This window comes from Juglans microcarpa x Juglans regia, chromosome 1D (genome assembly GCF_004785595.1).
Source record: "Juglans microcarpa x Juglans regia isolate MS1-56 chromosome 1D, Jm3101_v1.0, whole genome shotgun sequence".
NCBI lineage: Eukaryota > Viridiplantae > Streptophyta > Magnoliopsida > Fagales > Juglandaceae > Juglans > Juglans microcarpa x Juglans regia.
In genome coordinates, this window is record NC_054594.1 from 27466187 (window position 1) to 27538275 (window position 72089).

The 72089-nt window shown below is 37.8% G+C and overlaps 1 protein-coding gene and 1 non-coding gene across 2 annotated transcripts; both read right to left on the reverse strand.

Annotated features, from left to right (window-relative positions):
* Positions 1-22609: 22609 nt before the first annotated feature.
* On the reverse strand, positions 22610-22716 carry LOC121243736. Its single transcript, XR_005936243.1, has one exon. It is a non-coding gene; the product is annotated as a small nucleolar RNA R71 (small nucleolar RNA).
* A 13646-nt stretch (positions 22717-36362) lies between these two features.
* Positions 36363-38478, reverse strand: LOC121246076. The gene is made up of 3 exons (XM_041144070.1): positions 38046-38478; positions 36610-37131; positions 36363-36520 (listed from the first exon to the last, which is right to left on the reverse strand). The coding sequence occupies exons 1-3, from the start codon at positions 38476-38478 to the stop codon at positions 36363-36365; spliced, it is 1113 nt and encodes a 370-aa protein (XP_041000004.1).
* Positions 38479-72089: the final 33611 nt, after the last annotated feature.

Genomic DNA, 72089 nt, shown 5'->3' on the forward strand with positions numbered 1-72089 from the left:
CAGCTTCGCAGTGGTCGTACGACCCCTTCCCCTCTGCTAGGCCCTTATCCCCCTCAGATCCACCCTAACCCAATGCCCATACCTCCCTTTTGAAATCTGCTCTGTCGTGGACCACCACCCTCCATCACAAAAATTCCCTCCTCCACCCATTGGCACAACAGATATGCCTTCTTGTGATTTTTTTTGGTTGTGGATCTCCCCGTTTTGACCAGATTCGCCACTGGCTCTGCACGCTGCCACCGTCACTGCCACCTTTGTAAGCCGTGTGACCTTACATTTTTATTATTTCTTATTTTAGTAGCCAGTATTAATTACTAGTAGATTTTTCCACTCGCAGCAATGCTCATGCCCGCACACTCGCAGGATCTCTTACACTGCACACGCGATCATCCAAAATTTTCATTATGTGTAGTAAGTAAAACCTTAGGCTGACACTTGGCATACTAAAATTGGAAAATTTTTTAACTGTGTTTGTTGTAGTCTGGTTGTGTTGGAGTTGTTGGTCGAGAGTCGGGTGAAGCTTTGGGAATCACATGTACTTGTGATTTGTGAATTTGTGTGTTTTTCGACCATTAGCTGATGTATTATTGCCATGTCATCTAATATCTATTTGTTCATGCATCTGCATTATTAATTATTGTTATTTACCTTTATTGTATTAAATGTGCTTTGATTCATGTCTGTGTTATGATTAATTTATTAATTGTGCTATGTTCTCTAGTTGTGCTTGAAACTGGAAAACTCTGTTCTTAGTTTTATTTATTAAAATGTGTTTTGTGGGTGGGTGCGGATCATGACCCCAAGCCGAGATGGGACATTATTAGAGTGGAGTTCCTCTGGTTACTCGGGAGCTTGTAAAACTGAGTGATGTGCTATGGCTTGTTGCCGAGTGACAACGAGCTTGGACGAGACGGTCACGCTCTCATGCTGATTCGGTGGTCTCTCTACTGGCAGAGGCTAGAGGATGCCTGGTGGTATGTTGTCGCAGACAACCAAAAATAAAACCTATACTCTTAAAAATACATGTAGTGGTGCAAGTAAGGATCGGTCCAAGTGAGATTATTTAGCCTAGTTTTATGCTAAGTGGACAAGGATTTTTTTTTTTTTTTTGGGGGGGGGGGGGGAAGGTTTGAGTATAACGAAAACAATTTTAAGACGAACAACTAAGGAGCAATTCAAATTAAAGTATCGAAATCAATTAAAAGAACAAACTTTGGTCTAAGTCAACATCGACCATCGGAACTTTACAACTAATCATCGATGAAAATATATATTAATTCATACTCTACATATTCACCGTTAGAATTATTTTCCTATCTCTCTTTAGTTGCATTTAATTAGAAAACAAGCGATCTAATTAACCTTAACTGCTAAACAACCCAAGACAAACGCTAAAGGTTTAATCTAGTAGCAGACTTAAGAATTAGAGAGATTGAAGAATCTAAACAAGAGAAGCACAAGCGGATGCATTTAATTTTGTCGAGCGTTCTTCCTAAGATCTAATAATTTATGACGCAACAAATCATTAAATTTTAGTTATTTCACAAACTAGAGGGATCAAACAATTACGGATTTGATATCTAACCTAGCAGTAGATTGCAATAATAATAAACTAGTAATGTAACACCCGGACCCAACCAAACTCTATTTTTATCTATTTATTTATTTTTAGTTCATTTATTTTATTATATTTTCTTCACATGTTTATTTTTGTTTTTAAACACCAGATTTAATTTTGTTTCATTTTCTTTCTATTTTTATTCTTCTTTTCCCCGCTAGGTTTGCCTCTCATCCACGACATGCATACACAAGCATTCGTTCACGGCATGCATGCACACACACGTCTCTCTCGTCTCTCTAGGGTTTCACCTCACACATATATATAGATGCATATGTTTTTCCCATGCAATGAGAAACTACCCAAACACTGCCGCCACTAGAAACTCCTTCCCACGCAAATAGCAACCGCAGCGTTGCATGACCTCCCACCGTCCGACTTCAGTGCACGTCCTCACACCCACTTGAAGACCAGCCGCCGCGCAACATCCCAGCCACTGCCTCGATCAAACCCAGCCCAAAACACACGAACCACCATGCGATAGCACTGTCCAAGCCCCACGAGAAGCTGAACAACCACCATCGAAGGGCAGTCCCACTGCCAAGCCTTCCACGCCACAACCCACACGGCTTGCCCTTTGCACGACGGAAAACACTAGCCCGAAGCTGAACCGACCACTGCAAGCCTCCATTGGCAGCCACACGAAGCTGCCGCCTATCGTCCCTTAGCCTCTTCTGCAAGTTTCAGTTTCCTCTGTTTTAGTATCCAAAAACAAAGAAGCTTTCAACCACCATAAACCGCTGCCACCCTCCGCCGAGAGCTCCACCACGTTGTGACCCCACCTCACGAAAACCACGGGCGGTTAAGACTACTACGAGCCACCCCTCTCACGGAAAACCCAGCTGTGTATTCGTCTATTTTTAGCCACCCGAAACAGAGGTCCACCCACTGCACCGCACCGCACCACACCAACCACTCCAAGCCGTTGCCACTGCACGGAAAAGGGCGCTGAACTCCCTCAGGCCACCTCAGGCCGTAGCACCACCTCGCGGTGAGTACCTCCCTCGGTTACTCCCTCAAGCCACCTCAGGCCGTAGCATCCCCTCACGATGAGTACCTCCCTCGGTTACTCCCTCCTTTCTCTCTGCCCTCTCTCGCGCTCACCTCTCCCCCTTTTTTTCTCTCTTGCTCAGCCCAACTCGACGGCATCTCTGCCGCACTGCTGCTTCTCAGCCATGCCACCACAGTCCCTCCAGCCAACCCCGTTGCGCCTCACCCCTCGACGCGTGCCTTGGTTTCCCTTGGGTAAGTTCCTGCCGCCACATGTGTTAATCCCGTTGTTTGCATGATTTACGCTTATAAGTTATATATACGTACTTTATATATATATATATATTATATATCGAAAGTTTAACCTAGGTTGGGTACTTAATAATTTTGACCAATATATATATATATGGAAGGTAGGTTTAACCTAATGTTTTCGGGTGAGAAGTTTTATTTTTTTTTTAGGGTTTATGTTTAAATGTGTTTTGCTTTAAGTGTCAATAAATATTATTTTTGTATTTTAATAATATTGTTAATTAAAGGAAGTAAACCTATTTTTTTTTAGAGAGGAGTTTTTCATGATTTATTTTATGGAAATTTTAGTAACCAATATATTCTTTTTATTTATAAAATATTGTTGGTATTTTAGATATTTTGAATATTAATTTTTATTGAGCTATATAATTATCATAATACTTATTCGATAAATTTTCTTCTTCAATATGAATTTGATTAAGTGGATATTGATGGTCTTAGAAAATGATGATATTTTAAGGTTATGAGGATTTTAAGTTTTGAGGAATTTAATAGGCTATTTTAGAAGCGTAGGATTGAATATTGAAATATGAGATTAATTGAAAATTTATGAGAATTATGTGATTATTTTATAGGTGACGATTAATTATTTTTCGACATTTTTTAGGAAAATTCCGAAAAAGCTAAAAAGTCCAGGTAAGCGGGGTTCATATGCTAGATTTTGCATTTAAAATAAAACGAGCTGAGGTTGACTTCTTAAAAAATATACATATTTGGTTATGAAAAGAAATTTGAATTATCTCAATTATTTGTTCTGCATTATTCATGAGATTCTGTTTAAGAAGAGAGTATTTTCCATCTTGACTGGTGTAGACATGAGCTTATTTTTGACATTCTGATTCTGAATTTTGAAAAGAGAGCGAATATGAAAATTTGTGAATAATTATGTAAATATGCTTTGGATCTGCTTTGATTGCAAAGATGATATGAATTTGTTCAGTACTCTGTTGGGTAAGATGTGATTTCTGAAAACCTTTGGCATGACTCTTTGATTTTGAATTTGATTCTGTTTCCGTTCTGTTCAGTACGCTCCTGCCACGTCTTATAATAGTGGATACGGCCCAATCACGGGTTACAATAGTGGATACGGCCCAACCATGGGTTATAATAGTGGATACGGCCCTGCCATGGGTTATAGTAGTGGTCTCTGTTTTCAGTGCGCACCTTGGTGACAGAGTGATTTATGTTCTGCTTGGTTATCTGCAGATTGCACAATCCTACCACGGGGGTTATACATGGCTTCTGTTCTGATATCATGTTCTGATGATGATCATCATCATTTTTGCTATGCCAAAAAGGATATTTTTGAATGAAATTATTTCTAAATCTTCACTCTGATATTTTGATAACATGGTTTACTTCCGCACTCTAAAAATGAAAATGTTTTGTTCTGCATTCTGATTTCTGTAAATGCTCATGCTTACACACTAGTATATGTCCTCTGCTTACTGAGTTGTTGATAACTCACCCCTTATCTCCATATATTTTTCAGATAATTTTGATGGTTCAGCTGGAGAACAAGAGTAGGAAGTTTTAGCATGGTGTGATGATCAAAGTGGAATAAGTGCTCGAGGGTACAACTGCTTATTTGAGAGTTGTAGTTTGTAAACTGACTTTATTTTTCGGGTATTTTGATTAGTTGAGTTAAGGATAATTTTGAGTTTTGGAGAGTTTTTAATTTATGTTATTGAGATTTTCTTTATTGTCCCCATGGAGAAACTTAGATATTTAGATTGATTGGATTAATATTTTATGGGATTTTCTGGATTTTATAGTTGTGTTATTTAAGTTGATTTTAGATATTAAGAGTTAACTCTCCGGACCTCCGGGAATTGGGCGTTACAAGCAGGCCTCCCAGTGATTAAACAAAACAATCACGAAAATAGGCATAGAAAAACATCTGATACTCAAAGTATAAATTGAAGACTAAAAACAAATCTCACAGTTTTATTGATTCCGAGACTTCCGTTTCCTTCAACCAATTATGAAAGATTAGCCGCCCAGGGCCATGATGAAAACTCAAAGGAGAAGTTGGAAAAGAGGCCAGGGAGAGGCATCTGTGAGTCTCCTGATTTCTCCCCCCTCTTAGCACGTTCAATTCAGTTTTTCTCGATCCTCTCAAATCTCTTAAAAATATTCTATGTATTTTCCTCAAATAACAATATCCAAATTTGACTAATTAAGGAAAATATTAGAAATAAAATAGACTCCTAATATAACTAGGAAAGTGGTGTTTCCAGCTGGAACTTTCATGCACCAAATCTCAAAATGTCTGCAGTTAAATTGCGTATTTGAATTGCATGATAAGGAACATTCCGGAACGTCAGTAGTGCAGGTGTATCAACTTCAAGCAAGATTTTGACCTTGATACAGCCATAATCTCTCAAAACGCAAAACATAAAAGTTGTAAATATTTTTCTTGGTGTTCCATAGAATTTTGAATCATCTTAATCGGATCTCGGATGAGAGAGTTATGCCCAGATTACGAAGTGATGTCGAAACTGTCCAAAATCGCCCAATTAGCTTCGTTTTGCATTTAACGACTCCATTTGCATCCCAAATAAAAATATAAGCATAATAAGCATATTTAGGCACCAAATAAGTATAAAAGATTAGACATTAAAGCAGAAAAATATGACATTTTGCATTCTCATAACATATCACGAACAAACATTCTTTACAATTACTTAGTAGGCATTTTCACTCGAAGATAGAGTAAACTAAATATGTAGACCCTCATGGAAATAAACACTCAACTCTCATGTGTTTGAAGGGTATGTGTTTCACTCAAATTCATTCCAATGGAAATGATCTACCACTGGTTGCATATCTTCTCATTCTCAACCACTGGGACGACATGCATAACACGAATCATAAGGACTTCTCATGGGTTGTAACGGGGTTTAGGATCTAGGTGGGAAATATTTGAGAGAGTAGCTCAAAAGCCATCAAAACTAGTGGAGGAAAAATATAAGACATATAAAACCAATCACTCCATTCAGCAACTTCTTCAATTTGGCTTTAAAGCATTTAATTCATGTAAAACTCTTGCATTGAAAAAGAGATCATTGAAAAGGAACACTTTTCGTTTGTAGCAGGCAACGATCCTTCGCAACAACTTCCACCTTGTATACATCATGTATAAACAAACCCCTTTCTTGGAATTTTAGGAGGAATTATGAACATGGATAGTTTGTAATATCAAAAGCAATTTTCTCCATTACTTCCTTTCTTCTTTTTTTTTTCTCTCTCTTTTTAACCAAAATTACATCAACAATGGAACTCACGAATTGAGAATGAGAAGATGTTCTATTTCACCAGTCATACCCATACCACAAATCCAGACACCCCACACTTATTTCTTGCACACCCATATATTTTATAATACTGAACAATGCTCCACTAGCTTTATGACATGGGTAAAGGCTTTGTTTTTTGAGTTTAAAGCTTGTAACGTGGGTTCACAATAAACGAAAGAAACCAATAAAGCTCAAAGGGGTTCAACAAAGGGAAACATTATTTACAAGGTAGGCTACTTGGCTAATGTAGCTTATAACAAAGAGGGCATTAATCATGTTCATGCATGCATGTCTCAATATGACCTCGAAGAGAATCAAGGCAAGTTCTAGTGTGGCGCCCCCAAACCCCGCTTGGGATTGGACGGTGACTGAAATGCTGGGACATGCAACATAAGGCTACATACCCCTCGTACTTGTCAAATAACATGCAATGCACCTATGAATACTAGCAGTATGCAATAAATCGCAACTGAATAAGTCTTTTAAAAGTTGTAACAAAATAAACTAATATCCCAAATTCCTCATTCATAGCTTTAAATCACACTTCTTGACAATGGAGTATCAAACTCTTTGTTTACACTTTAACATAACATGTATTGTCTAAAAAGACATTAACAAATAAATCATTAAAGCATCATTCTATTCCCAGCTATCTCCAAGTAAATCACGACTAAATCCGTTCTTTCTCCGAGTTGAGCATATCCTTAGCCTTGGTCATCATCATGACTCACTACTCCTGGTCCTATCACAACATCTACCATTCTAGGTGGGGAATGGTAGTGGAAACTACCATAATGAGATTTCAAGAAATCTCAGCAAGTAAACACGCAATACACAATAGTTAACACAAGCATACAAGAGGAATATCACGTATGCGTGCATGGACATGTACTTGACATATGACTTGACCAGAACTTGACTTATGCACTTGACCATTTTCAAAAGACTTGTAATAGAGACTTAACATTTTCAGAAAACTTCGTTGACTTTCTTTTTCATGTTGATTTGAATTTGAACTTGCCTTATCAGAACATATCACAAGATTTGCATCGAGTGATCCTTAACATATCACGAGACTTTCATCAAGTGATCCTTATCTTATGAGCTCTTATTCTTTTTCATAGGGTGGACACAACATGGCTCCCCTCCTTGCACCGCATGTTCCTACTAGTTACCACACTATCAATGATCGATAAGCGGGAATCACAGGCGGGACTCTACCACCATCCCTGCTTACCACCATCCCTACCATCAACGATCTGTAGGAGGGAATCACTGGCGAAACTTTACCACCATCCCTGTTTACCACCATCCCTGCCATCAATGATCTGTACGCAGGAATCACAGGCGAGACTCTACCACTATCCCTGCTTACCACCATCCCTACCATCAACAATTTGTAGGCGGGAATTACAGGCGAGACTCTACCACCATCCCTACAGCTCGAGTTAAACAAAGAATCATATTAATTCGACCTTACTTCGTCGACCCAGGGGTGACCACTCCATTCTTAAGCACTCTAGAGTGGACAAAGCAGTTCCACTAGACAATCCCTCATCCTAAGACTTGGGGTCATGATAAAACATTTATACTCTTTTCTTTAAAAAGAACCACATTTCTTTGAAAACATTTTCCCTAGACATGGAACTGAAGACGTATGTACTTATACTTGACATGTGACATATGGAATGCCATGCAAGAAATAACCAAGCATAACATGTTCAATTCATGGCATGATAACATGAAACACATGAAACATCCAAACACATTCATGGAATCATAAGAACTTACTTGGGCCGAAACACATAGGGGTAAAAATCATGAAATTCATCACTTAAATATATTCCAATCTTCAAGCAAATAACATAGGGATCAAAACATAGTGAATCAATGCATGAAATCATAACACTTGACTAAGATCCGAACCATTCTAGACATGGTATGGCCGAAATATCATGATACGTATTCCATCATTCTTAAACATGTGAAAACCGAAACATATACAAGTATTTCATGGCATATTCATCACAATTTCAAAGCATATAATTCCTTCCATAGATTGATATAAGATCATATTAACATAATCAAACAAGTAATCAAGAAATAGCAATCAAAACAAACATGATAATGAAAAGATTTACACAATCATATACAAGTATTAACCAAGAGTAGGTTGAATGTATACTTACAAAAATCCTTATAAGGAAATACTGGCAAGAAATCTGAATCTTATATATTAGAAAAAGTAACTAAAAACCTTATCTCATGTTCTTGAGTGTGTTTGTAAATTTCTAGGGCAACACTTGCCCATATTCCATTCAGCTTCTAGGGTTTTTGGGTAAAAACTCCTTCATTTCACTCTCAAAGTAAAACAAAACCCTAAGGTAAGCAAAGATACATGTAGTGGCCGAAAAACATGGAGGATGAACTCTTCTCTCTACTCGGCTTCAAAGGTTTCTTAAGGACCCTAAGTATTTTCCAAGAAAACATAAGAAAGTGTGGGTGTTCTATCATTCTCAAAGTCCAATGCGATTTGAATCTCATTTTCAAGTTGAGAAAGTGACGTGTGTGCAAAACCTAAGAGAAAACTGATTCTTACCTTGTCTGTACTTAGTTGTGCCAAAACCTCTCCTTGAACAAGAAGTCCTTTTGTTTGGTAGGAAAGAAAATACAAGAAAGTGAGGGAATCTTCAAGAGAATAAGAGAGAGTTGTGTGGAGAGAGTGAGAGCATGAAGAATTCAAATTTGGCAAAAAGAAAAAGCCCTTGGGCGTGTGGTCTTTCTCTCCTTATATAGAACACTTTTCAATCCCTCATTGGTTGTTAGTGACCCATTGCATGAAGAACAAGTGACATCTTCTCGGATGCATGTAGGACAAGTGACGCATATTGATGCTGTGGGACAAGTGGCATCTTCTCGGATGCATGTAAGACATGTGGAGCTTACTAATACATGCAGGACAAGTGGCGCTTAGGCTAGGCTATAGGGAACACAATAGTATTATTGAAAAGAATAATCTTGCCACATGACGTAGCTCCTTGGAAATTCGAAATATCCCCCATCCTTGCTTTTCCTTGGAAATCTAAAAATATCCTTGCATGGATGCCATGTGTCAAAGCCCCTCCTTTGTCTCTCCTTGGGAAATCCAAAAGATCCTTTGCACGAGTGACATGTGGCATGGCATCTTGTCAAAATTTGAGATGGGGTATTATTTAGGTGGAGCTCCTCTGGTTACTCGAGAGCACGTAGAACTGAGTGACATCCCTTGGGTTCTCACCGGGCGACAAAAGGCCAGAACGAAATGGTAACGTTCTCGTGCCGACTCCGTGGGCTCTCTACTAGCGGAGGCTAGAGGATGCCTGGTCATGTACTCGCCGGGCGCGTAACCTGGCATCGTTTGTTATGACGGTCGTTACCTGTGGTGTGACGAAGGGAGCCAGAGTGCACAGATGGTCCCTAGGGGAGACCATGATGCATACAGAGATTAAATGGATGGAAATGTCGAATTTTGGCATACGTGGCCTTTTCTGTAATTATTGAGAATGAAATTCGTATTGTTAAATCTTTGGTTGGGTAGAAAGATTTTGAATTTTTCCTTTGTTGTGAATGTTTATATCTTCTTTTGTTTGTGTTTTTGGGTGTCATTTTATTGGTTTTATTTGCTGAGATTGCGAAATCTCCTTGTGGTGTCCGCACCTGTGGTGTCCCAATAAAGACATTTTTAGAATTTTTGGGGAGCCAGTATGCTACTAAACTTGACTAAAAACTTTTATTTTTAACAACTTGCCAAGTGGGAAAGATTCCATAATAAAACAACTTTATTAAATACTTAAAATCGAAAATAGAGTTTGTGGAAGCACTTATTTCAAAAAAATATTAAAGTTTCATGTGCTTATAAAAATCATTTATTTAAATCTTAAACCATAAACTGAATATGATATAAACTATCTAGGCTCTGCCCCCCTCCCTGGGTCAAGTTTTGTCCTGCAATCTCATTTCCATAAATGTTATCATCTGAGGTGGTTTAAAAATATACAAAGATGAGTTGAATACTCAATAAGCAACACATCATACAGTAAACATAATAAACATATGATTTCTTCAAAATATGCATACTCATAAATACATACGTAAATAATACGAACATGAACATGAATTTATCTTTCACTTATTATAGACTGATACCCACTGTTGACTCCCGTGAGTTAGGGTTAGCAAATCTAAGTAGATTCCAATTCTACTCGTGGCCGCGGCTTGTGGAATCCATACATAAGGAAGACATACTGGGTGCACTACCAGCATGTACGACCTGGCAATGGAATATGCCCTTAACACAGGTACCGTCTTCATATCATAACATAGGCCGTTAGATATCTTATCATTCATACTTCATCATAATCTTAATTGCATGCTTGTCATATTATAGATTTCAAAAGAAATTGCATGCATACTAGTCATATCCTGTCATATCATATCATAGATTTTAAATGAAATCGCACTCTTTCATAAATTTTCATACATGTTTCTTCACATAAAATCATAATTTTTCATAAATATTTTGATGCATAAATCTTCACATAAAATTATGCATGACTTTTCATAAATATTTTAATGCATAATTCTTCACGAAAAGTCATGAATTTTCAAAATTTTATCATGACTTGGGTACGTAAAATGGGGCTTCTAATGGAGGGCGTACATGTACAATATTTTTAAAAAAGACATGTCGTTTGCTTTACATACCTGTAAGGTTATGATCAAGTTACTTACCTTGCAACACTAATCCACTATTTTCAGTACATAATCGGTCGCCTATAGAAATAAACACGTAATTTGCATAAATTTCTAATTAAACATGTGATTTTGTCTAAAATAACCTATATTTCCTAAACCTAAAATCTTCCTAACACTAAATTATTCTTAATTGGTAATTTAACTAACCCACATAAAATTCATTTTATTGGTTTCATGCATTTGAGAATGGGTTTACATGAGAGGCAATGAGCTGTGGGCTTACCGTGATCAACAACTAGCGGCCGCTCATGGCTTGACGTGGTGGCAACATACTATGGGAGACTGTGTGATCGAGATAACGAGTGATGAGAGAGAGAGATTACAAGAGGGAAGAATTCACGACATGAGGGAGAGAGAGGACCCATCATGAGGCCATGAGAAGCTTGTGATGGACTGGTGGTGCTGAACAGCCCTTGGCAGTGGTTTCTGTGCGGTCCTCTCAGTGGTGGTGTTTTGCAGGGCCTCACGTTGGGGATGTATGTGCTCTGTTTTGAGGGGCTAAAAATAGGGGAGGATGGTGCACTCGGTTGATCATGGCCAAGAAGTGGTGTTGGTTTCTATTTGTCCTCGCACAGTGGTAGAGGGAAGAGACGTGGGCTGCCTTCCTGTGTTTGTAACGTTGGTCTGGCTTCCATTGGCAGTTCATTGCGTCGGTCTCATGATGGGCTGGGCATGGCTACTACAACGTGGAGTTTTCCTTCAGGGCTGGTTTTGTGCGTGGAGGCTGGTGGCTTGAGGGGGACAACTGTCACTTACAGCAACAAGAGACCCAAGAGGTAAATATGAGATGTTGGTTTCCAACATGCTATAGGGCTAAGGGGAGGAGGTGGCGGTTGTTTACGATGGAGGAGGTAGCAGTGCGACTGGGCCTATACGTTATGGGCGATGGCTGGGTAGAGGGGCTCGAAGTGGTTCTCAGTATAGGGACGTGCATGTTGTGCATTGTGACTAACCAAAAGAGATGTGCAAGGTGTGGAGATATATATAAACGGAAGAAATTTGTTGAACGTATTCAAATCAAAGTCAACCACTTACTTCTATAGGATGAAGAGCCGATCATGATGACTAAGAAGAGGAAATGTGACGGACGTAGGGGTTTATTCTAGGAGTGTACAAAAACTCGAATAAATCTGTGTAATTGGCTAATGCAATAGTTGTGGAATTGTAATCCTATTGGGAGAGTTTTATTGAGTGAGTTCTAGTCGGAGTTTGAGATATGCATGATTGTAGTTTGTAAAGAGAATCAGTTAAGGGTTTTATTATCAAAAGGAATCAAGAATGCTAATAGTGTTTTGAGTCTAACACTTAAGAGCTTGGAGTTAAAAAAAAATGTAGCATTAGCTCTAGGCTAAAATAAATATAACTTATCCGATAAACTCTTTTATGGGCTTTAACTCATTTGTTGAACCTAATAAATTATCCATAATTTATTCCTAAAAATATAGGACTAGGTCGTTACATTTATCTAGTCAGATGACTGTATTAAGTTATGGATTATTTTGTTGGAGTTTACAATTTAAATTTCTAGTACTCTTAGCAGTTCAGACTACCCCTTTTTACTTCTTCACTATATTTATAACTGTACACTTTTAAGTTGCATGCTTGCACACACTTACTTTCACATTGCGCTTGGGGTGTGTGATCTATGTGGTTAGCACGTCAGCATCGTGACTCACTCCAAATCACACGTGGGGGTTAAGGGTGCCATAGGTGGTTTTAGAGCTTTTACGGCTCTAGGTAAATCCATAAGTCACTTAAGTATAGTACCAGAATTCTGGGCTTTAATCTTACTAGGATAGGCTTGAAGATTTGTGTTGTTAGACTTGGTTTCTTTTAGCAAACTTGGCTGGAATTTTAGTATGATAGGCATGAACCTTTCATATAGTAGGCTTAAACTTTTAGCATTTAGGCTTGTATTTGAATTATCAAGCTTGAAGGTGCAATGACGTGGCCTAGTTGAACTCATCAGAACAAAGACTGAAGTATTGAACTGATGAAGGTAACAACTTCTAAACGTGCAAGAGATCTAAGATTTGGGATTCTATAGAATTTATGAAATAAGTTTATGGAATCCAAGGTGGCAGGTTCAACAAACATTCGAGGAGTCAAATAAATTGGAGGTTTTACATTTTGCAGACTCTAAGAAAAAAATTGATAACATTTCGGATTTTAGAATCTACAAGCTTTAAGAGACGATTGTTATTAGATCTAAGGTCATTGATCTTGCAGACTTTACAAAATGATTCTTATATGATTTAAGGTTTTAGAATTACGGACTTTAAGGACTGATTTATAATGAGATTTGAGTTTTCATTTCTGTAGACTTGGTATGCAAGCTTGATCAATTTTGAAGTTAATTAGCCTGCAACCACTGCAACGTGAGTTTTGATCAAGTTTAAGTTATTGACGTGGAGATTTACAAGAAGCGGGTTTCTCTATAAGGTTTGAAGGTATTGATTATAAAGATTTTAAAAAATTATTGTACTTTATAAAGATATGGAAAGTGGGTAGTTTGGAAAATGATTATTACTGGGTTTAAGGTTATAGGATTGGTTGATTTTAGGTAACGATTCTTACCAAATTTAAGGATGGATTATAGATGGTGCAAATTTAGGAAATAATTTTTTCGATTCTAAGGAGTCCATCAGGGTGTTGGAAATGGTAGTATATGTGATGGTATAGAAGGTGATCAAGTTAGTTTGAGAATAGGATTGGGTGAGTTTAGTGGCGAATGATATTGAGTTTAGTACCACTAGGATGAACGATAGTTTGAATTGGGGTTTTTAGTATATTAGTATTTATTGTCGGGTAGAAGTTACAGGTGCTCTTTATTGGTCGGCCGGGATGGTTTCGAACCTTTCAGAGTACGTTGCTTAACTTAGATGGGATGAGTGTACTTTGATTAGATAGGTACCTCTAGGAAAAAGTTTGGGTGTGAGGATACCATTGCCTTAGAGCTGATAGGTAGTATATATGTTGACCTATGTAGGATTTGACGGAATAATTCAACCCTTCTCAGCTAAGTATGCTTGAACTGCGGTCACATGCAGAATTCACTTTCAAGTGTTATCAGCATGACTCTTCCTAAATACTTATACCTCCCTACACTCGCTCATACTTGTTACATTCTTTAAATGGTCCTCCCATAAATTCTTTGCACAATGGTCCTTACGGCATGACTTTACTTGTTTCTAAGGCAGTACATTTCTTAAATTTTTGAAATTCTTTGCACAAGTCTAAGTCATCGTGCTTGAATTCTTTTGGAAATTGATATGAAAGGAAATCACTTTTTTTAGAGTTGGACTTTAAGAAAAAGTGTTTTTGTTAATTCACTTTATTTGCCTAATTTTGTGAACACAACCTCCTCGTCCAGCTTGACGAAATCTTTTGGTGTGTTGGTGCTTCGACATGAGTTTTGGATCTGTTTTGGTGAATTGTTGGAATGTTTTATTTTTCTTCCTTTATTTTTTTATATAATATTTATGTGGTTTGCTTTCGACGTAAGGACCAACCATGGACCTAACTACCTTATTGCAACTTTCTCAGTTCCATTGCAAATCAAATTCATTCCTTACTCATTTGGTGGAACAAACCTTTTGTGAGTAATTGTGACTTAATTCATTAGATTGTTTTTCTTTCACCATTAGAAAACCTTCGAGTAAAACCCAACTTTCACCTCACCGCGCTTGACTTCTTACTGCTTTATTTTGACGACTCAACCTTATTTGTGGCATGGGCTTGACTTAGTGTATGGGTTTCTAAGTTCTTAGATCACTTCAAGGAAAATGTTGGAAATAATATTCTTGGTAGACTCTTTTAAAGCGTTAACCCTGACCCATTGATATGGCGATATTTGCTTCTGCCATTTGGAGTGCGTAGGTCGATTGGTAGTAGTATGTAGTAATGGATCACATGTGCATTATCGAGTAGTCTTGGTTTTTACTATGGATGTAAAAGATCGACTCGTAATATATGTAAGTGTGTATGAATTTTGTAGAGAACAGGTCTTTGTCTCTTATAAGCTTGGAAGGATTTGCGTTGGTAGTGTCGAAGTGGATTCGATACAATAGTGTTAAATTGAAGAGATCTTAGCCTTAGGCTTTTGGTATGATGATCAGAGTGTGCAACTAGAGCATGATACTTAGTGAAGTGATGGTTGGCATTAATTATTGTGATTATCTTCAAGTTGTGACTTGAGGTCACATAGGAATTTAAAATTTGAGTTTATACTTTTCTTTGGAGATTGAACGTTCGGTTGGGGGAGGATTACGGACATTGATGGTTAACTTGAGAAGGGACTGATAGGTCACCACCAAAGTGTGGTGTAAAATAAAGGCTTTGAAGTTGAAGCTTAGGCATGAATGGTTGATAACATAACCTAATTTATGAGGTAATGAAGCATTAGGATAGATGGGTGTTGTAGAGTAGTTTCTTGTCGAGTGGAGATTTTGAATTGCATAGCTTGTGTTGAGGTTTTAGACGTGCGTACTATTGGAAGAATTAGGCATGCTAATACTAGAAGAAGTTATGGAAGTAAAGGCAAGATTAATAGCTTAATGAGCCATTGGGTAGTTGTCATAGTTAGCTAACAAATTTCAAGGAAAAAATTCTTTTAAGGGGGAGAGGATGTGAAACCCAGCCCACGTGGAGACAAAGACTGATTTGGAAGTGGTTTTCTATGACATCCCGATTTTTCGTAAGAAATCATATTTACATTTTTTATGGATGATGATATGTCTTTGGATTTTTGGCTAAGCTTGGAAGAGCCCATTAGGCTAATTTCTTTTCTTTTATGGGATATGGATCTCTTAGATTAAGGCTTGTTAGCTTTCAAATCCGAGTAGAGAGACTTGGCCCAAGGGAATAGGCCCATGAAGAGTGTTTGCTTTAGAAGGGCCCAAGTTAGGCCATAGAACAAGGAGAGGGCACCACTTGGCAATGGAAGGAGTTTTTGGTATTTTGGAGCAAGGCTAAGTTAACACTTGTCAACCATGCATTGGATCTAGAGGTGAAAAGTGGAAGAAGCAAGAAAGAGAAACTTGGGTTTCAGTTTTGGAGGTGGAGGCACCACTGTTGCAAGCACAAGTCCCCATAGACACATGTCAAGCTAAGACAAAAAGTTGTTTTGTAACTTCCAAGAATGTGTCATACTAGGGAAAGCAAAAATGCATGTTCTATAAGACTTTTTGAGGAGGAAAGGGGCATGTGACTGACAGCTACAAGGAGAGAGAAGCAAAAAGCAAAAAGCAAAAGTACTTACGGAATGACACAAAGTCACCTCAAGTGACACGGATTTCGACAAGCCTAAGAGCACACCCTCATGCCACTTGTCAACCATGCACACTACAAGAATGCTTTGGAAGATTAGAGTCTGAGGAAATTACCTTTTAACCTCTTGGTGCATCGAACTTAGACATAGGCGGAAGGCCAAAGCGAGAATGGAAGCAAGTAGGGTATCGGTTTGGGGAGAAAGAGCCACACGACAACACCCATTGGTCTTCCCCATGCAAGTCCCATCTTGAGGGAAAAAGGGGGATGCCACTTGTCTTGCATGTATTGGTTGGTGAAAAACCTAGAGAGACACTATATAAGGAAGGAGCCAAAAATGGGAGAGCCCTTATTGCAAAAATTTTCTTGTTTCTCCTAGTGTATTTCGGGCACCACTTTTTCTCTCTCTAGTCTTCACTTTCCCACACTTTCTCTTTAGCCAAACACTGCCATTTTCGTGTATCACAAATAAACTACTCACCATTTTTTGAGTAAGAGATCTACACTTGGAGGTAAGAACCATTTCACTTATTTTCTTGACGCGCACACACACGTCCAAGGGAAGAACACATCTAGTATTTTTGGATTTACGGTTTTTCTCACACAACCACCTATTGTCACTCTAGGAACTACGGTTTTCTCTTCATGGAAGATGGAACCCAAAATGTTCTTGGTGGTTTGGACACATGAACATGTGATCAAGGGTAACACAAGTCCAGTTTTTAACTCAAAGGCAAAACTAGGGCTTGTGATCTTCAACGGATATGGCCCTAGGGTTTTTAACATGAGAAAAGGATTTTGAAAATGTCACTATACTCACATTCACTCACATTTTCAGAATCTGGGGTTTTTGTGATATTGATTTCTAATATACTACACTGTATTTTCAGATTTTGCCAGTATTATCATTGGATTCTCGTAAGTAAACTTTCAACCTATCTTTGATATTATTCGTATATATAAGTGAACTCTTGTTTGATTATTTGCTTGAAACTTTTGTGTGATTAATTGTTTGATTATGGCTATTATTCCATGCTTATTAATCGGCTTATGTGATGTTATGAATATTTGTATGAAACTGTGATTTGAAGCATGATATTCCATGATGAAGTGTTCGACCCTTAGGATTAGTGTATGAAGTTGTTGCTTAAATCTAGTATTTCTATGATCCAAGTCTCGGCTATGTCTAAAAATGAAGACATGCAATGTCTTGTGAAGTATGATTAAGCTAAGTCTCAAATATAATATTTGTTGGTTTTGGTTTTTCCATGTTTATTGATTTGCCTGTTTGTTTGGACATAAACACTAAATGGAGGCATGATGTTATGAGTTGGAATGATGAAAATACATAATTTGGAAGGCCTAGATGAATCGGCCAAGACCTTCTTTTGGGTGATAAAAATCTATTTTGATAAAAGAATCAAATATGTTTGCATCAAATTATCTTTATTTGCATGTTCTAGTATTTTCAAGCTATGATATGAGATGTATATGATATGGAATGAGCTATGTTATTCGGCTTTACATGTTGCATGAATAAGAATTATGTTTTGTCATGAGTCCACGTTACATGTCTCATGTATTTGGATCCATGTTTTTAAAAGAAAGAGTGAAGGATGTTTTATAACGACCCCAAATGCTAAGACGTGGAAATGCCATAGTGGAACGCCTTGTCTACTCTGGAGTGTTTAATGTCGAGTGGAAACTCCTGGATCGATGAAGTATAGTCGACGGATCTCAAATGGTTCCTATATGATATCGGAGCAGGGTTGCACCTAAAGCTAGTGGGTGCACAATACGGTGAAGGCGAAATACGCTAACTATCATAAAGAATATGTTTATGTTTATGACATAGTCACCTCGATCAAGTGGATCATTGGTTAATGCATAACTAGCGGGGAACACACGGTGCTTAGGGGAGCCGTGAAATATCCACATATGCAAATAATATGATATGAACAAGGAATTTGAGCTTTATGACATGATATAATATGTTATGCCATAATATGCTATGATATGAGTGAAAGGATAAGGAATGATGAGACTTGTTCTCAATATGATATGTTATGACATGATATGAATTGACATGATATTTTATGATAGGAACAAGAACCCGAGCTCAAATGATATGGACAAGGCATAAGAGTTAAAAAGATGAAAAAAATGTTATTTTTATGAGAAAAGTCCATGATGCCCAAGTCAAAGTTTTATGTCATACGTACATGTCCATGCATTTGTTTGTGTTTACTTTTATATGCTTATAATATTTGTGGTATGTTGTTTGTTTACTTTTAGAGATTTCTCAAAATCTTATTGTCGTAGTTTCCACTACCATTCCTCACCCGGAATGATAGAAGTTGTAATAGGTTTAGAAAAACCCAATGGGGAAGTGCAAGAGATCGACTCCTAGGATAGTCAAGGAGGCCTTGGAGCACCCTATGGGTCCCTCAGAGCCATCCGCTTTCGATAGGCTGGAGCCAGTTGACCAGTTTCTAGCTAAGATCATGAGTTGGTTGAGGAGTTGAGGAGGATTTTGAGTCAAGGAAGGGCCAAGTAGAACCGGCCCTATGGGATCTAAAGTTCTTTCCTTCAGAAGGCAATGATTATCTTTTTGAGGAACAATTTTTTTATGGATCCCATGTTTTGGGAATGGTTTAAAATACTCTATCATGCTTTTGGGAGTTCATTTGGAAAACACAACTTTTATTTTAAAGTGCTTATGCTGTATGAAAGCTTTGGGATATCTGCACTTATTGGTACCATCTTTTATTTTGCCACCGTGCATAGGTTAGATAGAAAAATAATTTTTCCGCTGCGATTTTTATTGCATACTGCTGGATGTTAAGTGCATTGCATCTTAACTATCATGTACGAGGGGTATGTAGCCTTGTGTTACATGTCCCGACTCATTCAGTCACTGTCAAATCCCAAGCGGGGGTTGGGGCATCACATTTTCTTCTTTCTTTTAGTGTGTGTGTGTGTATGTAGGCAGTGGGCCTAGCCTATGGGAATGTTGTTATTTTTGTAAGGGTGAGAAAACTCTAAAATCCTTTATCTTCCTCCCTCTTTCTCCCTAACGCCGCACCCCTTTTGGATTCCTTCTCCCTCTCTGCAAACCCCGTGAGTATGTCATCCATCCCTGGCTACCACCATCCACGTCTTGACACCTTTGCCTCTCTCTCTCTCCTTTTCCCTCCCTTCGGTTTTGAAGTTGCAACCAGCCTTTGCCACCGTTCAATCTCAAGAAAGAGCAAATCTGCCATGGATCAAAGCCAGTCATTCAGATCAGTCATCACTCAGCACCCTTGCCAGCGTCGATCACTGTTGATTTTGTTTCTCTAATCCATTGACCTTTGTCGTTCATGGCTCCTCCGTCACTGCTGGCCCCGCCGTCCAACATTAGCCATGGTGGCCTCCTCTCGATCTCGACTTCGATACCCCAGATTTGTCTTTTCCCTCTTGGATTCTCTCTCGTTCTCGCTCTTTGTTTCTCTTTCCTAGGGCCCCATCATTGTCCTCATTCTGCCGTGGTTTCAATGGTCCTTGGCCATGGTGGCACTTATAGAACCTCCCTTTGTAGGTCTCTCTCTCTCTCTCTCTCCCTCTCTCCCTCTCTTCCCCTCTCGGTTTCCCCTGGAACTGAGCCTAGATTACCCTCTCTCAGGGATGCACCGCTGCCAACCACCACAAGTTCCAATTCCACATCTTTAATGTTCATCAAATATGCCACCCATTATATTTCGAACCTTTAAAGTCCCACCTACTACATTGATCTGTACTTGTCCACCGTGCGCCGCCATTGTTGTTGTCATGCTCTGCTCCTCTAGGCGACTCCACAGTAAGGCATGTGCCATTTCATGTTGATTTCTAGATTGTCAGATTTAACTAATTGATTTTCCAACTTGTAGCAACGTGCATGCACACACTCACATGTTACTTGATAAGTGTGATTTTTATGTGATTTTTATTACTCTTTTATCTATGAAATGTATAAGTGTTCCTTTGATTCTATTGATTTTATTTTATTTCTATATATTTTTCTTTATTTTCTTAGATTTGAAGGAATGAGAATATTTAGTACAAAAGGGGAGCATTTTGATATAAAAGAAGAGACTATGAAACCAGACCACGAGAGGCGACGAGATCTGGAAAGGCAAGAAGACTAACCCCTCAGTAGACAAATAGTCTTTCCTCTGGGTAGGTGATAAGACTTGGAGACAAGGCTCCGGGCGGTTAGATTGGGTGACCAGTCTAAACAATCAACTTAAAAGACCAATCCAAATGACATCGTGGACAACAACTAGAAAAGGCAAGTAGCTTTACCGCTTGGTAGGTTGGCAAGATGGTTGTATCATCCCGATCATGAGTCTTTCCTCTCGGTAGGCAGGGAGAACAATTTTATTCAATACACATAGGCATTTATCCAGTGGGACCCTTATGAGTTCCACAATCAATCTACTGACCACAAAATCCTCCTTAACTCCGTAAATCAAGCCGCTTATTACTGAATCTTCCATTTTAGATATTTCTGTTATTATTTGGATAATTTCTTTTATATTAACATTTATCTTTAGAAACTATTTTCCAGATATTTAGGCTAGATTGTAGCCGTATTTATCTTGTTTCCAGATTTGAATTTTGACATCTATTTAATCCCGTCTTGTAGGATAAATAGAAGAGTTTTTGAGTTTTAGAGCAAAAATAGTCCATAATTTATTTTTTAAGTTTCTTTCAAGAAGGCAGATTTGGGAGAGCAGAGGCGAGAGCCGCATGCTTCATCAATTGGCTCCAACAAATAACACTAGTTTTATTGTTTTTTTTTTTCAGTTTCATTATGAACTAATTATATTTTCTAGAGCTTTGATGTAATCTTGCATTGAACACACAATTTATATTCTAAGTTATTTTATTTGAATATTTTCATGATTGAGTGTTGAGAATACTTGAGAAGTGTTGAGAATTTTTGTGAATACTAGTGAAAAAGTAATAAAAAGTAATAATAAAATATTGAATAGTAGTAAAAAGTAGGTAAAAAGTAATGAATAGTAAAAAAGTAGGTGGAAAGTAATAATAACGTAAAGAATAGTAGTGAGAGTACTTGAGATACTCTCACTTACCAAGCACACCTGCAATTTTCTAGCTAATTATTGTTTGATCTATTGAATCACAATGACACCAAGAGGTGATTTGTGATTAAAGTTCTAGGATTAAGCACTATTAGTTAAGCGAAAGTAGAGATACTTTACCGCGACTAGTGTGATTTTTTAAGAAAAATCCAAAAAACTCAATAAGTCTCCAATTAGTTAAGTTCGGATAGAGATATGGAGTTATTAGTTGGAGATATTTTTAGTATTGTTGTAGAGAAAATATTGAATAGTTAAGAGATTTTATCATGAACTTGGAATAATTTGAATTCTATAACAAGGAAGAATGAATTGTGTAGGATTTGCTAGGTGAAATCAAACGCTCTAAATCTATTTTCATTATCTTTAAAATCTTAATTTTAATGTTATTTTCTTCAGTTTAATTTATATAATCTATTCTTCAAATTTTAGTTTTCCAGATAGTAATTAATTTAGTAAATTTCAGTACTTAATAGCATAATTAATCCATGTGGGTTCGATATTCGTTTTCTTTAAAAACGCTTTACTACTTGTTTCAATTCTATGCACTTGCAGATATTTTTATGCGAACAAGTTTTTGACGCCATTGCCGGGGATTAATTATTTGTTATTTATATTGATACTAGTAAGATTTTTACTACTTTGAATTTTATTTTATCGGTTTAAATTAGATCTCAGTTTTATTTTTTCTTTTCATGAATTAAAAGTGCATCTCCCAATCTAAATCATTAAAACATACACTTTTTGATCCCAAAATTGAAAGAACCAAACATCGGATTAATAAAGATAAAAAGAAAGAGGTCGCCGCATCTAAATTTAATATGGCCAACCAGGAGCACAGGGCATTAAGAGACTATGCTATGCCCTCTTTCAATGGGGTGACATCTAGTATAAGACGGCTAGCTATACATGCCAATAACTTCAAGATCAAGCCGACCCTCATTCAAATGATTCAACAAATCATCCAGTTTGGGGGGCTGTCACAAGAGGATCCAAATGTCCATATTGCAAATTTTCTAGAAATTTGTGATACTTTTAAATACAACAGAGTGATAGATGATGCGATTGGATTGAGACCTTTTCTTTTCTCACTTAGGGAAAAAGCAAAAGCTTGGTTGAATTCTTTGCCGCTCGGCATCATCACCACTTGGGAGGTGTTGGCATAAAAATTCTTAGCAAAATATTTCCATCCGGCCAAGACAGTGAAGTTAAACGATGATATTACTACATTCACCCAAATTGAAGGTGAATCATTATATGAGGCATGGGAGAGATACAAGGACTTATTGCACAAGTGTCCACATCACGACCTGTAACGCCCCAATCCCGGAGGTCCGGAGAGTTAACTCGTAATACCTAAAATTAACTTAAATAACATAACTATAAAATCCAGAAAATCTCATAAAATATTAATTCATTTAATCAATCCAAATATCTAAGTTCCTCCATGGGGATAATAAAGAAAATCTCAATAACATAAATTAAAAACTCTCTAAAACTCAAAATTATCCTTAACTCATCAAATCAAAATACCCGAAAAATAAAATCAATTTACTAACTACGACTCTCAAATAAGCACTTGTACCCTCAGCCACTTATTCCACTTCGATCATCACACCTTGCTAAAACTTCATACTCATGTACTACAGCTAAACCATCAAAATTATCTGAAAAATATATGGAGATAAGGGGGTGAGTTATCAACAACTCAGTAAGCATATGACATATACTAGTATGTAAACATGAGCATTTACAGAAATCAGAATGCAGAACAAAACATTTTCATTTTTAGAGTGCGGAAGCAAAACATATTATCAAAATATCAAAGCGAAGATTTAGAAATAATTTCATTCAAAAATATCCTTTTGGCATAGCATAAATGATGATGATCATCATCAGAACATCATATCAAAACAGAAGCCATGTATAACGCCCGTGGTAGGGTTGTGCAACTTGCGGATAACCAAGCAGAACATAAATCACTCAGTCACCAAGGTTTGCACTCAAAACAGAGACCACTACTATAACCCGTGGCAGGGCTGTATCTACTATTATAATCCGAGGTTGGGCCCTATCCACTATTATTACCTGTGGTTGGGTGGTATCCACTATTGTAACCCGTGATTGGGCCGTATCCACTATTATTACCCGTGATTGGGCCGTATCCACTATTATAACAAGTGGCAGAGCCGTACTGAACAAAACGGAAACAGAATCAAATTCAAAATCAAAGAGTCATGCCAAAGGTTTTTAGAAATCACATCTTATCCAAATAGAGTACTGAACAAAATCATATTATCTTCCTAATCAAAACAATCCAAAGCATATTTACAATATTTATGCACAAATTTTTATATTCGCTCTTTTTGCATAAATCAGAATTAAAATGTCAAAAAAAAGCTCATGTCTACACCAGTCATGATGGAAAATACTTTCTTCTTAAACAGGATCTCATGAATAATGCAGAACAAATAACTGAGGTAGTTCAAATTTCTTTTCATAACCAAATATGTAAATTTTTTTTTCAAAAAGTCAACCTCAACTCATTTTATTTTAATGCAAAGTTTAGCATAGGAACCCCGCTTACCTGGACTTCTTAGTTTTTTCAAAATTTTCCTTAAAAATGTCGAACAATAATTAATCGTCACCTATAAAATAATCACATAATTCTTGTAAATTTTCAATTAATCTCATATTTCGATATTCAATCCTACGCTTCTATAATAGCCTATTAAAAACCTCAAAACCTTAAAATATCATCATTTTCTAAGACCATCATACTGAAGAAGAAAATTTATCGAATAAGTATTATGATAAATATATAACTCAATAAAAAATTAGTATTCAAAATAGCTAAAATACCAACAATAGTTTATAAATAAAAAGAATATGTTGGTTACTAAAATTTCCATAAAATAAGTCACGAAAAACTTTTCTCTTAAAAAAATAGGTTTACTTCCTTTAATTAACAATATTATTTAAAATACAAAAATAATATTTATTGACACTTAAAGCAAAACTCATTTAAATATCAATAGCAAAAAAAATAAAACCTCTCACCCGAAAACATTAAGCTAAACCTACCTTCCATATATATATATATATATATATTAGGTCAAAATTAGTAAGTACCCAACATAGGTTAAAACTTTCGATATATATAATATATATATATATAAAGTACGCATATATAACTTATAAGCATAAACCATACAAATAAACACACGGGATTAACACATGCGGCGACAGGAACTTACCCAAAGGAAACCGAGGCACGCGACGAGGGGTGAGGCGCGACGGGGCTAGCTGGAGGGACTGTGGTGGCGCGCCTTGGAGTGGCTGGTGCGGTGCAATGCAATGGGTGGACCTCTGTTTTGGGTGGCTAAAAATAGGGGAATAAACGGCTGGGTTTTCCATGAGAGGGATGGCTCACGGTAGAGTTAACCGCGGTGGTTTTCGTGAGGTGGGGTCACAAAGTGGTGGGGCTCTCGGTGGAGGGTATGGCAGCAGTTTATGGTGGTTGAACGCTGTTCTATTTTTGGATACTAAAACAGAGGAAACCGAAACTTGCAGCTTCATGTGGCTGCCGGTGGAGGCTTGCAGTGGTTGGTTCTGCGTCTGGCTAGTCTTTTTCATCATGCAAGGGGCTAGTCGTGTGGGTTGCGGTGTGGAAGGCTTGGCAGTGGGACTGCCCTTCGGTGGTGGTTGTTCAGTTTCTCGTGAGGCTTAGGCAGTGCTATCGCACGGTAATTCGTGTGTTTCGGGCTGGGTTTGATTGAGGCAGTGGCTGGGATGCTGCGCGGCGGCTGGTCTTCAAGCCGGTGAGAGGACGTGCACTGAAGTTGGAAGGTGGGAGGGCATGCAACGCTGCGGTTGCTATTTGTGTGGGAAGGAGTTTCTATCGGCGGCAGTGTTTGGATTGTTTCTAATTGCATGGGAAAACATACGTGTGTCTATATATATGTGAGGTGAAACCCTAGAGATAAGAGAGACGTGTGTGAGGATGAAAGCTGAGTCGTGTGTGTGCATGCATGTCGGATGAGAGGAAGACCTAGGGGGAAAATAAAAATAAAGACGGAAAGAAAATAAAAGAAAATAAAATATGCGAGGAAAAAAATAAACATGTGAAGAAAATATAATAAAATAAATGAACTAGGAATAAATAAATAGATAAAAATAGAGCTTGATTGGGTCCGGGTGTTACACGACCTCCCAGCCTATCTTCAAGTATAGACATTTTACAGTGGTTTGGGATCTACAAATCGATCTATGGTTGATGTGGCCGTAGGGGAGCATTAATGAATAAGACCCATGGAGCCGCATATGAACTTCTAGAAGAATTAGCATCCAACAACTTAAATGGTCTGTGGAGAAAGCAATGCCAAGAAAGATGGCTGGAGTTTTTGAACTTGATTCTATTACCCCATTGGCGGCGCATATATGAAATCTATCACAACAACTAGGTAAGATGAACGTTAATGCTATTCAACCTAATGTTATTTGTGATCATTGCTTAGGAAATCATTCAAGTGTAGATTACCAAATGGGGAATCCTTTTGCCCATCCGAGTTATGAACAAGCCCATTATGTGTCCACTTTCTAACGTCAAAACAATCCTTATTCAAACACATTCAATCCCAGATGGATAAATCACCCAAACTTTTCATGGAGCAATAACCAAGTGTCGGCTAGACCGCCTCAATATTTTCTATAGCAAGAGAAAAAACTAACACTTGAGGATATGTTTATACAGTACATGCAAAAGTCTATTATGGTGATCCAAAACAACTCGGCTTCAATTTGCAATCTTGAGGTACAAATCGGTCAGCTCTCAAACATGCTTACCGAGAGGACATTGGAGACTTTACGGAGCAACACTGTAACCAATTAGAAGGAACATATTAAAGCCACAACATTGAGAAGTGGACAGACATATGATCAGCCACAGACAGTAAATATCGAGCGAGATGCAGAAGCTGCCGAAAATGTCAAGTTCAAGAAGAAGGAACCCTAGTATTAGGTGAAAGAAGCAGAGAGAGATGCAACCGACCAGCAAGCTGAGAAGACTAAAGAGAATATAGGGGTTGCAAAACCGAAGCTTATATCTGAAACTTCTTCTCCTTCAATTTATGATCTACCAATTACTTTTTTGCAAAGATTAAGAAAAAATAAGATTGATAATTAGTTCTCTAAATTTCTGAGTATATTTAAGCAACTACATATTAATATTGCTCTCATTGAAGCTTTGGAGAAAATGTCTAAATATGTAAGATTTTTTAAGGATATATTATCAAACAAGCAGAAGTTGGAGGAGCATGAGACTATAATGCTGACGAAGGAGAACAATGCAATTTTACAAAAGAAGTTGCCGCCTAAGTTGAAAGATCTGGATAGTTTCACGATCCCTTCACTATAGGAAATTCATATTTTGATGAATTTCTATGTGATTTAAGGGGAAGAATTAATCTAATGCCTCTCTCTATTTTTAGGAAACTAGGTCTTGGAGAAGCAAAGCCGACCACCATCTCTCTAAGTTGGTGGACTGAACTATGAAATGCCTGAGAGGACTCATTGAGGACATACTGGTGAATGTCGATAAGTTCATCTTCCTGGCTGACTTCATTGTACTCGATGTGGAGGAGGACGAGGAGATCCCTTCGATATTGGGCTGACCTTTCCTTGCGATGGGGAGAAACCTTAATTGATGTCCAGAAAGGGAAACTCATTTTGAGGGTCGGCAAGGAGTAGGTCACTTTTGACGTAATTAAATCTATGGAATTCCCTTCTGAGGTACATTTTTGTTTTTAGATAAACAACCGAGAAGTGGTCATGGTCGACGAGACTTATGAAGCTGAATTTTTAAAGCTACCACTTGAGGTATGTTTTACTCACTCTACATGTATTGAATTTAAGGATGAAGAGGTTAGGGAGCGCAAAAGATATTTGGAAGCGACACCATCCATTTCTCCTTCAATAAAACTGAAAGTGAAAGAGCTAAACTTGTAATAACTTGCTCATTTCTCTCTCGATTGTTCACGAGTCACGTCTACACATTTTAAATACTGAAATCGTGTTTTTAAATATAGTGGTTAATTTTTAAAGTATGCCCAATGTTTTAAAGCCCTCAAATATTTTAAATGCATTGAAAATATTTATATAGGGTATTTCCAATGTTATTAGATCAAGCCAGATTTTAAGTAAGAGAATTATAATATTATTGAAGAGCTCCAAAAATATTATAATTGTAAAAAATCATTTTATTAAAATGATTTCAGTTATTTAAAATTTTATGGGACTAAAATTATGTTGAAAACTCTAATGAACTAGATGGTTTTATTATCTTAAAGATATTAAACAAGACTTCATTATTTTATTAATGATAAAGGAATATTATTTTATAAACTAAATTTTAGTTTAAATAATATTCTATCTTAATTCCTCCTAGTGCTTTTAGTTAAGTTAAGGTCTACGCAGTTTCAAATTAGTATTTAAAGCCCCCTGTTAGATCTTCTTGAAGATCCCAAGATAAAGGGTTGCGATTAAAACCCTAGCTCCCTCTCTCTTTTTCCTTGCCTCTCTCTCTCTCTTCTCCTCCCTCAGCTGGCAGTCCCTCTCCCCTCTCCCCTTACATTTCTCTTGGCTCCTACCAGCCACAGCAACACAGCCGCCGCTTGTCGCCGGCCACCAAAGCACGAGTTCCCATTTCCATCGACGACCACCTCTCACAGACCCAGCCCACGACCTCTCTCTCTCCTCCACCCGAAATAGTTTCCCTCTCTCTTGGATTCGCCCTCCTCAACCCAACAATGTTGTGCGCCACCAGCAACATCATCGACCACCACGCAGCTTGCCCTTACACCGGTAAGCACTACTTGAGGTATGTCCTACTCACTTTACATCTATTGAATCCGAAGGTGACGACGTTAGGGAGTGTAAGAGACGTTTGGAAGCTACATCATCCATTTCTCCTTCAATAAAACTAAAAGTTGAAGAGCTAAACTTGTAATAACCCGCTCCTTTTTCTCTCGATTGTTCACGAGTCATGTCTACACGTTTTAAACACTGAAGCCGTGTTTTTAAATATAGCTGTTAATTTTAAAGTATGCCCAACGTTTTAAAGCCCTCGAATATTTTAAATGCCTTGAAAATATTTATATAGGGTATTTCTAATGTTATTGGACCAAGCCAGATTTTAAGTAAGACAAGTATAACATTTTTGAAGAGCTCCAAAAATATTATAATTGTAAAAAATCATTTTATTAAAATGATTTCAGTAATTTAAAATATTATGAGATTTAAATTATGTTAAAAACTCTAATGAATTAGATGGTTTTATTCTCTTAAAGATGTTAAACAAGACTTCATCATTTTATTTATCATGAAGGAATATTATTTTATAAAATAAAGTTTAGTTTAAATAATATTCTATCTTAATTCCTTCTAGTGCTTTTAGTTAAGTTAATGTTTACGTATTTTTAAATTAGTATTTAAAGCCCACTGTTAGATCGTCTTGAAGATCCCAAGATGAAGGGTTGGGATTAAAACCCCAGCTCCCCCTCTCTTTCCCTCACTTTTCCCATCCCTCTCTCTCATTTCCTCAACCGACAGTCCCTCTCCCCTCTCCCCTTGCATTTCTCTCAGCTCCTCCCAACCATAGCAACACCGCCGCCGCTCATCGCCGGCCACCGCCACACGAGCTCCCCTTTCCATCGACGACCACCTCGCACGGACCCAGCCCACAACCTCTCTCTCTCCTCCACCCAAAATAGCTTCCCTCTCTCTTGGATTCGCCCTCCTCAACCCAACTCCGCCGTGCACCACCAACAACGTCATCAGTCACCACAGTAGCTTCCCCTCAAGCCGGCAAGCACCATCCCTCAACCATGCCATGCCTAGCCATAGTCCCCAGCCGCCCCTAGCCTCACACGCACCCTCACCCTCTCGGATACACTGTACACAAGGCCTCGTGTTGGCGGTGTGGTCTTGGAAGAGCTCATGGTTGCCTCGTGTTCCTCCCTTCACCACCACCACGAGGCCACCATGAGCCTTTCCAAGACCATACCTAGCTATCCAAACACCCAAACAGCCAACATACATGCTGGACAACCACTTTACGTGGCTAACCGCCATTGTACATGACCTTAGCCACCACCCACAGACTCCCCACCATGTCGGCCACCCTTGTATAGCTCAGATCTACCAAATATAATCCTATATCTAGTCCCCGAGATAGTCCTATTGTAAGGTCACTCTAGTGACCGGTACAGCCCAAGCTAGTGGCTTTCGATGCCACTGGCCATGCCGGACAGCAAGCAACGCACAGGTTATCCCATTGATGGTATAACTCCCTTTCCCTTATCCTCATTATTATGTTAGTCGGTTGGTTAGGTTGTGGACTGCGCTGTTAGTGTTTGTAGAGTTTGTTGTGTACTGTGGTATGTGATGTCCTATGTACGCAAAGTATTGGGCATAGTTGGGAAGTGTTCTGTGTAGTGTTGTAGATTATGCTGTGAAGTATATGTTATAATGGTGACGCGTTGTGGATTGGGAAGAGTACACTTGGACTGTACTCTCTTGGCGTAGCGTGGAAGAAGGAGAGTATACATGAAATATACCCTCCCGACGTAGTTTGGAATGAGAAGAGTACACGTAGAGTGTACTTTGTGTGGCATAGCGTAATGTAAAGGGAGTACATGTGGAGTATACTCCATGTGGTGGTATGATGCACCATTTAGTGTGTATGCCGTAGTGGTGATGTGGCATAGCGTATGTAAAAGGAGTACGCATTGAGTGTACTCCATGAGGTGAAGGGATACACCATGTGGCATGTCATGAAGGTAAGGGTGGTTGCGTAGTTGATGAGCGTAGAGAGTGATGAGTAGTGTTAAGAGCGATGGAACAGTGTCCAAAAGTAGCTAGGATGTGGCCCGTAGTCTAAGGTGATAGGGGTCACCATGTAGTTGACTTATGGCTGGGAGTATGTGTGAAGTGACAGAATAATGTAAGAGTGGCACAGCGGAAGCATGCCAACAAAGTGACATGGTTAAAGAAGAAATCATGCTTGTGATGAGTGAGGAGTTAGTATAAAAGCAACGTATCAGGAACGTGACGAGATGTGACAATTTGACTGGAGTACGTGAGGGACCATACTCATGATGAGTTAGGAATAGGTGTAGAAATGACGTAGCTAGATGTCAGGTGATGTGACAAGGTCACAATGTAGCTTTAGAGTATTCTCGAGCTATATGACATGACGTAAGGTATAGTTAAGAATGAAGACTTGTCGTGTTTAGTCTTGGGATGAACTGTCAAGAGGGACAAGTAGCATGAAGAGTCATGTTAGCCAGGTTAAGAGAAGGTTGGTATCGGAGTATGGGCTTGTTTATACAAGCAGGTGATCAACGTGTTATATGTTGATCTTAAGTGATAAGGAGGTAGGGTACATATGTATCTTTTGAGGCATATGTGCTGAACGAATTTACCATATGTAATGGATAATCTGTCCTAAGCATGGATACACAATGTTTGAGCCTTAGAGTTGGCTTAGAGTTGTGTGATATGCATGTATGAGAATGATGATGGCGATTAGGAAACATAAGCTCGAATGTAGGAAATGACATATTTATTGTCTAGGTTGAGATGCATGACTTAGTCGGTCTGAGTCATGCATTGGGATGAGGTTAATAAGATGAATAAGATGAAGGTCTTAGTGTCTTAACCCTATGATGAATCATGGGGTTCACTCTAGTGGATAAGCACTCGAAGTAGAACCTTGAGTTTGGAAGAGGTAGTGACCGTAAATGGGTCCCCGAAGGTTTTAACATAGTAAAGGGCACGTAAGAGCCCAAGGATGGAAGGAGAGTGTATCAAGTGAAGTGTAGTTATATTCTAAGTTTAGTTGCTTATGCACTAGACAAATAATGACGCTAAGGTTACGTGTATGCGTGTAGATTGCCATCTGACACGCACATGATTGGACGACATGATATGGAAATAGCATGGATTCCAGGTAAGTATTATGTTCATACTCTTCTAGAGTTTTTCAAAATGATATGGAATGAAAATTAAAATGAAATGCTTTTCCTTTACGATGCTTTACGAAATAAAAAAAATGATGTTTTATGAAAAGCAAGCAAAGTGTTTTAAAGGTATATATGTATGGCCCTTCTTGGTAGCCCTTTTTTATGCATCCAAAGTATTAAGTGTATGCATGTGAATGGATGACTATATGTAGTATGTATTTTCATGAAATGAGATGTCAGGCTTATGCCTATGCTTTAATTGATGCTTTAAATGATGCAAAGAAAGTGTTTTAAAATTTTCCTATGAACTGATGCTTTATGGATGCCATGAAAGATGATATTTAAGCTCATGCTTTTAAATAACGTTTTTTCATGAATGGACTAATAAATGGAAAGGGCTGAAAAGGAAAAGACTGAAAGGAAATGAATGTTTTAATGTATGAAAATATTTAACGACCATGACTGTATGAAAGGGTACCAAAGGAATGGGCAGATCGCAATGCCGGGTACGTAGCACTGGAAGTACACCCAGTGCTGGCCCCTGACTGAAAGGGATTCATAGCCTATAGCCACGAGCAGAATCCAGTTCCAAAGGAAGACCACTAACCCCAACACACGGGGCATAATAGTGTATACTAGCCAATGGAAAGTGATAAAAAAGAATGCATGTATGCACTGAGCTCTTTAAGAACGAAGGCACTAACGGAAAAAATATTTTACGAAAAGAAAACCCTTTTATGAAAAACCCAGCCTAGTGATGTTTTCAAAATGAATGTATGTCTTATGTATGTAATGGTAAGTATGTAGTGATGAATACATGAATGAAAACCTATATTAGTATATTTTTACTGTATGAAGTAATGCATACTAAGTATTCGACTCATTTTAGATTTTATGTATGCCCCTCCCCCCACAGGAACTAAATGAGTAGAACGCGTCAGGACAAACATGGCCCAAGGGAAAGAGCACACAAGTCTAGGCATGAGAGTTTTAATTGTATGAGAGGCCTTTTTATTTTAAGCATGATGTTTTCCGCTGTAAACCTCTTTTATTCTCAAACATATTTTATTTCATAATGTAGAGTTTTGCACCCTGAGTATGGAAGCAAAATGTTTTTAAAAGGATCAGTAACTCCCGTCTCATTTTCTCTAAAACTATTTTATAAAAAGTCCCACCACAAGGACGGGGCGTTACAAAACTCATCTCGACTGACATCTCCAAGTAAGGAACCACCCAAGTTTGAACTCAAACTGCTTCCATCAAATTTAAGGTACGTTTCTTAGGCCAGGACTCTACTTTTTCAGTTATTATTAATAGTTCCTTGAGTGATTTAGAGGAAGAGAAGTTGTTAAGAGTCTTGTGCGAACACAAGATGGCCTTGGGTTGGACCATCTCGGACATTAAAGGAATTAGTCCTTGTATTTGCATGCACAAGATTTTAATGGAGGATAATTTTAAATCGACCATCCAACTCCAGAGGAGATTGAATCCATCGATGAAAGAAGTGGCGCATAAAGAGTTATTGAAGCTTTTAGATGTTGGGATCATTTATCCAATCTCAAAGAGTGCATGGGTAAGTCCAATGCAAGTCGTTTCAAAGAAGTGAGGGATAACCATGATTAAGTATGACAACAATGAACTCATACCGACGAGGACGGTGATAGGATGGTGAGTATGCATAGACTATTGAGGAGAAAATGATGCAACTCGGAAAGACCATTTTTCCTTACCTTTTATTGATCAAATGTTAGAAAGACTTGCCAGCCACACTTACTATTATTTTCTAGATGGATATTCCGATTATAATCAAATAGCCATTGCACCAGAGGATCAAGAGAAGACAACTTTCACCTATCCTTATACCACTTTTGCATATGGGTGCATGTCTTTCGGTCTTCGCAATGCGCCAGCTACTTTCCAAAGATGCATGATGTCCATCTTCTAGTACAAGTTGGAAAAAATTTTAGTAGTCTACGGATGACTTCTCGGTTTTTGGTCACTCTTTTGATAATTGCTGATTTAATTTATCTTTAGTTTTGCAAAGATGCAAGGAGACAAATCTTGTTTTAATTTGAAAAAACTGTCACTTCATGGTTGAGGAGGGAATAGTGCTCGGTCATCGCATTTCCTTCAAGGGAATTGAGGTCATCCAAGCAAAGATAGAAATTGTTGACAAACTCTTACCACCAACCAATGTGAAGGGCGTGAGAAATTTCTTGGGTCATGTCAGATTCTATCATTGGTTTATCAAGAATTCTTTCCAAATTACTAAACCTCTTTGCAATCTGTTGATTAAAGATAGTCGGTTTGAATTTTCTGATGAATGCTTGCATGCTTTTAAAACATTGAAAAAGAAATTAATTTCAGCACCTATTATTGTATCACCGGATTGGAATTTAACTTCTGAATTAAGCGATTATGCTATAGGGGCTGTTTTAGGGCAAAGAAAAGATAAATTTTTTCATGTTATTTGTTATGCAAGTTAGACCTTAACAGAAACTTAACTTAATTATGCTACGACTGAAAAAGAATTGTTAGCAGTTGTGTTTCCCTTTGACAAATCTCGTTCTTATTTGATTGGGTCAAAGATGCAAAGGTGGTCGTCTATACTAATCACTCAGCTCTTAGATACTTGTGGTTGAAGACGGATGCCAAACCATGACTGTTAAGATGAATTTTGCTATTACAAGAGTTCAATTTGGAAATAAAAGATAGAAAGGTACCGAGAATGTAGTGGCCGACCACTTATCTCGTCTTGAGCTTAAAGAGACGGTTGGCGAGGAGAAATTTTCAATTAATGAGACCTTCCTAGATGAGCAATTAATGGCTAGACAAGTCGTTCCATGGTATGCCGACATGGTAAATTATTGGGTGTCCAGAATTCTACCAACCGAGATGACATGTCAACAAAAGAAGTTCTTCTCCAACTTGAAATATTATTTTTTGGGAGAAACCTTTTTATATCGACATTGCACAGACCAGATAATCAAGAGACGTGTTCCCAAGGAGGAGATGGAAAGCATACTCAAATACTGTCAGTCATTGGAAGTAGGCAGCCACTACACTGATCTTTGGCCATGGAGGTCGTGCTCATATAGATGCACGGGTGTACGTCCCTGTGCGCCTGAGGAGCCTACGACCCACTATCTGTTGGCCCAGTTGTGGAGAATAATGGCCACCATGAGGGCTGCAGACATTTTTTGTTACAACCATTAAGTTTCCCTATGAGGAAGACCCCACACTCCTTGCGCGTTGGGCCATGGGTGCACATTCCTAGTGTGACCTGGAGGGAGCGCCACCTCCCTTGGCTCTACCAAGCTAGCAGGCAGCTATCTACCACTGCTAGGTATACCGCTGGCGTAGTCTGTCCCTCAGTGCATGGCGGGCAACAATGGCTTTTGGTTGTGAACTCCGTGCACGTAGTGAGCTCACAACAAACTGTCTTGAGCCTCTTGATCCCTTCGGCATCCTCTGTCGTCTGAGGGGTGGTCCCCAACCACCATGGCTGACCCCAGTGGCTTGAAACCATGCACCTAGTGCACAAAACGTGCACTAGACTCCTTGACTAGCTCACAGCCGAGGTTTCCTCGCCAGCTGGAAGAATGATCAACGTGTCGGCAATGGCTCCTAGGACAACACAACTCGTCGGCCAATGGCTCCTCAAACATCGTCCTCGGCCTGACAAGCTTCAACTCGTCACGTTGCATGACTCCACGGCCGTGGGCCACCCCTAAGTCACGTTACATGGACCATACAATGTGCTCACTGGCTGCATTGGCTTGGCTGCGACATGCATGACTCCGTACAACTTACGTGTCACACGCATGCACCACTGGTACCCTGCATTTCGCATGCACACCTTACTCATATTTTTCTAAGTTTTAAGAAAAATTAATAAATCAAGAATAAACCTGAAAAAGTATCTAATAATATAAAAGTTATTAGATTTTTATTGTATAATTGTATTACTATTAATAAGTGAAAAAGAAAAGCATCATGTGAATAACTAATAAATTCTTCATAAAAGAAAATAAATTCTTCACATACTATCTTTATCTCTCTAGAGACGTCTCGTCAATCATCTAACTAGATAAATCTGTTGCCTCTCATATGCAAGAATCTTTCAGATTTGTTTTAATTATTAGATAAATTATCTTGAAATTTCTAGCTAGTTAACTGAATTAATATGTGGTTAAAAACATCTCAAAGGTTGTAAATGAAGATTATGTATAAGTGATAGGCAAGAAATTCAATGAAACCGAGAATGATCCAGATGAGAAAAAAAAATCATATAACTATGTAAGCTCAAAAGATAAGAAAAACTTATATGATATCATTCATGTATATGAAACTAAACAAACCGCACAATGCACACCAAAGATAAATAAAGAGAGATAGAGATGTCAAATCAAGGTTATTATGTTAATGGAGCTAAGAATATATGAGTGATATACTATGTGTTTGAGTGTTGGGGGTAATCTTAAATATTTGAAGAATATTTACACTAAAATTGTAATTATACAATATATAAGACTAATTTTTAAATTTTTTTCTTTTTGGGGGGGGCCTACAGCACAGTTCCCCCTGGTGAAATGAGTAATCTTAGGTCGGGTAGACACTAATGCATGAGTACTTGAGCTATGCTAGTTAACACCACAAGATCAGAGAAATGAAGCTGTACGTGCAAAATATGATCCTTATTGCAACTGAAAACCAAGCTTAACTACGTACGTACGCACCTGATGATCTGTTAGTTTTTACTGCATCGCTTTGGCGTCCCTCGTCTTTTTGAATTATCAAATGAACTTCATTGGAAGTCGTGCCATTTGCCGATTGAATGTGTATATCTTTCAGATCATATAAATGTCAATGAATCACAAAATTGGTAATTATCAAATGCTTAAGCCAAATTATTAATGCGTGCAATGCTTGCGTACTACTCACAAGAGTCGATCCAACGTTTCCAAAACACGAGACGATGTCCACTTGGGAATGCGTACTTCACAGAAGCCAATGCGTATAAAGGGCTGAAGTTCTCTTTGTCCGGAGCAAGAACCAAACGTGGACAGCGCCGGATTAGATCCAAAGCAATATCTGTACGTTGTGTTTTACCCGTACATGTAAATAAAACATTAGTTAAAAAAAAAACCCCGATAGAATTAATCAAGTTGTTACGTGGGTACCTAAAGCTCTGGTATATATAGCTTGGGTACAAAGTGTTGAACCGCTCCTGCCCTTTTCTGGAAATAGATCTTCCAGCGGAGTGAGAGAATAAAGATATCGAGCCATTTTTATATGTCCATTTGCAAGAGCCAGAACAACTGGAAGCAGCATTTGGCTCTCATCGCCTCTAGCTCTTCCCATGCTGACTAACTTTTTGTTCTTTCTAAGCATGCACTCTGCCATCTTGTGCTGTCCACTGTATGTTGTCTCCACTAGAGCTGTGTCACCGAAATTGTCTTGTACTTCCAAGTCATCTTCCGACATTTGCTCCACCAACGCTTCCACTATATGGACATGTCCCGCCTCAACAAACACGTGAAGAGCAGTCTTGCCCAAAGTTGTAATTTTTGCGCTCTTTGAATCGGGATGGAGCTCAAGGAATTCTTTTGCAGAATTCCAATCACCACTTTGCAAAGCCTTGCGTAGTGGCTCATACCCCATATAGTAGTCTGCGTTCCAAGTATTAATTATCTTTCGCTTCCCTGCGCCAAGTTTTCTTTGTTTTCTTATAATAAAATGAAATGAAACGAAACGAAACGAAACGAAACTATTTATTCATTTTGGGCAGCTAGATGCATGTCAGAGTTGAGTACATGATATGTGTGTGTATGTAAATCAGAAGTTCATGTGAGTTAGTACGAACAAGAAGCATGCCATGTTTAGGGAGGAAAGATGTATGCCTAAAACGTCTGATCTAGCTAGCTAGCTATAATATCATATGAATTTTCAATCAACGATCAAACGTGCAATGATCAGTTGTTTGTCAGGAGGTGTAGCAAATAATCTCGCAACAAACGGAGAATTATTAATTAATAACCTAGCTAATATATGAATTGTGTAATATTCTCATCCGGTCGCAATGTGTTGTCATTAAAATCAATGATTTAAATTCTGACTTATTTCAACTTGTAACAAAGGAAAAAGTCAAGACTACATTGTATTTTGCACATATTCGATTCATATATATTGTATTTGATCTCTTCTAGACTATGGTCGCAGGCTTCATTAATTGTCAAACCACGCAAGTATTAGTCTCATTTTTTTTTTTTTTTTTACAACTTCATTCATTTTCTCTTATTAACGGTAGTTCAGCACCATCACCACCAAGATTCGATCATCTGATTACCATAAATTTCTCTATGCTTTTAGTTCCATTAATGGTAACAAGAAAATTGCTCCTAAAGGGTAATCACAAAATCTTGCTTTTGCAGTACAATTTAATCAAATTTTCCATAACTTTGCAAAAACAACAATAAACGATAAAAGAAAAAGAAGAAAACAGCTGGTTCAATAATGGGCATGTCATCATTTTGTCTTCTTTGTCCCTAATTGTAATCTTATGTTTTTCTTTTGTTCAATAATGTTAATATTGCTTGAGAGAGAGAGTAAGAGATACCTGGGTTCTTTGAGGAGCTTCCTGGTTCAACCTTCTGATCAGGTGCAATCATTGATCCATCCTCGTGAACATTACTGGATGGGATATTCAATGAGTTTCCTTGCTCAGCCACTGGGTTATAACTAGCTCCTTTCGATGGTGGTTGGTGCACTAATTTAGGCAACATATCCCAAACAGTTTTAGCAGAACTGATATCATTAATCTGAGATTGTATTTCCACCCCACATGAAATCTGAATTGCATGCAAAGCTGCAGCATTCTTCTTCCTCCAAGCTTTGAATTCAACTGCATCATCTTCTAGTTTTGGAGGTTTTGCAGTTGTTTCGAAAATATCCCAAAGATCTTGAGCCAAGAAATAGTTTTTAATGCAAGCACTCCAATTCGCATAATTGTCATTTCTAAGAACCTCAAGAACAATTGTGCTTGAGAGCATACTTGTAGCAATGTTCAATCTGTCAAAATCAAGAAATATATATGCAATTAGATGAAACTTGAAAGATATATACATAGCATGTCGCACATTTCAATTTCCTATTATGGATATAAATAAGTAAATTTATCTCTTCCCTTGACTTAAGTCTTTTAGGACAAGGATTTTCACATGCATGGTATTTGAATAGAATTCCTGAATTTGGACCTTGACCTTACAATTCATTCTAAATAAATACATGAGTGATGATAGGAAGACATCAATGATAGAAAGGAGAAGAGATAATCAAGGCTGACAAGGATAGATCTGAGTTAATACATCTTATGAAGAGAAAAATTAATATGAAAATTATGAAATTGGATATTGATTCCACAAATGCCGTGCATTATTTTGATTTTGTAATGGACTTGCCGGTTGCTCTAGTGATTTTTTAAGGGATTTTGAGTTTCATCTTTAAGGCAGTTGTGACTATCACTTCTCTGTTTTCGCCATGAGTTTCTCTTTTATTTTTTTTGAAAAATTTTTTATGCAACCGATTTTGGTTTGCAGTCGGAACAACTAGTATTTCTCCAAGTAATATATATATATATATATATATATATATATATATATTCTAGATTTCATGCATGTGTTAAGGGCTAGAGTGTACTGTAGCACGTCGATAAAATATTGGCTTATTATAGTGTGAGGCGTTAAGTTAGAAACAATCACTGGAATTTGGTTTACCTGGGTCTCATTCAAAACCTATTGGTATTGTGAACTAATTCTAGGAAATTTAGGATGGAAGGAAGTACAAAATATTAGGTGAATACAAGTGCTTAGACCTTTGACCGTGGCTGTACATATAATTGGCTTTGGCCAGATGCCATTTTGCGATTTTGTGGATTAATATATCTTTATACGCACGCACACGGACATACATATAAATTATATATACAGATAGAGAAAATACGTACTTAGTATGAATGAATTTCATATATGAGGTATATATGGAGGGGGGAAACGTTGCAGTCACATTTGTGCAGTTGTAACACATTTGATTTTGTACATATTTTTTTATGAAATTGTGTTTGACAATGAGGTTAATTTATGGTTGCTGGATAGGTTTTATGTAATTTGATATGTAGATTATTGAAAATTTTGAAGGATAAAATAAAAGGCTATTTCAAAATAGATATATATATATATAAGATATACATTAAAGCTGAGTAGATAAAAAACTAGAGAAATTAATAATTAATAATAATATTTTATGAGGGAAAAGGCAAAATGTGACATTTTATTCAAAATTTGACTAAAATTTTGGGTATATCAACGTGAATGCTCTATGAGGGAAAAGAAAAGTACAGACACTAGGAGAAATCAGTGGCCCCGTTTGGATATGAAATTGTTTCATCTTATCTAATATCATCATCTCATCTATCTTCTTGCACTATCTATGCCTACCAGCAAGACGAAATGATCATCATGTACGTGAAAAATAGTTACAGTTAAAGTACGTTAGCATACGATAAATCAAAGAAGGAAAAGTAAACACTAACCTCCCCATGCAGCTTGATCACTTGCCGATCGAATGATGCCGATGGGGTTGAGTACTCAAACTTGAAGCCTGTCGGTGATATATACAACGTCCAAAATTATAACCAGTAAAAATTCCAAATTAACTATATATTTACAAACCCCACAAACTAAATATACAATTCCTCTATTATCTGACGAAGGGGGAGATAAGTTTTTGAAGTTATTGAGTCGGGATGTTGTAGTATTGATGACTTCGCATGCAAGAGATATTTTTGGGTTCTAAATGCACGAAAATAAGATTTACAAAATATATGTCAAGCGAAATTTACAAAACTGGAAGTTAAAAGTTTACATAAATTTATCAAAAAATATATCATAACGACAGAATCAGTCTCGCTATACGCTATAAGCAAGCAAAAAGAAAATTGTGCCAAAATGAAACTCCAAGTCTCGATCCTTTTATAACCGAAAAAAGGAATGAAATGAAGTATCTTTGGGTCCTTTGCTTCTATGAAGAGTAAGGTTAAAGTACTTTGCTGAGGCAAAGAATTTCTATCTCTATGACAACAGTCTACAGAGGTGAGAGTATGGAAGAACAATTCTCCAAGCTATGGGAGGGCTTGAGACTCAAGGAACAGTAGAAAGAATAATTCAACTTGTTGAAAGAAGCTTTAAATGAGTCTGTTACAAGAGGAAGATTATGCCTTCTAGCTTTTATTATAGCTAATAAGGGGATGAACAGGGAAGCCTTTAGATCAACAATGTCAAAGATTTGGAAACGAGAAGGATGGATAAATTTTTAAAGAAGTGGGGATGAATATTTTCCCTATGGAATTCCGAAAGGAAACAGACAGAGAGAGTACTGATGCTGGGAAGGTCGTGGACGTTAGATTAGGTTCCTTGTATGCCTTCATGAATCTAACGGTACCACACCACCAAAGGATGTCACTTTCTCTAGGAACCTTTATGGATTCAATTAGACAAAAACAAAAAAACTCGACTCCGCCATTAGAAAGCAGTGATTGTAATACCCAGTACTCCAACAACAAGTCGATTTCTAAAATTTTTGTTTTTTAGATTTATATGTAGAAAGAGTCCAGTAATTTTTGTAACACCCCGTATTTTAGTATATTTTTACTGAAGGATTATTTTAATAATTCAAAAATTTAGTCTCTTGTTTTAAAATTATCGGATATTTTAAATGATTTATTTTATGATCTTTAAATTGTAAAAATTAATTTGTTATGTTTTCTTGATATTTATTTATTGTTATACATTTAAATTGTTCTTCTTTTTAAATTAATTAATTGTTGGATTTAATTATTTTATCTTCATTTTATCATTACGTTTAAATTATTTTATTTAACTTGCTGTTTTGAAATCATTTTCGTTGAATCATTTTTGTGACCTGAGAGGTGAGGATTGGACCTCATTTCTCTTCCCCACTTTTCTTTTTTCTCTTTTTCTTTCCTTTTTCTTTTCTTTCCGCTGCGTTCCCTCCCCCCCTGCGACTCCCTTCTCTCCCTCTCTCTCCCCGTGCGTTTTCGTCCCTCTCCCAGCCCACCGTTGCTGCGCCGCCGTGGCCCTCACCGCCTAGTCCATTCGCTCCCCCACCGGCCGACGACCAGCACCCTTCAATCTCAACCCCTATCTAGGCGCCGTTTGCCCCCACGCGCCCTTCAAGCCGCAGCGCATCTTGAGCTCCAGCACCGTCGTCGCGCCACCTCTGGCCATCATTTCTTCATCACTTCATCCTCGACCTCTTAGCAACCCAATGGACCCAACCCCAGCTCCGATCCGTCACCGGTGAAACCTATTTATCTCCATCTACGATTTAGACATTTTGGGCCTAAAACCACCCTTTGCGCCGTCACCCACGGCAAACCACCACCACCATTGGCTTCACCGACCTCTCGAAGCCCTATCCTATCAATTTCGGGCCTTAGTTTGTCCCCATTCAAAAGTGGGTATTTGAGACCCACGACCACAGTGTATTTTACACTGTTACGTTGCTGTGTCGCCACCTTTTGCAGCTCCATGATCCTTCAGAAATTATTATATAGCACTGTAAGTATTTTTCTAAAGAACTATCGTGATTTAAATATATTTTTGCACTAACTCATTTTATTGTGATCTGGTTGGACATGTCGGACTGAGTCCGAGGAGTTCGGGGGTCGGATTGATTGTGGACGAAGTTGTGTGTTTGGTTGGTATTGTGAAATGTTGGTTGTTGTTATGGTGTTGTTCATGTACATGGCATATTGCACGAATGATCATGTTTGTAAAGGAAACTGGGTTTTCGTGTACATGCATTCATGTTCATGTGTTTCATGAAAACTGGATTTTCATGTGTTAAAGGATTTTGGGTGCGTGTGTATCACGACCCCAAGCCGAGATAGGGTATTATCTCGGTGGAGCTCCTCTAGTCACTCAGGAGCGGAATATACTGAGTGACGTCCCCTGGGGTGTCGCTGGGCGACAACGGGATCAGACCAGATGGTCTAGTGCCGACTCCGTGGCTCCTTTGCTGGTGGGGGCTATAGGATGTTTGGCTACGTACGCGCTGGGCGCGGAACTGGGCATCGCTCGTTGGGTAGTGGGTGCTTGGCCACGAAGGTGCTGGGCGCGGAACTGAGCATCGTTATGAAGCCAGGACGTACGGATGATCCCTAGTGGAGATCATGGTGCATTGGTTAATGGATTAATGGGCTGTTTTCTGGAAAAATAGCGTGTGTTGATTAAAAGGTTTTTATGTGATTCATTTTCTGGGAAAATGAGGTTTTATTGATTTGGGTCATTTTCTGGGAAAATGACGGAGTATTATTTTTGGGCCAAAATGGGATTTTGGCGTGTGTTGAAAATATCTATTTTCGGGGAAAATGGTATTTTTGGATCTAATGCATATTTCATCATATGCATGCATGTTAGTTGCACTAATATATTTTTATCTCGTGGTTGTTTGGCTTATACTTACCTGCGGTACCGTTCTATGGTAACGCAGATTTTGATGTAGAGGAAGATGAGGGTGAGCCTGAGGAGTCGGCTCCACCCGAGGAGTGATTGGGATCACCCGTATTCTGGTTTGAGACTCGTAAATATTTTTATTATGGATGACTGTATAACTTTTTAATGATGATTTGTTTTGAATATTTGTATTTAAAATTCTGGTACTTAGTAGACTTATGTATATTATCCGCTGCGGTGTTTATTGTACACTGTTGCATATGCACATACTTGACACTATCGTTGGGATGTGTGATCGTGTTGTCACCATCCTGGCGTCTCAATTCCCGTGTCTCCTTACATGGGGGTCGGGGGCGCCACAGGTGGTATCAGAGCAGTTCGGCTTTGGGTAAAACCACATGTCCCATAGGTGGAGTACCAGAAAGTTTTAAAGTTATGATTTGAAATTATTTGGTTTGAAGTATGTTATTTTAATGGTTTTAATTTATTTATGTTTTTATATTTTGTTGGTTTTATTTATTTTATTGTATACTACTTGTTTGTTTATTTTATATTATTTGTTTTATTTTATGGCAGGTTATTTTATTTTATTTATTTATTTATTAATTATTTTATTGTGCACTACTTCATTTGTTTTATTCATTTTATCTTATGATATTTTATTGTTGGTTTTATTCATTTTATTGTATATTATTTATTTATGGAATTTTATTTTATTTTGTTTTGTTCGGAGTTGAAAAACGGGTTAAGAGTTGTGCTATGGCAGGAAGATGGTACGATTGTGAATGTCATTGTTAGACTTGAACACTTAGTGTAGTAGGCCTGAACTCTTGGCAACTGGTTTGTTTTAATATCGAGGCTTGAAGGGAACGGCATGATCTGGGTGAACTCTTTGGAGTAAGAACTCAAGTCGCAACTGAGGAGGGAAATAGTTTTAAATCGCTTAGGTTAATTGAGGTCGTAGCCTCCGTAGAAATTATGTAGTGAGTTTATGGAGTAGGAGGTTGTAAGTTCAACGAATTCCAAGGTTAGATTTTTTAGAAGGTCACCTAAGGTTTGAGGCCTCATAGTTTTTAGGAAATAAGTTTATTGGATTTAAGGTGATAGGTTCAACAAGCATTTGAAGGATTAGTTAGATTAGAAGTTTTCGATTTTGCCAACTTTGATAAGCAGTTTGATAACATTCGGGATTTTAGAATTTACAAGTTTTATAAGATGAATGTTTTAGATTTAAGGTCATGGATCTTCAAGATTTTGGGAAATGATTTTTTATCTGGTTTAAGGTTTTAAAATTGCAGAGTTGAAGGGTTGAATTATAATAGGATTTGAGTTCTTAGTTTTGTAGACTTGGTACGCTAGCTTGGTCTATTCTATCAATTGATTAGTTGGTAACCATTAAATTGGGATTGATCAGAGTTGAGTTACTGATATGAGAATTTTTAGGAGATAACTTCTTTGGAGATGGAAGGTAATGATCTAGTTTGTGTATTTTCTGAAGATTGAAGATGTTGATCTAGTTCAGATAATGATTGTTTTTAGCTCGAGGTTAGTGACAGGTTGAAGATTTAATCCATATCAATTTTAAGGAATAATAGATGGTGCGGACATAGGAAATGATTCTTGTTGATTTCGAGGATATAGGCCCGGATGATGGAAATGGTAGTGACAGATCACTTGCACATTTGGAGGATTATTGGTTCTGGCTAAGTGTGCATGAGATCGATGCATAGTAGTGGTGAGTGTGTATGCATTTCGGAGAGTACAGGGGTCCTTGTCTCATTTTTGGCTTGGAGGAAGTGTCTTGGGTAGGTGTTGAAGATGAATAAATACAATAGTATTAAATTCAAGAGATTTTGGTTTGGAATTTTTGGTGAGTCAATCAGAGTGTGTAGTCGAAACGGATTACTCAATGGAATGATGGTTGACAATAATTATTGTGATTATCTATAGGAATTAATTGTGACTTGAGGTTACCTAGGAATTTAAATTTTGAGGTTATACTTTCTTTGGAGATTGAGAATCCAGTTGGTTGAATTAAGGACATTGTTATTTAACTTGAAGAGAGATTGATGGGTCGTCATGTTTGGTGTATGATAAGATCTTGGAAGTTGTAGCTTAGGCATTAGCGATGAATAATACGATCAAGTATGTGAGTTAATCAAGCATTAGGATCCTTGGGTGATTTGCATTGGCTTTTGGTGGATTGATGATTTGAGCAATATGGCTGGCCTTGAGGTTTAATAGTGATGTGTTATTGAAGGAACTAGTCGTATTAATACTAGCTTATAGGAGTAGAAGTAGGCGGGCGAGTTATCAAATAGGTTTTGATAATGTTTTGTGTAACACCCCGTATTTTAGTGTATTTTTACTGAATGATTATTTTTGATTGTTCAAAAATTTATCCTCTTATTTTAAAATTGGTTGGATTTTTAGTAAGTTTATTTCTATGATTTTAATTTGGTGAAAATTATTTTTATGTGCTTTCCAAATATTTATTTATTGTTATGCATTTAAATTGCTTTTAATATTTAAATTAATTACTGTGGGATTTAATTATTTCAATTTGACTTTACCATTACGTTTAAATTATTTTATTTAACTTGTGGTTTTAAAATCATCTCCGTTGGATCATTTTTGTGACCCAAGTTATGAGGATTGGACCTCATTTCTTTTCCCTCCATTTTTCTTTCCTTCCTTTTCTTTTCTTTCTTTTCTTTTTTCTTCTTTATTTTTCCCCTCCCCCGTGCGCGCGAACCAGCTCTCTCCCTCTCTCTTCCGTCCGTCACCTTCACCTAGCCCGCCGCCGTGCGCGACACCGCCCGGCCGACTAGCTCCCCCTCCCTCCGGCGACCTCACCCCCCAAATCCCAGCCCCTACCTCGCCGCCAGTAGCCCACACGCACCCCACGAAGCCGCGGGCCACTTTCACGCCAGCGCCGCCGTGAGCCAGCGGTGGCCTTCACCGCCCACCCCATTGTGTTCCCCTGCCGCCGGCGACCTCACCCCACCAACCTCACCTCCATTCGCGCCGCCGTTAACCACCAGTAGCTCTTCAAGCCGCGGCGTCACTTTCGCTCCAGCGCCGCCGTCGCGCCACCTCCGGCCACCATCTTCACACCACATCATCCCCGGCCTCTTAGCAATCCATTGGACCCAACCCCACCTCCGATCCGCCACCGGTGAAGCTCCACCATCTACATTTTCGATTTGGGCATTTTGGTCTTCTACCACCAGTTTCGCCGCCACCCACGGCAAACCACCACCACCATTGGCTTCACCGACCTCCCTAGGCCCTACCCTATCAATCTTGGGTCTTCGTTTGCCTCCGTTTGAAAGTTGGTATTTGTGACCCACGGCCACAGTGTATTTTACACTGTGGTGTTGCTCAAACGTCGCATTTTTCAACTTCGTGATCCTTCGGAAATTATTATATTGCACTGTAAGTATTTTCCTTAAAAAACTTTCGTGATTTAAATATATTTTTGCACTAACACATATTATCTGTGAATTGGTTTGTTTTGCCGGACTGAGTCCGAGGAGTTTCGGGGGTCGGATGGATTGTGGACGGAGTTGTGTGTTTGTTTGCATTGTGAATTGTGGTTGTTGGTTGTTGGTTATGGCTTGTTCATGTACATCGCATATTGCATGCATGATCATGTTTGTGAAGAAAATTGGGTTTTCGCATGATTGCATACATGTTCATGTGTTTATTGGAATTGGATTCTCATGTGAGTAAAAGGAAAAGAGACTGTAGGGATGGTGATAAGCAGGGATGGTGGTTGTGTCCCACCTGTGATTCCCGCCTACAGTGCTCTGTTAAGTATGTGTAAAGGAACTGTAGGGATGGTGGTAAGTAGGGATGGTGGTAGAGTCCCGCCTGCGATTCCCGCCTACGGTGCACGCGATAGGGATGGTGGTTGTGTCCCGCCTGTGATTCCCGCCTACGGTGCACGCGGTAGGGATGGTGGTAAGCAGGGACGGTGGTAGAGTCCCGCCTGCGATTCCCGCCTACAGTGTCCGATAAATGGGTTGTTTGTGTGAATCATTTTATGGATATTTTGGGCCAAAATGGGATTTTTGGCGTGTGTTGGAAATAATCATTTTCTGGGAAAAAATGGTATTTTATGGCTAAATGTATTTTGCTATATTGTTGGTTGCATTAATGTATTTTTATCTCAAGAGTTGTTTGGTTTATACTTACCTGTGGTACCATTTTATGGTATCGCAGATTTTGATGCAGATGATGATGACGAGCCTTAGCTTGGCTCCGTTGGAGGAGTGATCTGGGATTGCTCCTGTTTAGTGAGTTATGATTTTATCAATTACTGTATTTACCTTTTGTATTATATTTGGGATGACTGTATAATTTTTAAAGATAAATTGTGTTGAATATTTGTATTTAAATTTCTGGTACTTAGTTGACTTATTTATACTATCCGCTGCGTTATTTTATTTGTACACTGTTGCATGTACACACACACTGGCACTTCGTTGGGATGTGTGACCGTGTTGTCACCATCCTGGCGTCTCGATTCCTGTGTATTTATATAAGGGGGATTGGGGGCGCCACATTTTGGTGAAGTCAATGATGGTTCGTAATGAGTTTAGTCACCGTTAGCTTAGATGTTATTCTGAATGTCGGTGATGAGCTTTTGGGTTTAGATTATTGGATAGAAGTTTATAGGTGCTCTTTTTGATTGGTCGGGTTGGAATCGAAACTTTTTAAAGTATGTTCCTTATCGTAGATGAGACGGATATATTTTGGGTTGAGGTTGCTTATTTTCAATTTGGGATGCTGAGGTTGGTTTTCTGTCTATGATCATAGATGTATTTAGTGGAATATTGATTTTGATCAAGGCAGCAAGAGTTAATTGAGGAATATGAGTGATAACTCCTGATGTTGGGAAAAAGAGTATTTTCTCCAAAAGGTGGTAAGAGTTTTCTGGTTAATAGGTATGGAGCCACCTTGTACTCGATTGTGCTAGTTTTTATGAGGATATAAATTTTATGCATGTGGCGAATTATCAGAGTGTGCAGCAGAAGCGTGATATTTGTGGTTGTATTTAGGAGTTTGGATTTTGTGCTGATCTTGAGGAATTAGTGGTGACTTGAATTTTTAGATGATGCTTGTAGTTGGAGATTAATCTTTTGGTTGTGCAATTTGTTATTGATGGTTAACTTTGGAAGTGGCCATTAGGTTACCAAAGGTAGAATTCAATGGAGGTTTAGAAGTTGTAGCATAGGAGCTGATTGAGGTTAGCAAGGTTTATTGTATGGAGCTATTGATCATTGGAATTTTCTGGATATTGTATTAAGGTTCTTGGGGAAAATAAGATTTTGGTTAGCATAGTCATCTAGGAATACTGGTCGTGATGTGCCGCTGGAGGACTAATACGAGTATGTTGGATATCGCCATATTTTTTTTGAGAAATGTGCCACGTGCCGTCAAGTTAAGGCTGAGCTTTAAGGACCTACTAGTAGACTTCAACCTCTCCCTATTTCTAAGTGGAAGTGGGATCATATTTTTATGGATTTTGTTGCTGAGGACTCCTAGTGGAAAGAACTCAGTTTGGGTGATAGTTGATCGGTTGACCAAGAGTGCCCATTTCTTGCCTATCAATAATACCAACTATTTGGGTAAGATGACTCGGTTGTATGTCAAAGGGATAGTGTGTTTGCACGGAGTACCCAAGAGTATCGTGTCGGATCGGGACCTGCGGCACATTTTTGGAAGAGTTTGCAGGCAGCTTTAGGCACTAAGTTGAAGTTTAGTACTGTATATCGTCCTCAGACAGACGGTCAATCAGAGCGTACTATTCAGACTCTTGAGGTTATGTTGCGGTCTTGTGTCATGGAATTTCAAGGGAGTTGGGAGAATCATCTACCGCTATTTGAGTTTGCTTATAATAACAGTTTTCATTCCTCTATTCAAATGGCCCCGTATGAAGCTTTGTATGGGAGGAAGTGTAGATCACCGTTGTGTTGGGGTGAAGTTGCCGAAAGTAAATTGATTGAGCCTAAGATAATTCAATAAATGAAGGATCAAGTTCAATTTATAAGGACTAAAATGGCGGAAGCCCAAAGTTGCCAAAAGAGTTATGTAGATACAAGGAGAAGAGACTTATTATTTGAGATGGGTGATTGGGTTTACCTTAAAGTCTCTCTGATGATGGGGGTTAAGTGCTTTGGCAAGAAGGGAAACCTTAGTCCGAGGTATGTTGGTCCTTTCCAGATTATAGAGAAAGTTAGGCTAGTTGCTTTTAGAGTTGCCCTGCCGGATTATTTTGGGATGTCCATGATGTGTTCCATGTGTCGTCTTTGAAGAAGAGTTTTGGACAGCCAGAGCCGCGTTTTGTCGACCCTGAACGTATTGAACTTCGGCCTAATCTTTCTTATGAAGTTGCACCGATGTAGATTGGGGATGGGAAAATTGATTGATTGGCGGTATGTTTCTTAAGTCTGCTCTTGGTTGAATCTTATTCCTGTTTTAGCGTTAATGTTTGACCTTGCTAATTTCGAGGACAAAATTTTTTTTAAGGGGGAGGATGTAACACCCCGTATTTTAGTGTATTTTTACTGAAAGATTATTTTAATAATTCAAAAATTTATTCTCTTGTTTTAAAATTATCGGATATTTTAAATGGTTTATTTTATGATCTTTAAATTGTGAAAATTAATTTGTTATGTTTTCTTGATAATTATTTATTGTTGTACATTTAAATTGTTCTTCTTTTTAAATTAATTGATTGTTAGATTTAATTATTTTATCTTCATTTTATCATTACGTTTAAATTATTTTATTTAACTTGCTGTTTTGAAATCATTTTTGTTGGATCATTTTTGTGACCCAAGAGGTGAAGATTGAACCTCATTTCTTTTCCCCACTTTTCTTTTTTCCCTTTTTCTTTCCTTTTTCTTTTCTTTCCGTTGCGTTCCCTTTCCCTCCCCTGCGCAACTCCCTTCTCTCCCTCTCTATCACCGTGAGTTTTCATCCCTCTCCCAGCCCACCGCTGCCGTGCCGCCGTAGCCCTCACCGCCCAGCCCATTCGCTCCCCCACCGGCTGGCAACCACTACCCTTCAATCTCAGCCCCTATCTCACCATCGTTTACCCCCCACGAGCCCTTCAAGCCCTTCATCCTCGACCTCCTAGCAACCCAATGGACCCAACCCCAGCTCCGATCTGTCACCGGTGAAACCTATTTATCTCCATCTCTGATTTCGACATTTTTGGCCTAAAACCACCCTTTGCGCCGCCACCCACAGCAAACCACCTCCACCATTGGCTTCACCGACCTCTCGAAGCCCTACCCTATCAATTTCGGGTCTTAGTTTGTCCCCATTCAAAAGTGGGTATTTGAGACCCACGGTCACAGTGTATTTTACATTGTTACGTTGTTGTGTTGCCACCTTTTGCAGCTCCATGATCTTTCAGAAATTATTATATAGCACTGTAAGTATTTTTTCAAAGTACTATCGTGATTTAAATATATTTTTGCACTAACTCATATTATTGTGATCTGGTTGGACATGCTGGACTGAGTCCTAGGAGTTTGGGGTCGGATGGATTGTGGACGGAGTTGTGTGTTTGGTTGGTATTGTGAAATGTTGGTTGTTGGTATGGTGTTGTTCCTGTACATGGCATATTGCACGCATGATCATGTTTGTAAAGGAAACTGGATTTTCGTGTACATGCATTCATGTTCATGTGTTTCATGAAAACTGGATTTTCATGTGTTAAAGGATTTTGGGTGCATGTGTATCACGACCCCAAGCCGAGATGGGGTATTATCTCGGTGGAGCTCCTTTGGTCACTCGGGAGCGGAATATACTGAGAGACGTCCCCTGGGTTATTGCTGGCGACAACGGGATCGGACGAGATGGGCTCGTGCCGACTCCGTGGCCCCTCTGCTGGCGGGGGCTAGAGGATGCTTGGCCACGTACACGCTGGGCGCGGAACTGGGCATTGCTCATTGGGTAGTGGGTGCTTGGCCACGAACGCGCTGGGCGAGGAACTGAGCATCGCTACGAAGCCAGGACGTGCGGATAATCCGTAGGGGAGATCATGATGCATTGGTTAATGGATTAATGGGTTGTTTTTTGAGAAAATAGCGTGTGTTGATTGAAAGGTTTTTATGTGATTCATTTTCTGGGAAAATGAGGTTTTATTGATTTGGGTCATTTTCTGGGAAAATGACGGAGTATTATTTTTGGGCCAAAATGAGATTTTGGTGTGTGTTGAAAATATCTATTTTCGGAGAAAATGGTATTTTTGGATCTAATGCATATTTCATCATATGCATGCATGTTAGTTGCACTAATATGTTTTTATCTCATGGTTGTTTGGGTTATACTTACCTGCGGTACCGTTCTATGGTAACGTAGATGTTGATGCAGGGGAGGATGAGGGTGAGCCTGAGGAGTCGGCTCCGCCCGAGGAGTGATTGGGATCACTCATATTCTAGTTTGAGACTTGTATATATTTTTATTATGGATGACTGTATAACTTTTTAGTGATTATTTGTTTTGAATATTTGTATTTAAAATTCTGGTACTTATTGTACACTGTTGTTTATTGTTTACTGTTGCATATGCACATACTTGACACTGTTGCATATGCATATCCACACAGTTGCATATGCACATAGTTGACACTTACCTGACACTATCGTTGGGATGTGTGACCGTGTTGTCACCATCTTGGCGTCTCAATTCCCGTGTCTCCTTACATGGGGTCGGGGGCGCCACAATTTTTGAGTATTATTTTTAGAGTCGAATGGAAAATTTTTTTTAAGATGAGTAGAGGCCCAAAACTTAAGGAGCAACCCACTTATTGATAGTTTATTTATTATTTTATTTTATTTTATTTTCACTACAAAACATGGCCAAATATTTGAAATGGCCCAGTGTTTTAATTGGACCAAGCCCTTGATAATTAAGAAGAGGCCCCACGTCAAGCACAGCTGCATGCCAATTGTCATGCACGTATCTAAGGTAAATTTTTTTTTCACTCCCTTGCACTTGCACGTCTCCGACGGTTCTAGGGTTTTCTTTTTATGTTCAATAACCTTTATATATATATATATATATATATATATATACATTCTGCAAAACACCAAGCCGCAACACCATAACTCAGTATCTTCCCACCGTCCGAAAATCAGCCCCACGCCTCCACCACGCACGTACGTTCGCAGCATGCTCACACTATGGCGTCAAACCCTCCACCAAGTTCCAACCGCTGCTACCGTCTTCAACCACCACTCCACTGCCGCACGCGAGCCAACCCGGGACGCAACTTGGCATTATTGCATCAGAAAAGCCAACACCGTGTACACTCAGCCAAACAAAAACCATCGGGTTTCTTCTACCGATAGCATATTCAGCCGCGCCCACCCTGCGCTTATGCAGTGCACCACCCATGGCCAGGAAGATCATCACCACGGGTTGAACCACGTGCGACGCCGAGCCCAAGGTTCGCACGACGAGAGACTCACCCACGCACGTTGAAAGGTGGAGCCACACCTTCAACCTCCACTGCTCCGCCCTGCACCATCGTACCCCACACTTAGCCACCCAACGTAGAAGCTCTGTCGCACGCATCACCGAAAAACCTTTGTTTTTGCATCGAAAAATAGAGCACCACTCAACCCTTTCGGTGCCGCTAGCCACGGCAAGGGAGGTCCAGCGGTGCTGACGCCCAACAACTCCATGATCTGCTGCCGCCCCAACTACCTTGTTGCCGTCTCTTGCTGCCTCGGTGAGTACCTCGCATGGTATCCCTCTCACCGTGTTTCATCTCTCTGGTGTCTCATCTCCCTCTCACTTATCTCTCTTCCTCTTAGACTGCACCGTCACTTGCAAAGGAGGTCGCCGCGGAAGCATTTCTGTCCAGCCACCAGGTCTGATGGATATTTTTCAACACACGCCAAAATCTCATTTTGGCTTAAAGATAATAATCCGTCATTTTCCCAGAAAATGACCCAAATCAATAAAATATCATTTTTCCAGAAAATGAATCACATAAAAATCATTTTATTCAACACACGCTATTTTTCCAGAAAATAGCCCATTAATCCATTAACCATATGCACCATGATCTCCCTTAGGGATCATCCGCACGTCTTGGCTCCGTAGTGATCCCAGTTCCGCGCCCAGCCCGTTCATGGCCAAGCATCCACCACGCAACAAGCGATGCCCAGTTCCACGCCCAGCGTGTTCATGGCCAAGCATGCTCTAGCCCCCGCCAGCAGAGGGGCCACGGAGTCGGCACGAGACCATCTCGTCCGATCCCGTTGTCGCCCAGCGACAACCCAGGAGACGTCACTCAGTATATTCCACTCCCGAGTAACCAGAGGAGCTCCACATAGATAATACCCCATCTTGGCTTGGTGATACACACGCACCCAAAAATCCTTTAACACATGGAAACCCAGTTTTCAATAAACACATGAACATGAATGCATGTACACGAAAACTCAGTTTCATTTACAAACATGATCATGCGTGCAATATGCCATGTACATGAACAACACCATACCAACAACTAGCATACCAACCAAACACACAACAACTCCGTCCACAATCCATCCGACCCCCGAACTCCTCGGACTCAGTCCGGCATGTCTGACCAGATCACAATAATATGAGTTAGTGTAAAAATATATTTAAATCACGAGAGTTCTTTAGAGAAATACTTACAGCACTATAATATAATTTTTGAAGGATCCCGGAGGTGCAGGTAGTGGCGGCTCAGCAACGAAACAGTGTAAAATACACTACGGCCGTGGGTCTCAAAAACCCACTTTTGAACAGAGACAAACCAAGATCCGAAATTGATAGGGTAGGGCTTAGAGATGTCGGTGAAGTTAGTAGTGGTGGTGGTTTGTCGTGGGTGGCGGCGTAATAAGCGGTTGTAGGCCAAAAATGCCCAAAACGGAAATGTGGATGGTGGAGCTTCACCGGTGGCGGATCGGAGCTGGGGATGGGTGCATTGGGTTGCTAGGAGGTCGAGGATGACGTGGTGAAGAAATGGTGGCCGGAGGTGCCGCGACAGCGGCGCAAGGAATGCCGCGGCTTTAAGTTGTGCGTGGAGGAGAATGACGGAACGAGGGGAGCTGGAATTTGGGAAGTGGGGTCGCCGGCCGATGGGGAAGTGAACGGTAGGGGCGGTGACAGACACGAGCGGCGCACGATGGCTCTATGGGTGGAGGAGAAAACAGACTGGGAGGGAGAGTGCAGGGGCTTCGCGCGAGAGAGAGAGAGAAGGAGAGAAAGAAAAGAGAAAAAAAAAAGAGAAGAAAAAGAAAAGAAAAGGGAAAAAGGAAAATGGAGGGAAAGAAATGAGGTCCAATCCTCACATCTTGGGTCACAAAAATGATCCAACGAAAAATATTTTAAAACAGCAAGTGAATTAAAATAATTTAAACGTAATGATAGAATGAAAATAAAATATTTAAATCCAACAATCAATTAATTTAAAATAAAGAATAATTTAAATGCATCACAATAATAAATATTAAGAAAACATAACTAATTAATTTTCACAATTTAAAGATCATAAAATAAACCATTTAAAAATATCCGACAATTTTAAAACAAGAGGATAAATTTTTGAATTAATAAAAATAATCCTTCAATAAAAATATACTAAAATACGGGGTGTTACAACTGGTGTAGACATGAGCTTATTTTTTACTTTATGTTTCTGAACTTTGAAAAGAAAGCGAATATGAAATTTTGTGCATAAATTATGTTGTGATATAATTTTGTTCTGTTCTGAAAATTTTATGTACTCTGATACGATCTGATGCGATTTCTAAAAACATATGGCATAACATTCTATTTCTGTTTCTGTTCGATTCGACCTTACCACGGGTGTAAAACTATGGCCTCTATTCGGGTTGGTACTAACTTTTCTATCTCTGGTGTACCCATTTTGGAAACAAAGTGATTTTCTGCGTGGTCTTTCCTATGTACACACTCGGGGCTCCGAGAATGAATAAAGGGAAGATTCACATTCTGTTTCTACTCGGTTAGCTACCGAGGTTTGCACAACCCTACCACGAGGGTTAAACATGGTATTTGTTCTGATATGATAAGATAAGATGTGATGTTTCAGTTTATTCTATGTCAAAGGGATTTTGATTATGAATATTTTTGAACTTTCGCTCTGATATTTTTGATAACATGTTCTGACACTGCATTATGAAAACGTTATTCTCATTCTGCATTCTGAAAGAAAATATTTTGTTTATGCATTCTGAATTCTGTAAATGTTCATGTTTACACACTAGTATATGTCCTCTGCTTACTGAGTTGTTGATAACCACCCCTTATCTCCAATTATTTTTCAGATAATTTTGATGGTTCAGCTGGAGAACAAGAATAGGAAGTTTTAGCAAGGTGTGACGTCCATAGTGGAATAAGTGCCCGAGGGTACAAGTGCTTATTTGAGAGTTGTTGTTAGTAAACTGATTTCTTTTCGGATATTTTGATTTGATGAGTTAAGGATAATTTCGAGTTTTTGGAGGATTTCTAACTTATGTTATTGAGAATTTCTTTATTGTCCCCATAGAGGAACTTAGATATTTGGATCGATTAAATTGATTAATATTTTATGGGATTTTCTGGATTTTATAGTTGTGTTATTTAAGTTGATTTTAGGTATTGAGAGTTAACTCTCCGAACCTTCGGGAACGGGGCGTTACAGTGATGGTGGATGTTGATGGAAAATGATTTGGGTGGGGTAAATTCTTAAGAGTTAGAGTGGAAGTTGACATAACGAAACCACTAGTGTGGGCAAATTACTGAATATTGGTGAGAAGCAAATGTGGATTTCTTTCAAGTACGAGTAACTACCAAACTTCTATTTTCACCGTGGTGTCCTAAAACATAAAGAGTAAAATTGCTCAAAGATTAATCGAGGAAAGCAATTGACAAAGAATGAGCAGTCACAGTTAGGGGTTTAAAAATTAATCAGGAAATCAGAAAACTGGACCCGTTCCCTTAGTCCCAAAACCGGCCGGTACAGGTTCGGTTCCGATTCTATGCTTTTTAGGACCGGTACCGGCCAATTATAATATAATATTATTATACTTTATAACATAAAAATTTATTTGATCATATGCTTTAAACATAAAATATATATACATATTAATAACATTTTATGGCCTAATAAATTCTCAATATATTCCTTTTGATAAATACATCATACGTTAGTAATACTAATATACATTAGTATATTAATTACATTTCTCTTTAATTAATTAGTATACATTACTATACTAATGTATATTAGTATATTAATTATATTTTATGCCCTAATACTAACACTATTAGTAATCCATTTTAAGTCTATATATAAAGAACTATATAAATCATTATAGTATTAATAGTTATACTAATACTATATCACTATATGATACTATAATGATGTAGTAATACTAATACTATTGGTATTAATATAACTATTAGTCATATAGTTATATTGATAGTTATACTAAAACTATTATATAGTTATACTAAATTAAAATCACAATAACAAATACTATAACAATAATTATAATATTTGATGTGAATTCTTATTGATATTGGATGCACATTATCATGCTAGTATCACTACAACACAATGTCTGTTGTGACAGAGAAAATCGTCACCAAAAATTACCAACACATCACTAAAGATATTTGGTGACGGTTTGAAACTGTCACCACGACCGTCACCTAATGTGAATTATAGAAAATAATTGGTGACTGTTTACTGTTGAACCGTCACTAAAAATACTTTTAGTGACGGTTGGAGGTGTTCCGTTGGGTGTAACATTCGAACATTCCACTTTTTTGTGACGGTTGATATTTATGATAGAAAGTAACATTAGGACATCCAATTGAATGTTTGAATAGCAACCCGACCGATTGGCTTTCAAATGACAGAAGTTGACATTCGTTGATTCTAGTTTGAACGTATCATATTAACGTTCGAACGTTTATGCGTCCGAGCATTAATTGTAATAAACGTTTGAATTTCGGTTCGAACAATTACCGACCAATGTTCAAACGTAACGGGTTTAATTTTCAAACGTTAGACGTTATTTCGAATGTTAATGAAGAAGCGTTCGAATGCAAGTGATACGTTCGGAGGTTTGTTCGAACGTTAATCATTTAATCATTCGAATGTCCAAAATTCGTTTGAGGGTGAGTACGTTCGACTGTTACTATACAAATTTTTGTATTCACTTTTGAATGTTGGTTCGAATGTGAACCAATGTTCGAATGTATAGATAAAAAATACTAATTTCATAAAATTAAAAAACACACCAATTGTATCATATTACACACTATCAATTAACAACTAACAGTATCTTATAAAATTTCAAAATTAGATATTAAAATTAGTTATATACCCTGATAAAATTGATAAAATTCACTTATTCTTCTTTCCTAGCCCATCGCAATTCTGTTGCAACGACATAATATGCTCCATTTGCACCATCATCTCCCGTTGCACTTACTCTTGGACTCCACTGCGTATTCTTTCCTCCTGGTCTCTCTGTTGGTCCTGCAAACAAGTCTCTAAATGAGACTGTCGCTCTAAGAGAGACTTTAACTCTTGCTATCTCAACCTCATATACTCATTTTCGCGCCGTGCGGCTTCTAAATCTTTGATAAGATTATTAATTTGTGAGGTCGATGAGGTTGAGGAGGATGAACATATATGAACATTTATGATTGAAAGAGACTCTAACTCTTGCTATCTCGACCTTATATACTAGACTGCGGCCCGAGCACTTGCGTGAATATGTCTATGTCACTAGGAGAGGATTTTCCAGACGCTGACTGCATCTCCATCATTTTTTCCTGCAATTTGAAAGAAAACACATCATTAATAAGTAACGTATTAAAAGAAATAAAAATAAAAACACATGTTACATAATTTATTTAACAAAATTAACACTGCTTACATAATTATCTGCAGCGATAGGATCCATCCACTCAGTATGCTCATTAGAGTGAGCAGTAACATAGACATGAATGAGGAAAAAATTTTCAGGATCATCACATTTCTAACAAAGTGACATTAGCAATTTTAAAAAGATAATGTCATTACTTAAATAAAAGAATATCAAAAAAATAAATGAATTCTATAATTTTTTAATTACCATTTTTTCAGCAAGATAGTGGAATGACATTGAACTGGCACGATGGTGGACAATCAGAGCAGATCTATTCTGTGCATTTGTAGAACTTAAGTGAAACAAAATTAATTAAGAATGTTAATTGTAATATATATTGAACGAATATGAATGTAAATAACTAAAGGATATAAATGTAAAATACCTAATAATCTGGAGATGCGAAAAGATCGCAACACTTTCTCTAATCATCTAACTTCATCTATTGGAAAGGGGATTGCGCAGCTTCTTCCAACGTCTCAAACTTCTTGAAGTGGTCATGACATCGTCCCTTGTGACGTCAGAATAATGTAGCCATCAACTCATTAACAGTTCTCAAATCCTTGCTACGGCCAAAGTCGAGGTCGAATTCATCCTAATAAGTGAATCGAGTAAAAAATATGATATATTAATCTAGGTGAAAAAAATGTACTCTCAAAGTAAACTCACCAGTACTCCACTTCAAATGTGCTCCTTAATCTCATTCGAAACATATCGCAATGAGCGCACATAAAATGGAACATAAGCTCAAACTACTGTGCCAATCTAGGAGAAAAGCATTGCTGCATTCTCATCCACTCCTTCAGTGGAATTATTAGGAATGGTGATCTTGTATTTTCTGTGCCTTCTATTTTTCTCAAGAGAGACGCCATGTGCATAGCCATGACTGCGACGTGCATATGCATCAACTATATGATAATAGTATAATTACAGTTATATAGTTATCGAGACAAAAGTATTAACTATATAATTAATTATCAATAAGAATATTTCCTTACTGGTAGGTGTCGACTGGCTGTTGTTCTCTTGCATGTTAACTTGATCTTCAAGAGCGGATTCCTCGGGTGGGGAGTCCTCAATGGGTTCGAGACTTGGACTTGGCGGAGGCACATATTTTCGTTATGGTTTTGGCGGCATTATTGAAAATAATTAATTACATCAAAGAAAATTAATTAGAAGAAATTATGAAAAGTATAATATTTTATATTCACCTATATGAATGAAATATTTAGTACTTTTATTCTTTATCTTCGGATGTATTTTCTAGGCTTGTTTCAGAATCTCCCTCAGTAACATCTTCATCATCATTATCATCAACCTCTTATTCGTCCTCCTTATCCACCTCTTGCGCGGATTCTGATTCGTCTTCTTCTTTTGACTCTTCTTCTTCTTCTTCCTACTCACTTACTTGAATTGAATGATCATTTAAACGGGTTGACATAGATGGGTGGGACGTCATCTTTACACAAGGGGAGCAACTCGAGTGCACCGAGGTCAACAAACAAGTTAATACTCTCTCCATCTTCCTGGTATGCCTCTACAATCGGAGTGTCATCTTCATATCCACTATTCTCATAATCTGCACTCGTTCCTGCTTCATATATATTTCAAGGGACAAATTTTTATATGACTAATCAAGTTATCTCTCCATTATCTTCAACAACATTTTTCAATGGATCAATCGAGTAATAAACTTGGGTAGCTTGACAAGCCAATACAAATGGATCATCTTCGTACCATTTAGATGTAGTATTGATACTCGTAAAGTGATTATCCCTATGTATCAAAACCCGACCACTGCCTAGATCCCACTAATCACATTTAAAGACATATGTTACAGACCCACCTAGTTATTTCAATCCGATAATATCACATATGACACCATAATAGTCAATATCATCTGTTTCATGACTCCCTTCGACCAACACACTAGAGTTTTCAGTCTTTCTATTACGTTCATGGTCTAGAGTATGGAATTTATAACCTCGAACTGTGCATGCAGTGTATCGAAATGCTCTATTTGAGGGACCACGGGCCAATGCCCGCAATTCAAGAGAAATTGATTTGGGATCATGGGCACGTTCTTCCAAAATCTAACAATTGAAGTAGTATATATTTATTAAAAGTTACCCAGAGTTAAAAGTTTCAAAATGTAACATATGTATAATTTTAGTTCACATACGTTTTTCAAACCATCTGAGAAATTCTTCCTCGTGTCTTGCCTCTATATTCTCTACGCCGTCCATCCTAAGTTTGTCCATGTGCTCACTATATACAAGTGCAAAAGAAGTATATTTTGAGCATAGCAGTTATAGTTAAACTTCAAGAAACTAGAATTACTCGAAGCATATAATGGCATACCTGAGATAGTTATCAATCTCTCGGCGATTATTTAGTACATACCACCGAACTTTACCCAACTCTCCATCAATTAAATCGTAGCTCATTTGTGCACCCTAGGGTCGTACATTCTGGAAAAACACTGATAGCTCACAAGGAGGCAGAGCAGCAAGATCAGCATTTCGCTCCTGATAATTAAATTATGCCTCAACACCACGAAGATATAGAGAGCAAAATGTTAACCATTCATCGTGTATATAGGCTATTGAACCCTCAGCTCTAACTTTCTTCTCAACAGTGTGCTTTAGTTGACCCAAATATCTTTCAACTGGATACATCCAACGGAACTGCACCGGTCCACCCAACAGTACCTCTCGAGATAAATGTATTGCTAAATGGACCATGATATCAAAAAATAATAGTGGAAAGATCTGTTCGAATTTACATAGTATAGTAGCATTGTCTTCTTCCAGTTTTTACAACATATCTCGATTTACTACCCGAGTGCATAAATCTTTAAAAAACATACAAAGTTCGGGTATAACGACATGTACATTAGATGTCAGCTTCCCACGAATTCTCACAAATAATAACTTCTGCAAAAATACGTGACAGTCATGACTTTTCAATCCAATGATTTTCCAATCATCAGGGCTCACGCATCTACCAATATTTGAAGCATAACCATCAGGCAACTTCATACCTTGTAGAAGTCCATCCTCTCCTCCTTCGTCATTGTAAAACATGCATGCGGCATGACCACCCTATTGCCTTCCACCCGCAAATGTAGATTATGTTTAATTCTCATTCTCTTAAGATCTTTCCTTGTCTTGATCGTGTCATTCGTCTTTTTGTTAATACTCATTAATGTACCTAGTATATTATCACAGATATTCTTCTCCATCTGCATTACTTCCATACTATGTCGCAACATGTAGGACGACCAATATGACAAGTCAAAAAAAATACTACGCTTTGTGCAATTCAATTATGTCGCACCTCGTTTTCTCATGTTCTTTCCCCGACCATTGCCAAAACTGTTCGCTCTAACATGTACTAGTTGTTCCACTATCTCTTCCCCAGACAACTCATTTGGTGCAATTCTGTCCTATACTCTCCCATCAAACTTAGCACATTCTCTCTCCATACATGATTTGCTTGTAGATAATGTCGATGACCCATGAAACACGACTTTTGAGAATATTTTAACTACTCACTAGCAGTATCTTTATTACACATCGGACACGCTAACTTCGCTTTCGAACTCTAGTCGAAAAGATTCGCATATGCCAGACAGTCCTTTATCGTCCACATTAACCCAGGATGCATCTGAAAAGATGTCGATGTGGATGCATCATAAGTTTTTATGCCTGTTTCCCATAACGCTTTCAGCTCTACAATCAACGGTTGGATGAATACATCAATGTCATTAACAGGTGATCTCGTGCCATGGATAACTAAAGTTAACAAAAAGTTGGACGCCTTCATACACCTCCATGGTAGAAGATTTTACGGAATCAACACTACGGGCCAAGTGTTATAACTTGTACTCATATCCCCAAAAGGGTTGAATCCATCAGTTGTGAGTCCCAGGCACACGTTTCGAGCTTCTATCCCAAACTTTGGGTATTGATTATCGAAAGATTGCCATGCAAGTAAGTCAACTAGGTGCCTCATATATGCGTCATCCTTATCTCTTTTCTCCGCGTGCCACCTCATATCATGAGCTGTTTTCTTACACATATATTGTCTTTGCAACCTAGGTCTCAAGGGAAAACACCGCAACACCTTAACCAGCACATTTTTCTTACCCTTCCACCTCGACTCTCCGCATATAGGATATGCTTGTTTCTCCTTGTTCTCCTTCCAGAACAAAACACAATCAATGTTGCATGCATGTATGGACTTGTGCTCACATCCTAATCTCTTTCTCAACTGTTTTGCTTCATAAAAGTTCTTTGACAATGCAGATCCTTCGAGAAGCATCTCGTTAAATAAGTCTGATACCATGTTTATTGCTTTTGTCGACATTCCACACAATGACTTAATGTGAAGTAACTGCACAATAAATGACATTTTGGAATGTTTTGTACAACATGGATAAAGCTCGCACTTTGCATCTTCCCACATTGCAGCAAAATTTTCACAATCAGTCCCTCGACCACTTGAGGCATTGTCGTCAACCTCATTCATAAACATTCCAGCTCCAATGTCACACAACATCTCCTCTATCTCATCTTGCTCATAATCATCATCCATGTGCCGTAAATAATTTGGATGATCGACCAATACATCTACTAATTGTTCATATGGCTCACCATGCAGTACCCATTGAGTATACCCCAGATCCATACTGTTCATAAATATAGACTTTCAACTTCATCCAATCCTATCGCATACAAATTTTTACACCCTCGACATGGACACTTAATGTAACCATGATTATCAGTAGAGGCCCGTGCAAAAACAATGAAGGTTCTTACTCCACGCGCATAGAGTGCGTAATCCTTTCTAAATCTATTGCCCAGATGCATCCAACTTTTGTCCATTTCTAAAAACATCTATCTATTAATAACATGTACATAGAAATTCACATGCATGTCATGCTCCAATTCTTATTACTTTTTTGATAAAGTAGATGGTCTTATCCCATTCGAGATTATATTATCCATGTTGAACAAATCTCGTCACTCTACTACTTTCAACTTTAGTAGAAATTTCGGCAGCACCTCTCCATAGTTCTCCAAGTATATATGTTCAAATAAAGGGATTGTAACCCTATAAACAGTATACCCGAAGAACAGTAGAATCCATCACCGAAACTTCATATTAAATATGGAGAGTAGGGGTAACAAAAATGTGCAATACATATAATATAATCTTAAACTGTCCACACTGGGCAATTCAAGAATTAGTGGATACATAAATGTACACTAATTTCCAAATGGGTCTAAGGTTATTTATGCAATGTCACACAATATCTATCAAAAAATACGGCAAACAATATCTCCATGTTTGATTAACAATGTCAAACAAATAGTAGTGCTATATTATTAAACTAGAGAGAGATGAAGAATATGTTCACAAGTTTCCTATCATGAGTAGATAACGAGGAAGAATGATTTTAAAGAAATGTCAAAATTTTAGTCTAATTACTTAACTGTCACAAACTCTCCGGTCTTGACAACTCTCAAGGTCAAAGTGGCTATGACAGTCAAGCAATTAGACTAAAATTTAGTAAATTATTTACTATTATTATTCCTAAATTATAATTTTAATTGTTATTATATATCTTAGGACATTGTTAATTGATACCTATGTAATTTTAAATGTTAAATTGAGTGAGTTATTTATTTATCTAGACAATAAATATATAATTTCTATATAAGCATTTATTTGACATTATTTATTTACTCTCTAGTTTATTTTAAATAAGTATATTTACTTATTCCAACTCTCTACTTATTTGATAGGTTCAAGACTTTTTCTTAAAGAGTATTTTACTTTTTTTATTTATATATATACAAATTTAATAATATAATGGTTTGGACCCTCACAATGGTAAGAATATTTAATAAGTAATTATTAATTATAGTTATTATATGTTATAGTTATTATATGTATATTATACTTTATATATAGTTAAGTTATATACTTTTTTTTCTTTTTTTTTTTAAATTAAGTTTTATACTATACATATGATTTGCATAATAATCATATTCTAGCTAAATTAATATGAATATATTATATATACTTATTAAATATTAAATATTAATTCATCATATTAAATGTTTTTAATCTTAACTTAAATGAAGTTCCCGAAGATATAATTTTCTCGTTAAAGAACAAATTCAAAAAACACTAAAAAGGATTATCTCAAAAAATTCACATAAATCCACAAACGCCATCTATTTGTGGAAAATAAACATTCATTTGATTCATAGACTACTTCTGATGATGACGATTTGTAGAAATCGACCTTTATCCACAACAAATAATCGTCAATAATAGTATTTTCAACAGATGTTCTCGTCGTTAAATCAAAACATTGATGATATATATTTTTCAAAAATTCAATTTTAAGAGAAGATCAACTCGTCCATATAATTATTTGTGGCAAGACTTTTGTCAGGATCCTTTTTTTTTTTTTTTTTTTTTTTTATGTTGTCTAGTTGCGGTAATCACATTAGCAATTAGAGTAGAAAGGAAGTGGCGAGAAACATTCTTGATGCAAAACATCTTTTATGGCAACATATGACTATGGGTATTTAGTTTATTGTGCGATATTGAATGCATTGATAGAGATATTTCTGACTGATTATTTTGTTATTAGCAAAGACTAGTGTTGCCGTAATAAGTGTACATTTCCGACTAGTTGGCCTTTTGCCAAATTTGATACTTAAATTGGCCTTTTTTTATGTACAAATATGCGGCCATGGTATTTTACCAGTATTGCTCTTTCACGACAATTTTTTATGGCAATTGCGACAAAGCTCATTCCAGTGATAAGACAATTTTGTTGTAGTGGGTGCAGAAATCTAAACATGAGCTTTGATGGGAAATTTTGTCAACCTTCAAGTCATTGAATAAATAAAATACTAATGAGAACAAGTCCTCAAACGCTTACTCTTCCAAGACAGTTGTCCCAATATATTATATGACTATAGGAGGAAAACAAACTTTTTTTAGTAGTAAAGAGAGAAATAAACTCAAGTAGTCTGCATTCATGAAAAGTCCTCAGAAATACCTATTGAATGGGCATACTTGCTATAACACCCAAATCTAGCACCAAGCTACTTTCTAAAACTTTTGGAGTTATACGTATGAAGAGCCTAGTTGAATTTTCGAGTATTACTTTTTAGAATAGACTTCAAGCCTAAATTATTTTATTTTGGCGAAATGTGATTTTTTCAATAGGTTTGATAAATAGGTTAAAAATCTCTTTATGGGCTGAGAAAATTTTTGGACAGGTTGGATTAATTTTTTTTAAAGGATTGAGTCGAGGTCCACAACTCAGAGAAAACCCATTTATTATTTGTTATACACTATTAGATGGGAAACCAAGTACTTCAAATGGCCCTACCCGATTACCCCAAAACCCAACTCGTTAGAACCGGTTGAATTAAATTTTTTAAACACCCACCATGCACAACTCTAGCACTCCCATGCATGTACGCCTCCCTTCTCCTTAGCTTTAGGTTTTTTTTTTTTTTTTTTTTTTTTTTGTTACCAATCACCTATATATTCATGGCAACCGTCCCTATATATATATAGAACTTGTACATGTTAGACGTAAATGAACTTCAACCTAGAGCTAGGGTTGTCGTAGTAGCTCCTTGGTTTCGCACTAGCAACCGTTGCCCTTGCACCCTTATTTTCTTCCTCCAAAGCCTAGCGCTTCCGCCAAGCACTGCCCAAGACTTGAACGAAAACTGCCTAGCCTCCATCTCCCTAAGCCACCAGACCCACAGAATTGCACTTTCTCGGCCTCCTCGCAACCCACAGCCTTTGTTTCGTCCAGTAGCCTCGCTGCCCTGAAGCAAAACCAACCACTGCAAGCCTCTACTAGAAGCAACATGACCCGCAAATAAAGCACCGAAAGAAGCCAAAACTGCTTTGTTTTTACCCCAAGAAATAGATTACTTCCATAGCCAGACCCTCTTTCGCAAGCACGCGTTCAGCCACTGTTCTCAACAAAAAGGGCAACAACCCAGTCTTGCTACACCCTGCACCACCTTGCCGCACTGTCGCTGCCTCAAACCACCATCCTCCCTCTAGGTAACATATATCTCCCTCACGCCGTGGACCTCTCGCTCCCACTCTCTCTCTCTCTCTGTGTTTATCTCTCACTTATCACACACACACACTCTCTCTCGCTCTTCATGTTTTGCAGTTCCAAAAAGCAGTTGCTAGTTCCTTGTCAGAAACTGCAGTGACAAACCACGTCGCATGACCGTCTAGTAAGTCCACCTTGCCTCTCCATTGCACCTCTGTGATTTTTAATATATACCTCTCTAATAAGTATTGACCATAGTATTAATATTTCTAGGATGTGATTGTTATGAGAACATTATAAATTAGGTATTTGAAGGTGGAGAATGATTTAGACTTGATATTAGTCAGAGATATTTTTAATAAATTTTGATTATTTTGGAGTGAAGATATTTTTAGGGTTTGAGAATTTTAGATTTTTAGGAAAAATATGTTAGTTTAGTATTTTCAGACTTACATATTAAAATATGTTTTTAATTAGATATTTAACTAGGTTTCATGTTTGATTGAAAATTTATGGAAGTAAGTGACTGTCTTATAGGTGACGATTGATTTTCATTTGGCACTGTTGTGAAGAAATTAAAAGAAGTTAAAAAGTTCAGGTAAGCGTGATTCCTATACTAGGTTTTATATAAGATGAAATGAATTGAAGTCAATTTTGAAAATGTGCATGTTGTGTTTTGAAAAGAAATGTGAAACGACTTTAATTTTTTGTTCTACATTGGTCATGAGATTTTGTATAAGAATAAAGTATTCTTTTGGCATGACTGATGTAGACATGAGCTTATTTTTGACATTCTGTTATTGAACTGAGAAAAATATGAGTTAAAATGAAAATTGATAATTTTTGCATGTGACGTGAAGATGTTCTAAATCTATTTTGGAAAATCTGAAATGATCTGAATTTGTTCAGTACTCTATTTGGAATGATGTAGCATCTGAAAAACATTTGGCATGACATTCTAACTCTGATTTTGATTTTGATTTTGATATGTGATTCTGATTCTGTCTTGCTCTGAAATATGGCTCTGTCACAGTGATAATAATGACCTCTGGCCTTGTCACGGGAGATAATAGTGACATCGAGTCCTGCCACGGGATATAATAGTGACTTCAGACCCTATCACGGGATATAATAGTGATCTCTAGCCCGATCATAGTGGATAATAATGACCTTTAGCCCTATCACGGGAGATAGTAGTGACCTCTGGCCCACCACGAGATATAATAGTAGTTTTCTGTTTTGAGTGCAATCGCTTTGATAATATGGTGATTTATGTTCTACTTGGCTTTTCGTAGAATGCACAACCCTACCATGGGGGTTAAACATGGTCTCTGTTCTGATATGATACTCTGACATGATATAATAAGATGTGGATATTGAGTTATGCTCTGCCAAAGGGAATTTTAAATAAGAATATTTTCTATGAGTTTTGCTCATATATTTTTGGTAACATGTTTCGATTTTGCATTCTGAAAATAAGTATTCCGACTTTGCATTCTGAAAGAAATTATTTTGTTAAGCATTCCGAATTCTGATAAATGCTCATGTTTACATACTATCATATATTCTCTGCTTACTGAGCTGTTGATAACTCACCCCTTATCTCCATAACTTTTTTCAAATATTTTTATGGTTCAGCTAGAGAACAAGAGGAAGAAGTATTGAAAAAGTTGGATGATCATAGATGAATAAGTACTAAGGGTTCAAGTATTTTTGGAGGATCATATTTAGTAGTTTTATCTTTAGCGGTTGTTTTGTTACGTCAAGTTATGAATAATTTGAGTCCTTGTGGAGATGTTATTTATTTTATTGAGATTTTTGTTCAGTATTTCTGTGGAGGAACACGGATTTTTGGATCGAACAAATAAGTCAAGTATTTTGTGGAGTTTTTATTTATTTATTATTAATTATTGAAGATGTTTTCAAGTAACAGGAGCTAACTCTCCCAACCTCCGGAAGCAGGGTGTTACACTTGCAATCGCATAGGGGATTCAATAAATTTAAAATATAAGCAGAATCCATCCTTGCACCAGATCAAAGCCAAGCCAGGACTTCATCCGGCCACTTCACATTTCTTTTCACATATAGAAATGCACAATAACATAAAATACGCATCAACCACCTCTGTGAATTAAGGAACTATTTAAGGGCTTAAAATAACAGCACTAGTCCCCTAAACATTAAGTAGTTCTAAGAACCTTACGACTCTTTTCCAGATTCTTCTTCATAGACAAAAGTGCTTAAAACTGGTCCCATTGGTCCTTTAGCATCCATACAGCTTGGTCCATCACCTTCTCTGCCTTTACTCTTCTAGCTAGTTAGCCATCATGAGGACCCCATTACATATATGTCCCCACCTATCCCCCACTAATCTTATACAAACCAAAGGGAGAATCTGGTCCCGTTCGGAAATACATCAAGAGATCACACGAGGAGGATTTTAAAGTAGTGGTGGAGATCAGGTTGCAGTAGTATATATTTGGCAGTACTACTACTGCAAAATAAATTAATTGTTTGCTTCTTAAATTATTTGTCTGAATATCAATTATATATATATATATATATATATATATATATATCTTGCGCACATGCATCATTATTAATCATCCTAACCTTACTTTTCATGCGCATGATGCAGTCCTATCGTATCGTTCTTTGCGGTGCTATTCCTCCTCTCAGACGCTTACGGTAAGTTATATATATATGTCAATATATATTATATATAACATTAATGTAGTTAGTCTTTTTAATTATTCCATATAATATCATTTTGATATAAACAAGTATATGCAGGGTGACTCATTAATTATATGTCACTACAACAGAATGTGTGTTTTGTGACAGAGGAAACTGTCACAAAAAAATGGCAAACCGTCACTAAACATATTTGGTGATGGTTTGAAACCGTTTGACCGTCACCATGACCGTCACCTAAAGTGCATCACAGAAAACATTTGGTGACGGTTTACTGTTCAACCGTCACAAAAAATATTTTTAGTGACGGTTGGAAGTGTTCCGTTTGGTACAACGTTCGAACGTTCCATTTTTTGTGACGGTTATGAACTGTCACAGAAAATCACGTTCGGACGTAAAATCAAACGTTCGGACGTTATACCCGACCGATTGGCGTTCGAATGAGAGAAGTTGACATTCGTTGGATATCGTTCGAACGTATCATATTTACGTTCGAATGTTAATGCGTCCGAACGTTAATTACAATAAACGTTTGAATATTTGTTCAAACGTAAACGTAAATGTTCAAACATAGCGCGTTTAATGTTCGGACATTATTTCGAATGTAAACGTAGGAGCGTCCGAATGCAAGTTCTTTGTTCGAACGGTTTGTTCGTTTTAGCGTGAGTACGTTCGAACGTATAGTTTAACGTTCGAACGATTCAATTGTATTTACGTTTGAACGTTTGTTACAGTGTGAACCAACGTTCGAACGATTTTTATTTACATTCGAACGTACAGATCATAAATACTAATTTCATAAATTTTAAAAACATAATACCAATTGTATCATATTACATACCCAATTAACAAGTAACAATGTCTTATAAAGGCACAAAATTAGATATTAAAACTAGTCAGAAATATTGATAAAATTTATTTCTTCTTTTTCCCTCACCCACGGGGATTCTGTTGCAACGACATAACACGCTCCATTTGCACCATCATCTCCTGTTGCACTTGCTCTTGCACTTCACTGTGTATTCTTTCCTCCTGGTCTCTCTGTTGGTCCTGCAAACGCGTCTCTAAATGTGACTGTCGTTCTAAGAGAAACTCTAACTCTTACTGTCTCGACCTCATATACTCATTCTCACGTCGTGTAGCTTCTAAATCTACCGTAAGATTATTAATTTGTGAAGCCGATGAGGTTGAGGAGGATGAACATTTATGCTTGATAGATCATCCCAAACCTCTTGCCATACTAGATTGTGGCCCGAGCACTTGCTTGAATATGTCTATATCACTAGGAGAGGATTCCTCAGAAGCCAACTGCATCTCCAACATTTTGCTCTGCAATTTAAAAGGTAATGATCGTAAATAATTAGTAACGTATTAAAAGAAATAGAAATAAGAAATAAACTATTAAAATGTTATATAAATAATTTATTTAACAAAATTAACACTGCTTACATAATTATCTGCTGCGACAGGATCCATCTACTCACTATGCTCATTAGTATGAGCAGCTGCATAGACATGAATGAGGGAAAAGTTTTCAGGATCATCACGTTTCTAACAAAGCGACAATATTAGCAATTTTAAAAAGATAATGTTAGCACTTATCAGAAAGAATATCAGGAAAATAAATGAATTATATAATTTTTTAATTACCATTTTTTCAGCAAGACGGTGGAATGACCTTGAACCGGCACGATGGTGGACAGTTAGAATGGATCTATTCTGTGCATTTGTAGAACTCAAGTGCTACAAAATATATTAAAAATGTTAATTGTAATATGTGTAGATATAATATATAAAACGAATATGAATGTAAATAATTAAAAGATATAAATGTAAAATACCTGATAATCTGGAAATGCGAAAAGATCACAACACTTTCTCCAATCATCTAACTTCATCTGTTGAAAAGGAGACTGCGCAACCTCTTCCAACGTCTCAAACTTCTTGAAGTGGTCATGACATCGTCCTTTGTGACGTCGGAATAGTGTAGCCATCAACTCATTCACAGTTCTCAAATCCTCGCTACGGCCAAAGTCGAGGTCGAATTCATCCTAACAAGGGAATCAGGTCAAAAATATAATATATTAATCTAGGTGAAAAAAATGTACTGAAAAGTAAACTCGCCAGCACACGACTTCGAATGTGCTCCTTAATCTCATTCGGAACATCTCGCCATGAGCGCACATAAAATGGAGCATAAGCTCGAACTACTGTGCCAATATAGGAGGAAAGCGTTGCTGCACTATCATCCACTCCTCCAGTGGAATTATCAGGAATTGTGATCTTCAGTTTACCATGCCTTCTATTTTTTTCAAGAGAGATTCCACGTGTATAGCCACGATCGCGACGTGCAGATGCATCAACTACATGATAATAGATATACTATAATTATAATTATATAGTTATTGAGAAAAAAGTATTAACTATATATATAATTATCAACGACAATATTTCCTTACTGGTAGGTGTCGACTGGCTATTGTTCTCTTCTGTGTTAGCTTGATCTTCAGGAACAGATTCCTCGAGTGGGGAGTCCTCAATGGATTCAGGACTTGGACTTGGGGAGGCACATTTCTTCGTTGTTGTTTTGGCGGCATTCTTTAAAATAATTAATTATATCAAAGAAAATTAATTAGAAGAAATTATGAAAATTCAAGATATTTTATAGTCACCTATATGAATAAAATATTTAGTACTTTTATTCTTCAGATGAATTTTCCATGCTTGTTTTAGAATCTCCATCAATAACATCTTCATCATCATCATGCACCTCTTCTTCATCATCTTTATCCACCTCCTGCCCGGATTCTGATTCGTCTTCATCTTCTGACTCGTCTTCTTCTTCTTCCTCCTCACTGACTTGAATTGAATGATCATTTAATACAGACGGGTCGAGATGTACGAGTTGGACATCATCTCTACACAAGGGGAGCAACTCGAGTGCACTGAGGTCAACAAACAAGTTAATACCCTCTCCATCTTCCTGGTATGCCTCAAGAATCGGAGTGTCATCTTCATCTCCACTATTCTCGTAATCTGCACTCGTTCCTGCTTCATATATATTTCGAGGAACAAATTTTTGTACGACTCGCCAAGTTATCTCCTCACTATCTTCATCAGCACTTTTCATTGGATCAATCAAGTAATAAACTTGTGTAGCTTGGCAAGCCAATACGAATGGATCATCTTCGTAGCATTTAGATGTAGTATTGACACTCGTAAAGTGATTATCCCTATGTATCGAAACCCGACCACCGCCTAGATCCCACCAATCACATTTAAAGACATATGTTACAGACCCACCCAGATATTTCAATCCGAAAATATCACGTATGACACCATAATAGTCAATATCATCTGTTCCATGA

Coding starts and splice junctions, on each gene's coding strand:
- LOC121246076 (XM_041144070.1), bottom strand. CDS start 38,478: ATGCTCTCAAGCACAATTGTTCTTGAGGTTCTTAGAAATGACAATTAT. Junction 37,132..38,045: donor AAGCTCCTCAAAGAACCCAG/GTATCTCTTACT, acceptor AACTTGGCGCAG/GGAAGCGAAAGATAATTAAT. Junction 36,521..36,609: donor TATATATACCAGAGCTTTAG/GTACCCACGTAA, acceptor CACAACGTACAG/ATATTGCTTTGGATCTAATC.